The sequence below is a fragment of the Lottia gigantea genome (genome assembly GCF_000327385.1).
Source record: "Lottia gigantea unplaced genomic scaffold LOTGIsca_62, whole genome shotgun sequence".
Classification (NCBI taxonomy): domain Eukaryota; kingdom Metazoa; phylum Mollusca; class Gastropoda; family Lottiidae; genus Lottia; species Lottia gigantea.
Window position 1 is genome coordinate 1,225,431 of NW_008710115.1, and position 63,246 is coordinate 1,288,676.

The window sequence follows — 63,246 nt, forward strand, 5'->3', positions numbered from 1 at the left end:
AAGGCCCCCCCCCTTTCCAAAAAAAATTTGGGGCGGTTTTTAAAAAAAAACCCCCCCCCCATTTTTCGGGGGGGTTTTTCAAAGGGGAAAAGGGGGGGGGGGCTTTTCCCCCAGGCCCCCCCCCCCCCCCCCCCCCGAAAAAATATCTTTTACAGCAAATAAACACCATTGCCCTCCGTATATACTTGACCCTCTAAACTATCAAGTCAGGCCCAATTTATTTCAATGCCTAGTTATTTCACTGTGTTTCTAACTCCCCAAAGAATTGAAAATTAATGCATAGTTAATTTTATGGTTGAATATGGTAACAGAAGTTGATTAACATGTATACAAAGTATATGTGATAACGTATATGCCTCTTATGCGGGATCCCCTGGCGTCATAATATTGGTTTGAATAGAACAATAGAAGTCAGACAGTCCTAACCTGCTGTATCCTAACCTAAAATAATAACACTGTTGTAAATAATTGAACATGATTACCTCCGAGGACGACTAACAAGCGCCAATATTTCGATTTAGCAGAATTATAATCAAAAGATTGTTAATAAGTTTCCATATTTTACTCTATTCAGACTATGGGGCATCAGTTTATGAGTTGATTGAATTGAAAATGGTTCCGAGAGTCTCTTATTTATAGAGGAATTTTCTGGCACATAGATGCATTCCTAAATTTTACTAACAAACCGTCTGACTTAAATCAGATTTAATTAGTAGTTATTTTACAGTAATTAACTCTAATGACCTAATGATTCAGTTTGTTAATTGAATCTTTCTAAAATTTCATATTTAAATCGCTAACGGGGAAACCGGCTTGAAAAATCTTGATCCTGATAGTCTTAATGCTTCTAGGTTAGCACGAAAGCGTCGAGCCGGCTGCCTTACGAGCGTAGTGTAACAACATCGTAACTAAGTTAGTGTATACAGTAGACTAACATTAGAAGACAGGGTTATACTGACCTACAATGGGGGAAATGAATAAATTTCTTAGAAAACATCTTAATTCATATTCGAAAAATTATTTTTGAACCCTAACTGTTCGTCATAAATAGAGAGTTTGTTAAATTTATTTCAGAAAACTAATCGACACAGAAACAAATTGCCCTTTCTGTTATTTCCAAAGGCCGGTCCGGTGTCACCTTTCTGGCCAAGTTAGTAACTTGACATGTACAATAGCTAGGCTACATTAAATTTTTCTTTCAAATTTGTGGCTTATTTGAAATAAAACACTATCAAAACCTCATTCAAGCGTTGATTTGGGGTTAAAAATGGAGCACGAAATACGTAAGGGTCAACGTGACGTGACTATAATACACTATTTTATAAACCATCTCAAGTAGGTAATTTCATGCACCCTGATCCTGTCTACTACAAAAGGTCTGTGATCTTCAGTCATTAATGCCGAAAATAGAAAAAGAGTAGACTTAAATAAATAAATTATTATTATTATTATTATTACTAATACTATTCCCAGACAAAGTTTATCTCATTGTACATTAATTCTCTATGATCTACAATGCTTTACGACGTGTCTCTAGCGGATCAGCGTGAAATTTTGCCCGAAGAATTGAAGCTGGTCAAGTCAACCGTAAACCTGAATATGCAGAGGTTTTTTTTATCAAGTATACATATATTAGTTGTTAAGGTTTATAATAATAACATGATCCAAAATTTATTTTGTCAAGTTAGTCGATGACTATATCAATGAACTAATATGATGCATTTGGTCCTAATTGAGTATTATTTACCAAAGAATATTGGCTGGATGAGGTAATTCCAGAGGGATATCTCAACTTCCGTGTCGAACAGACCCTTGCTTCCCATCTCCTCCTTTGGTTAAAGGACTCATGTCTTCCATCATCTGTTTATATACACATGTCGACCAGACTCTTGCTTCCTGACACTTGTTTTTGGAACCATTGTTTCCATTTGATTCACCTACGCACGTCATCAAAGTAATTACACGAAGAGCTCGTACAAGTGTGGAGCTTTTCATATCCACAAGAGAACAATAAAGGATAGATAATTTGGATTACAGTTTGAGTCAATTACATCTGACTGTTACACTGCTGCTTCATAAAAATGTTCATTGTTTTTTCTTTGAATGGTAAAATCCACCGAATGACTCCACGTAAAGTTGTATTCCATTTATGTTTTCAGAGGTTTATCAATAAGATGAATTATCGACCTGTACTTTAAATAATTAACTACATAATTATATCGGTATGAAACAATAACTATATAGCAATAATCAAGTAGCTGAAAGCACCGACCTTCAAAAAGAGAAAGCACCGACCAACCAAAAAGAGAAAGCACCGACAGACAAAAAGAGAAAAGCACTGACCGACAAATAGAGAACGCATCGACCAACAGAGAGAGAAAGCACCGACCGACCAGCAAAGAAAGCACCGACCGACAAGAAAAGAAAGCACCGACTGACAAAAAGAGAAAGTACAGATCGACAAGAGGAAAAACCGACCAACAAAAAGAGAAAAACACCGAAGGAAAAGAAAATAAAGCATCGACTGTCAAAAAGAGGAAGCACCGACCGACAAGAATAGAAAACACTGACTTACAAAAAGAAAAAGCATTGATCGACAAGAAAAGAAATCACCGACCGACAAAAAGAGAAAGCAGCGACAGACAAAAAGAGAAAATACCGACCGACAAGAGGAAGCACTGGCCAACAAAAAGAGAAAACACTTACGGAAAAGCAAAGAAAGCACCGACTGACAAAAGAAAAAGCATTGACCAATAAACAGAGAAAACATTTAAGCCATGCGACGTTGTTTAGCACAGAGAGCTCGCTTAAATCAATCGTTGAATTATCCGTAACTTTTTCATAAAAGGTAAGGTTTCCATACAATTTAAGAAGGTATCTAAAATTGAAGAACCCAATCACAGATTGACATCAAGTATGGGAAGAATTTGGATGGTTTGCCGTGATAGCAACAACTGCCAACAAAGTCCTATGTTGGAGCTATTACCGAGAAACCACGGTCAACCAAATGATTGTTGTCTGAACTGGCGAACCACCTGAATGAATCCTAACAGATATGGTTCATTAATTTAATTGAAGGAGCAAACTATCAATATTGGATTAACATGATCTATTGGTATTTGATCATATATCTACATGACCATATGAAGACTGTTAAAAACAAATTTCACTAAAACTGTACAATATATTTGTTGAACAACCTCAATAAAATAAAACCAGCTTCTGAATTAGAATGAGACCTAGTGGATCAGATAATATTTATTTAATTAGACTAAAAGAAATTGGTGAGTGGGCGAAATATCCAGAGCCGAAAGGAAATACATCAATGGATTCAGAATGAGATGTTCATTTCTTATAAAATATTGGTAATTATAAAGTGTTAATAATTTGATCTGATTTCATTGTGTGACTAAACTCACGTTGTAAGATAGTTTAAATTGGATCAATAATTGGACAATACATAGATACCGAAGGTCTACAACATTTTTGTTTCAGTGTTCAATCGTTCCCGGTGGCTATATAAATCTATATTACCTAAATGTTTAGTCCGGGTATGTAACAAGCCACTTGGGGCTATAATATAGTTGTTTTGGCCTTACACAAAACTTGTGTGAATAGAATTTAGTTGCACACAGAATTGTGTTTACAGATGAACCGTTTTGGTGTTAATAATTAAGTAATCTTTTGAGAGACAATCCAGCTTTGAGAACAACTCATCGTGTTGCTTAAGGATTTTACGATAGTCTTGAAATTATGATATAACAATATTTTTTGAATTCCGTGGCTATTGGCACCGTGAAAGTACGAATAACAAGCATTCAACAGAAGACATCATATGTCACCTACCTTGTTCAACATACGTCATGATGAAGAAAAGAATGTGTTTTTTGCAAATGAATGAAGACAGCTCAAGTATAAACAACAATATAAACTGTTTTGAACTTTCAAAAATAACACATGACTATGAAAATCAATTGAAAACGGAATGGATTGAAAATCTTAACATCAGCTAATAATTACCTACGTCCGTTCTAAATATGTCTACATAAAAATCAATACAGTCACAGACCATAAACACATCTAATATGAGATGGTTTGAACAAGATTAAGTTTTTATACTTGTTTTAACATTTCCTATCCCTCGTCAATTTAAATTGTCGTTTAGCTTAAGGTTTAAACCACAGATATGCTTACCAATGACAGTCTGTGATATCAGTATCTGCTGGAAGCGGAAGATTACGAACCAACCAACCACCTATCCTTATCAATGACTTTCGTTACAATACTGAAGGATCTGAATGTTACATTTTCTTTAACAGCACCTGAACCAGTTATTTTAGGTCTCAGATGTTCCTTTAAAGACATCAGATTAAACAAAAAATACATGGAGTGTTTTGTGTGTCTTTGACGGGAATTGAAAGAAATCTAATACTTGGTTGTAATAAATAACAATTCCTTCTTTTGAAGCCACGACAGACAGCGAATTAATGCAAAGAAATAAGTAAACAAGTAATTCTAACACAAAGCTGTCGGGTTCTAACGTACTGAAAAGATTCGATAGCAAAAATGTTACTGATAGCATCCCATCTTTCAAGGTGATCTAGATCGCACATATCACGTGCGCAATAATATTATATTGCATATAGACCGTTATATGTCTTCAGGAAATTATCCAGCCGAGCAAATGAACAATAACTTGCGACTTGACTTAAATAAAGCTATATAAAGTAGGCTACAATTTCTGTATACTTCTGGATTATTCAAGTTCTAGACATGGAAATGGTGCATGTAAATGTGAATCATGTTTCATTTGGCGACTGTTGGAAACGATCATTATCACGAATTCCGACAATGACCAATCGACGCAACAGATATTGGTTTTGAGGTCAAATTTGTACCGAGTAAATTATTTCTATTGTAATATCCCGTTTTAAAATCCATATGTGTCACATACAATACAGGAGTCTTCCATCGTTTCTAAATAAATGGAAACAGTACACTGATTATGTTTGAATTTTTCATTCAGAAATCAGTGTAAAAGGTAATCAAAGCAGAATTTGTGTTTCATAAGACTATTGATGTGTTCCACGATGCCTTCTAATCTATGTTTAAATTAGATCAGATTAATAGTAGTCAGTTGTATTGATTATGGCTTGATCTCATTTATCGAGTGGCATGTTAACTTCGTTTGTTGAAAAGTAGATATATATTTTAATAATTTTTGTAGACATAATCACATAAAACACATTTATCTCATCAAAAAAAAAAACCAACAAAAAAAAACAAAAAATAACTTATTTATGAGTGATCGTCAATGTCTGGAAAACAGAATATCAATTAAACACTAAAATCTATGTAGTTTCTCCAGATGCCCCATCAATGGCTACAATACAAAATATCAAAATAAACATTAATACCTATGTGGATATGTCATGGTCATATCAAACGTTCAATAAGGGTGAAACTGTTCTGCCTTGTTAGAGATTTAGCTGCAGATGATAGTGACTAGTATTGTTTGTAGCTGAATTTGATTTTTATCAGAATAAAAATCGAATAATTGCCCAACTGAATCTTTATATGCCATTAACTCTTTCTCATCATGATACTAAATGCTGCTACACTCTTGAAGGTCGTCCTTTGGGAGAATGTTCATACTTTTTGTAAATTTACCCTAATCCCTTTATCATGTTTTACAATTTGATTAACCACAGTCTCTGCTCAAGTAGATAACCATGGACAATGTTTTAATGGGTATCGTCTTGTTACCATCGTTATAATACAAAACAATAAATGCATTGTTGTGATGACGAAGCATTCAATTCTGAGAATCAATAAATTTATATAAGCTTCTAAAAAAAATCCCGTTCGTTCAATATAGTTAATTTATAAATCTGCTAACGTATCAACATAAGGCGTCGATATCTTGGTAGAAAAATTGGTTAGTTTCAACATGTGTTCAGTGCTAATGTCAAATTCAAGAATCTGATTGACTCTATATTAGAAACAACCTCTAAATTAGATTTTTATCACAGTTTTAAACTATATCCAAATAACGAGATGTATCTTAGTATTAGTATTAATCAATTTCGCACTGCACTATGCAAATTGAGGTGTTCAAACCACAACTTACTGATAGAAGAGGGACGAAAACTCGGACTAACTAGAGGTGAAAGACTATGCCCTTTGTGCATCAAACCACATATTGAAACGGAGTACCATTTTGTTTTAATTTTACCATGATCTAAGGGAAAAACTAATTCCCAAATATTATTATGAATACCCATCCCATCAAAAACTATCCATGCTTATGTCCTCCCAAAATACTGCCATCCTGAATAATTTAGCAAAATATACCTTTTTATCTTTCAAAAAGAGAAAGTTATTTTTTACTAACAAAGGCTAAATTAGTCCAGTTACTATATTATGTAAATGTTTATGATTTGTATAATGGGCCTGTGGCCTCTTTATTATTGAATAAAACTATCATTATCATTATCATATATATTATCTGTAAAGCAAATCTATTTGTTGTGGTGCCTGATAATAATTGTGACCATCACAAAAAAATGCCATTGGGACATATCCAAGAAAAGATAATGATATGCTCTCAAATAGTGTCTTTTACTGTGAATTATTATTGATTTTCACTTCGCTAATACGATGTTAAGCCAAATAAAGGTTAAGGAAAACGAACAATGTCATATATATTACAATAAGTAATAAATTTTGACGGAGGGGCATTTGAGCTTTTCATTAGTCATTGTAGCACACAAGGCCTCGGTTTATTGTCCCCTCTGAAAGTCGAGACACACTTTTCCATGTCTGCTCTTTCACACTCCATCACTAACACAAATACTAGCAATACTGCCTGATGGTGCTTTATAAGCAAGACTTACTTACATGTTCGCCCATTCTTACGTCAACAGTGTCGGAATTATGATGAAGTTATCGAAAAAGTAAATTCCATAATTTAATCTTCAATAATTATACTTTTATGTTCCAGGATCTCTTTGAAATTTAAAGCATTCAATATATAAAGTTTTATTTTAATAGACGGCCTCGGGTCGATCCTGTTACTGACAATCGCTGGATTTATTCGACCTAAACGCACCGACGACTGATAAATCACAGTTGTGGTAATGGTTTGGTCATCGATGAGAAACGTGATCATCTCCTGTGGGGAAATGAAACAGTATGATTTAAAATGCAACTTAACATAGTCTCATATTAAAATAATATGTCTGTAATAGTTTCCTCTAGTTTGATATCGTACACTTCATTTCAGATTAATTTCAACTAGCTATCTGAATGTTAAGACTAGAATATGAGCAGATTATCTTATAGATATAATGACAAACGTCACTTTTGATGCCAGTTGTTGTCTTTGATGACGGTATTTATATACACTCGTGCTTTCTTGGTAAGATCTTAGACCTCCATTGGGATATATATGTTTTTTTGCATATGATTATACCGAATATAGAACGTTTATCTCGTGCCGTTTTGAGAATTAAATGAAAAAAGGCAGCTAGAAAATCAAGGAGGGCTGTCCAGAAAATTCGTTAAAAAAAAACAATCAGACGTTTTTGGTTACTTCTTTACAATCCCATTAACAGCTAAAATAGTTGTACATTACAGTAGCTGAATGATGACTAAATGTCAAAACATATACTAAATACATTAACGTTACCTAATTGTTCGATGAGATAATTAATTGTTGTCATATTTCTTGGAATGGTTTCTCAGGGTGAGTTTCATAGTGTCTTTGTTTGATATAAGTCTGATCGACTAATTTGAAGAAAATTTATTTAGGCCATAGTAATTTTTGCAGACAGTTACTCTAAGCCTCTAATGAATACTAAGTTGATTGATTCATCCAGAACAGGAAATTCTGTTAATTATATTTATTGGATACATGTGTTTCTGAGCTTAATATCATTATATAATGTCCGGATGGCATCCATAATTTTAGAAAGAACTCGAAAGAACCCGTCTGTGAATGCTTTTAGTATAACGACCACAAGTTTATCCGCGGTATTTACGAGCGTAGCCAAAAGCTATATTCGAGCCAAGAATATCACCCATTGATGCTATTCATTGGTAGTTTGATGTTGAAAATACGCTTCCGACAAACATAATCATCCCAACACTGTCTTGTATACGTTGTACGGATTCCAGAGAAAAAAGACATACCATCTATCTGCAAGGAGTCTTGGAATAAATATAGTTCTTGATTGAAAATGTAGTCGCAAGAGAATAATCATACCACATCATCAATATTAACTATATGGTCATTCCTAAATTGATGCCAAATTACCACACCTTGTTGCAGTGTATCACCTCTGGAAGCATGTCTTGCTAGCCGAAAAGAGATTTTTACCCTTCTTTGATTTTCAGTTCATAGCATTAAAACCCTTTCAAACAATTTTAACACTGAACATATTCATAGTGTAATTAAAACTGTTAGTAAAATTTTTGCCTAGATACCAGAAGCTTTTTATTATTTAACTCGGTTACTATGGTTACACATTATTCTAATTTCAAATAGTTGATATAATGATTTCTTTCATGATCTGTTAATGATTCTTTTTTTACTTAAAAAAGTTTGAACAGGTTATATTATATGTAATAATAATAAGATAAGATAAGAAGAAATTGCCGTTTTGCTCTGAGAGGGCTTTGTAATTATACAATTTTAAAATACAAAAATAGTGGAGAAGTTGAACCTTTGTGGCTTTGTTCCCTTTATGATGAAATATATTCCGTGGCTTCTATGGCGAGCGAACTTAAATAACTTTTTGCGACAATTGTCAAGCAGATATAAACGTTTATAAAAGCTTGAGTCCTTGTAATGGCGATAACAAAGGCCTTCAGAATCTCGTTGAAACTTATGCCCATATTCGTTTAGACATGTTCAGCTATGTTATATTGTAAGACATGTTGATTGTCTTCAAGAAATATGAAGGTGAAATTAAATGTTCTCTTTAACAATAATATTTATATAATTTATATTAATATAAATCAAACTTCAATCAATTTCCATTAGTGTATCAATCAATAATTGATCAAAAGTGAATTTGATTTGGCTCATTTAAAGATTTTCTTTATTTGTGCCACTTACGATAATAAATAGGTAATGTAAAATATTAGGAGCTAATAAGCTATAACTTCATCGAGAAGTCCTGATTTTCACAACAGATTTATAAAATTTGAAGCTGAACCCAAACCCAAAATTTAACACACGTCAATAACACCTATCAAGATTAGAAAATTGTGTGTTGTGCTGAAATTATACTCATGCTTGCTTCTAAACCAATGATTACACCACAAATAAATAAGATTCTTCATGTAAAGAATATGCAAATTGTAACATTCGCATTTAATCAATTAATTTATATTATATTTTGTCTTAATCCTCCCTGAATAGATTTCAATTTAATTTATAATTTTTCTGATATTTAAAGATAAATATATGGAATGTAAGAAATAGGCTACCATTTGAATTCGAATTTTCTCTGTAATAATAATATTCGTAAAATTATTCAATATATGTCCATAAGTGTGCTAATCAATAATTGATCGAAGGTGAATTTGATTTGGCTCAGTCATCTCGATGGACTGTATAGAATGTGTGACATGATTTTGTCATTTTTTCATTCGGCTTCTAAATATTATGTTATTATTATTATAATAGAATTGAAGTCTATTAGCTCCTATTATACAACATTATGTATTTATTATGTTATAAGTGGCACTCAATGTTAACAAATATAGAAAATCTTTAAGTGAGCTGCTTTTTTCTGTTATTTTCGTCTCCACAGTAATCTAAAAAGGGTTCATCAACAATCGATTCTGATATTCTATATAGTAGTTACATCTACATCTATTCTGGTGTTCTCTTTGACAGGCTACCTGTCATGATCTATTCTGATTTTATCTTTGACGGGCTAATGTAACGACGTATTCTGGTGTTCTCTTTAACGGGTTACTGTCACGACCTATTCTAATGTTCTGATTGACAGGTTACTTGTCACGACCTATTCTGGTGTTCTCTTTGAAAGGTTACTTGTCACGGCCTATTCTCATGTTCTGATTGACAGGTTACTTGCCACGACCTATTCTGGTGTTATCTTTAACGGGTTACTGTCACGACCTATTCTCATGTTCTGATTGACAGGTTACTTGTCACGACCTATTCTCATGTTCTCTTTGACAGGTTACTTGTCACGGCCTATTCTCATGCTCTGATTGACAGGTTACTTGCCACGGCCTATTCTGGTGTTCTCTTTGACAGAGCATAATTACTAGAATATTTCCAGAATTATAACACATGATATTTCATTTAGGAGATGATTATCTAAACTTCCCCATAAACATCATATAATGTATTCTCAGTGTCATACTTAACCTAAAAAAAACATTCTGTGAATATGCTTTGTTTAACACATAATTATACGAATGTATTTGGAGTGGTAAAAACAAGTCAGTAAGATTGATAACGAAAACTAGGTTAGGTCTAGGGTATGTCAGGAAAACGAATTACTTAATAGCTAAAGCAAAATTAGCATAAGTAGACATATTTTTTTCAATCGAAGATTTTAGCCTCTGTGCCATTAGATGATCAAAATAAAACTGACCAGTGCACTAAATGCCCATTTGAAAATCAATTACAGTTTAAAAAGTCTGTTATTTCTAATGCGAAAAGGCTAAATTTCATTCCATTATTTTCAAAATATCTCTTCAATATATTTTAGACTTTCAGTATGAATTAGAAAGTGAAAGAAGACCTTCATATTATCCAAGAGCCTTAAGGTATAGTGTCTTTTTAATATAATAAATATATAGGGTTTGTGGAACTGAGCACGATGTGGTTTTATAAAGATGTAAAAACACACATTAATTGGCAGAGAGAAATCTGAGGTTCGATCACGAACACTCGATTGCAAATCATAGATCAAATTATATTAATTAAGAATGAGATTGTAAAACAATATGTGATTGCTATTAGATTATAGATCATCAGGTAATCATTAGTAGTGAAAGCAAACAAGTTTCAATACGACACCGGGATCTGATGCCTCACTAGGGAGTTAAGGTTTGTCTTTGCGTCAAACGTGAAATACATAAATTATACTAAACGAATACTACTCGTCAAACGGGTATTTAGTTGATCAATCCTAAAGCAGAGGGGTATTAGGTAATCCGGAAAAATGTTTACGTAAACGTCATAATGTCAAACCGAGATGCACGGTTGCAAAATTCCCGTGTTACAAATTAAAACCTCAACGACTCGATATCTTGTAATTCTTTCATATAATCACACGACATTAGAATTGTAATCAAAGCTTTTTGATTCTAAACATATTTTAATATAATTTTTACGTAGGGTTATAATGTATTGTTACACCTCTCTCTTAGTACTTTCATTTAAAACCTCTACAGTGAAATTACAAGGCTTATTCAAGGCCATGGTTCGCCATTCACTTTATACAGTCTTCAGAAATACTAGAACTATACGAAGTTCGCATAATCCCTTCAAATATACATATACCTCAAACGCGAAATATCACTTTCTTTTTTTATTTATGGAGGAGTATCAAAAAAGACGAGTCGTCGTTTTGGATGCTAAACGCGGATAATTCTGTGAACACTATTACTGTTAAGCTCAGTTTCAAACACTCCTGTTTCTGAGACTTAAGTAGAATTGGTCAAACGAATTGCGAACGTGTCCCTTTCAAATAGATTATCACAGTTACAGAGAGCCAATTATTGAATCTATATGATATCATTATATTATGCCTGATATCGTGTGTGCAATTTAATACTGATATTAATTTCTCTCCTATCATTCATCAATGCTTATATAACTAAATAAGTATAATATTGATAGATTTAATCATGTCTAATTAAAGTCAACCAGTAATTACCAGATACCACTATTGTTTACCATATACTTTTCGTGACTTGGCATTGTCTAGACCATGACAGGAAAGACGATAAATTTGGATTACATTCTGGCAGAAAACTGTCATGCTGTCAGACATAATCTGTTCGATAGTTGGACAAGAGTCTTTGGATGATCTAACAAGTTAAGATCACCATAGCGTTCACCTGTTGCGTATGGTTGTAAATAAGAATATCAAATGCAACGCGCAACTCGTGGCCAATTTAATTTTTTGCAACCATACGCAACTAGTAATGTGGATAATTTTAGCCCCACAAAAAATACATTAGAGTTCACGTTCTGTGTTCATGTTTTAATATAACTGCATATCTATTGTACATATCTTATATAATAATAACAGCCAGGTTTTTGCCTCCGATCTGTGCAAATGGTGAAGGACATAAAAAAACCTGCATTTCTCATACAAGAAATATCAGCCAGTGAAACAACCCTTCGGCATTTTCAAAAGTAATAATGAATGTCTCATCTTTCCTGAATCGATAACAAAAACAAGGTTTGATTCTGAAGACTCGAGGATTTTATTATTTTCAGAGCAAAAATACCAACAACCAAAAAACCCAGCTTACATGTTATAGAACCATGCTTACTCTATTCGAAACACCTGATGTTATTACTCTGCAAAGGAATCCACTGTTATACAACTTTTACTCTCAATTTTGCCATACCTTGGACGATATATTTTTCAAAGGAATTGTCTTGCTTGTACCGAATTTTATTCAGACAAAACTCATTCAGTCCCAACAGTCAAAATTGATACTACGGAAACATTTGTTCGTTCCGATGTGACGCGACAGCCCTACGTGCGATCCATAATTATTCAAGGTTTTCATTGTCGTAAAATCCGTAGCTATATATTCATGAAAAACAATGTGTATGATAAATAATAAACAAGCCTATTAACGGCATAAAACAGTGGTTATTTTTCCTGATCTGTTTATGGCTTATTTTAATATTAAAACCTGGGATAGAATCTAATTGTACTCTAACAATACTACCTGCCAGCAAATTGCAGCAATACCAATCTATAATACATAATGAATAATAGGTAACATTAATGAATATAATGTCTGTACTATGTAATGAGCTATTACGTTTTAAACTGCACGATCTCGCTCGGTATTATAAAATTGATCTTCACTTTGGCATTCAGTTTAAGTACAAGATATCAAAGAGAAATAATAAAAGTTAATGAAGTTGCTGCTTGACTAAATATTTTGTTAGTTACCATGCTTCATTTACTTGTCCATGCTGATGATACAACTAATTCCAGGGACAGATTCACCAATCGTACTTAAGTCTCAGGAACGGGATTTATTTTAACTAAGCTGATCAATAATAGTGTTAGGCAATTTCCAGTATGTCATCGGCTGAAAATGTTCGAAATCCGAAAAAAAGCTAATGCTTTTCCTGGTCGCTGTCTTGGTAAAATTTATCAAAGTGTTGCCAGTCACCACCACTCTATTCTGGGGGTGAAAAGTAAGACCTAAAACTTTCATTTCGTCTATTCGGAATAATTTTCTTAGTTCTGATACGCACTTATTATGTGAGCACCGGGTATAAGATATTGTTCCCATTGCATTTTATAATGGAGGGAATATTATTGAGATCTGAACATATGAAGTCAAAGGTAGTAACATAGCTCAAAGCCATATTAAGTACAGTTTTAAATGTTTCACCTGTTCAGTTTCACTATCGCATTTCATTTGGATTAATTAGAATACAAAAACGTGACATAAATATCTCGCAGACATAGACATTTTCATGAAGTGAAATTTCTGTCAGTCAGTCGATATGACGCACAAGAACATTTAAGAAACTGTTAAAATTTACAGTTATTGTTGTGATTGACGTTGTACTTGAATATAAAAAACACTTTTTTCGATAGCATTACGAAACAGTTGTATCCAGTTCTAATGAGCGAGTATGTCTAAATTTCTAATGTACCAAACAGACAAAATGTATTGAGAGAATACGCGATAAGAAGCAGGAGAGAACATAAGCATTCCATTTCTTTGTACTACAAATTAAGACTTGCCACAAATTAATATACCAACATAATTAGTTATGTGGACTCTCGAAAAGGGATAATGAAACATCTGTGAATCATTAATTAACAACCATACAAACAACTATTGTCATAGCTCGGGACATGTTTTACTTAAATTTTTTAAGTTTCCTTTGATAAGCATACCGTATCACTCGCGACTCGTTTTTTTACATACAATATATAGTGTAAAATATTTTTAGTATCAATGGAGATATAATTGATTAAATAAAAGAGTTGTTATATGGTCGCAAAACGATCGAAAACCACATTCTGACCAGAAAAATATTAAAATTGCACAATTCTTAGTAGCTTTGAGCATTCATTTTATATTTCAGTTCTTGGGTTCGAATTAGAAAGAACTACTTTCTTGAGTACGTAAGTAAACAATTGTTTCTTCAAATTTTCGTGTCCTCTTGATATATGATTTTTATAGTTCCCATACATACCATTTTACCAAAGGTGAACAATGTTCAGTGCATTTATGCGGAAAGATATATTGAGCCAGTATCTGCACAGTATAAGAACTTTGTGAACATAAAACCACACAAAATCTGTGGCTTATTACAACATTTGAGATAAATGGTTGCTTACTACCATCATGTCAAACTATAGACTGGCAAAGATAAGTATATTATATGGTATGTAAATGTGATCAACAAAAACAGAAATTCTTTTGGAGCAAAAATTGACTATTATATCAATAACAAGAATTGAAATAGTATAATAATAAGAAGAATGTGACAGCTTCGATTACTATCAAGTATAATTCATGCAAATAAATTGATACAAAGGAAATTGAAATTCATATGAATTATTCAATTTCACACATAATGTGACGAAGTTCAATCGTTAACGAAACCTAACTTAAACCTTTCAGTGTACCGGCGTGTGTACCGACAGAATACTGCTTGAAAGAACTGGAAACAATACATAATATTGTACTGTAATCACAATTAATAATGATATAATAATATTATGTTCTATCATTATCACACAATTACTGTCATCTCGTGGACTTGAAACCTTGACACAAGTCATATGAATTCATACATAATGTAGATGTCTCCCCGTGTTGTGTCAAAGTATTCGCCGATTTGTAATACTTATTTGCAGTATTATCAAGTTATGATGTTAACAAATATGGTTGGTCAATCGAATACGGAACTATTTGAATTTTCCACTAGGAGATTTTTTCCTATATATCACAGGGTATGTGCATAATGCATTTAATACAGGTCTGCAATTAATATGAACATAATTTATTAATAACCTAATTAAAAACTCAAACCTGTGATGCTTCAAAATGATTGAATTTGACGTGAACAATTTCATAGTTAGCTAAGATAATCAGTCAATCGCGGCATGCGTAATGTATCTTTATGACAATGCTATATTACAGTGATCGGTGTAAACTATATGTATGACGATGTTATATTAAAGCTACTTGCATGTCAATGTTAGGACCTAAGTTCATGTTAAAATGATTGTATGCAACCTGACTGTTTGATGCTATACATGTATAACAAAGATTGACTGCAAGGTAGCTGATATGCAATGCTATATATATCACTGCTGATTTGCAACTTGTATGTCTGTAGCTATATAACAATGATAGAGTGTAACTATATATAATAATATTATATTACACTGCTGATTTATAACCTATCTGATGCTGTATAACAATGATGGAGTGCATGGGTGCAGATCACGGTGGGTACACAGGGACTGATCCCCATCACTTTTACAGTGGTCAGGACACGACAGGGTTGGTCCTCACTACTTTTTGTGGCTAATATGATTATCAAACTGCATAACTCAGCCTTCAAATACTGTTACAGGAACCAATAAACAATGTAAAATTACCCGATAGTCACTGACACTCAGTCTTTCGTCGCTGTTGTGCGCAGAGAAGTAGGTCTGGATGATAGAATCTAGGTTGTCGGATGTTGACATCCAATAACCTCTACATCCACCATCCATCATCTGAATGATAGTTTTGCTAACGCCACAACCTGTGGAACCAGCTAAAGTTTGACTCAACGATAGGTTTTATGTATCATAGTTTTGTCGTTCAACAAACTTTAGTTTTGTGCAGTGTGGCGCCAGTTGTGGTATGGTTACTCCTCTAGACACCTGATACCACAACCACTGGGACGGAAAGCCATCGTTGGTCAAAAACAGACGCCTGTGTCAACATGGACTCCAAATGAAGATACTACTTCTTTCAGCAGTTGATCCCCACCAAGTTTATCAATAGATCTGCGCCTCTGATGGCGTGTAGCTTAGCTGGCATACAATGCTATATTACAGTTCTGATATGTAACCTATCTATGTAATGCTAATTAATAATGATGGAGTGTAGCTTAGCTAGCATACAATGCTATATTACAGTTCTGATATGTAACCTATCTATGTAATGCTAATTAATAATGATGGAGTGTAGCTTAGCTAGCATACAATGCTATATTACAATCCTGATATGTAACCTATCTATGTAAAGCTAATTAATAATGATGGAGTGTAGCTTAGCTGTCATACAATGCTATATTACAGTTCTGATATGTCACCTATCTATGTAATGCTAATTAATAATGATGGAGTGTAGCTTAGCTGTCATACAATGCTATATTACAGTTCTGATATGTCACCTATCTATCTAATACTATTTAATAATGATGGAGTGTAGCTTAGCTGTCATACAATGCTATATTACAGTTCTGATATGTCACCTATCTATCTAATACTATTTAATAATGATGGAGTGTAGCTTAGCTGGCGAACAATGCTATATTACAATTCTGATATGTAACCTATCTATGTAAAGCTAATTAATAATGATGGAGTGTAGCTTAGCTAGGATACAATGCTATATTACAATCCTGATATGTAACCTATCTATGTAAAGCTAATTAATAATGATGGAGTGTAGCTTAGCTAGCATACAATGCTATATTACAATGCTGATATGTTACCCATCTATCTAATGCTAATTAATAATGATGGAGTGTAGCTTAGCTAGCATACAACGCTATATTACAATTCTGATATGTAACCTATCTATGTAAAGCTAATTAATAATGATGGAGTGTAGCTTAGCTGTCATACAATGCTATATTACAATTCTGATATGTAACCTATCTATGTAAAGCTAATTAATAATGATGGAGTGTAGCTTAGCTAGCATACAATGCTATATTACAATTCTGATATGTAACCTATCTATCTAATACTATTTAATAATGATGGAGTGTAGCTTAGCTGTCATACAATGCTATATTACAGTTCTGATATGTCACCTATCTATCTAATACTATTAAATAATGATGGAGTGTATCTTAGCCCACATACAATGCTATATTACAATCCTGATATGTAACCTATCTATCTAATGCTCTTTAATAATAATGGAGTGTAGCTTAGCTAGCATACAATGCTATATTACAATCCTGATATGTAACCTATCTATGTAATGCTAATTAATAATGATGGGATGTATCTTAGCTGACATACAATGCTATATTACAATGCTGATTTGTAACCTATCTCTCTGATGCAATATTACAATGATAGAGTGTAATGCAGCTGACTATACAATGCAATATTGCAATGCTGATTTGTAACATATCTCTCTGATGCTATATTACAGTGATAGAGTGTAATGCAGCTGACTATACAATTCAATATTGCAATGCTGATTTGTAACCTATCTCTCTGATGCTATATTACAATGATAGAGTGTAATGCAGCTGACTATACAATTCAATATTGCAATGCTGATTTGTAACATATCTCTCTGATGCTATATTACAGTGATAGAGTGTAATGCAGCTGACTATACAATGCAATATTGCAATGCTGATTTGTAACATATCTGTCTAATGCAATTTAATATGGATGGGGTGTATCTTACCTGACATACAAAGCTGATTTATAACTTATGTCTCTGATGCTATATAACAATGACAGAGTGTAACGTAGCTGACATACAATGTAATATTACACTGCTGATATGATCTGTTTGATGCTATATAACAATGACAGAGTGTAACGTAGCTGACATACAATGTAATATTACACTGCTGATATGATCTGTTTGGTGCTATAATATAACAATGACAGAGTGTAACGTAGCTGACATACAATGTAATATTACAGTGCTGATTTGATCTATTTGGTGCTATATAACAATGACAAAGTGTAACGTAGCTGACATACAATGTAATATTACACTGCTGATATGATCTGTTTGGTGCTATAATAAACAATGACAGAGTGTAACGTAGCTGACATACAATGTAATATTACACTGCTGATATGATCTGTTTGGTGCTATAATATAACAATGACAGAGTGTAACGTAGCTGACATACAATGTAATATTACACTGCTGATATGATCTGTTTGGTGCTATAATATAACAATGACAGAGTGTAACGTAGCTGACATACAATGTAATATTACACTGCTGATATGATCTGTTTGGTGCTATAATATAACAATGACAGAGTGTAACGTAGCTGACATACAATGTAATATTACACTGCTGATATGATCTGTTTGGTGCTATAATATAACAATGACAGAGTGTAACGTAGCTGACATACAATGTAATATTACAGTGCTGATATGATCTGTTTGGTGCTATAATATAACAATGATGATCTGTTTGGTGCTATGTAACAATGACAGAGTGTAACGTAGCTGACATACAATGTAATATTACAGTGCTGATTTGATCTGTTTGGTGCTATATAACAATGACAGAGTGTAACGTAGCTGACATACAATGTAATATTACAGTGCTGATATGATCTGTTTGGTGCTATATAACAATGACAGAGTGTAACGTAGCTGACATACAATGTAATATTACAGTGCTGATTTGATCTATTTGATGCTATTGCATCCAACCTTGTGGCAAGTAATTATGCTTACAATCACACGAGAATTATTACATTAATCAAAAGCCATCATAACTAGCTGTCAGACAATTACCTTTCTTTTGATGAAAGAATATATTATAGCTAAAATATTTGACGGTTTTGATGAAACTATGTTAGCAATGAATTGTGTTCAAATGTTGGCACACACCTTGCTACCTACATCAGACATGCTGTTTGGTTTACAGGAATTTAATTAATATGTGCCGAAAAACAGACGATAGTGTTCACTGATGCAGGGCCTTTTGTTACGACTTTCGTTGAAGATTTTTTCTCTTAGTAACCAAACAATGTAAGAATAGAAATATATAGGGCAGGCCCGAGCAAGCGAATACACACATTATAGGACTTCAATAATAGTTTAGATGATTAGAATAAACTTACCTGCATTGTCCATCATTTTGACACATATTCTTTCCATTACTTGGATCACAGAATGGTCCATACTGACAGTAATCCCCAAAGAATGTCGGAAAACATTGGCATTTATAATCAGAAAAGATGGAATTAGCTACACAATGTCCAAGGAATGAGCAATTATGAGCTGAACAGGCCTCTTTTATATTTTGTTCCTTATTCACTACTTCATATGTGATATTAAATCCGTATACATCTTTTAAAAATTCCTCAACTCTTAAATGCATATTTCCCATATCACGTACTTTAAAACGTATCACTAGATACGGCTTGTAGGCAGCCATTGATGAAAACTGGTTGATGTAATTCATTTCTCCAAGATATTTTATTCCTTTATTATCATGCTCACTGATATATTCATCATATTCTGAGAGGTGGAATGAATTTTTGAGAAAATATTGTGTGAAGTATAAAATAATCTTCTTCTCCGGATGTGGGTTATGTATCACCCAGGCGCAATTGATGGGTGTTGGAAAAGGGGATGGAAAATTGGGAGTCTGAATGTTCCCCTTCTCCGCTTCCAGTAGCCCACCACAATTTGTGTACAACGCACTTCCATAGTCAGAAATTATTAAAAGAACAAAGATTATTTTCAATAATAACAGTGCGGACTTCATTTAGTTCCTTTAGTATAAGAAAACAGTCATTTTACTGGTAGAAAATTCACATTGGTATAAGAGAAAAAAAACCCACACGCAAATATTATAATATTCGAAGTTATGTTTTTCCACTTGACTACTTTAACTTGATTTACAGCTTTAACCTCAAAATATATGTCATTTTTTTTTATTATAGAACCCAGCCTTAGAGTTAACCTAAATTTACACTTCAATGAGAAAATAGTATTTCCAATTGAATGAAATTTATGTCAGTTTTATAGAGATGTTCCTTTCAAGTAAAATTATATTGTCACGTTTATCCCGAGGTATCACGTCTCTTTTGTGGAATATTATAACATTCTCTGACTTAATAAAACCAATTTACTGTAGACAAACTTTAAGGTTTTCCACTAATGGCATTTCTTAAAACTTTCATCTCTTCAGCTTTTCAACTGTCGTCGGTGAATCTACAACTATTAAGAGAAAATATAAGGCAATGGTATTCCAGACATGATACTTTTCAACCTTTCCATTTCTCCTGGTAAGATTCTTATTGTATCGGTGAAGACCTGCAGGCGATCTGTAGATTCCACGTGGTTAATATTGTCTTTTTTTCACCCCGAAGTTGTAGAAATTGTTCTAAGGAATAATCTGTTTCTATATTAAGACTAAGCTTTTAACAACTTAATCCACTTTCAATGATTTTAACAAAATCTATTATGAAATGGAAATTTTCCTTGTTGAAGTCAAGGTATTCTTAGAAGAAGTAAAGTCTAAATCAAAGATTACAAATATAATTACAATGTACATTCACATTCCAGAAAATTAATACAAACACTAGAGAAACTTTTTAAGAAAAATACCTCGTGCATAAAAGCATTCTCTATGAATTTCAGTATATGCAATTTGAATTTTAAAATGGTAAAGAAATAACTTTTATAGCATAATATGTAATTCATATTTACCTGTAAATGATAAATCGTGTTAATAAAACGACAATAACTTCTTTACGGAGTACACGTGAAAGACACAGTGAGATCACTGGTCTAGAACACTGTATGTTATTGAAGTCAACACAAACTGTCTCAGTCTGAAACTAACACAGCTTACCTATAGGTTTCTCTGATTCACATACTATTTCATAGGCCGAGCTTCAAAACAACTCGACGTACAGTTGAATTCTAAAAATCAATATTAGTATATATATAATGGAAGTCGAGATACGAGTTAACAACACTGCAAATAAATATATCATATACAATATATAATACTTTCGTTTCTGTGTAAATAACTTCAAATATTTCTCAAATTTATATCTGGACACCTTTAAGTGTAATATTACTTGATATAAAAGACTGTAGATTGTACGTTTAGGCGAAGAATTAAAAAAAAATCAATTAAAAAGAAAGATGTAATCGCGTCAGAGACCTATTTAAAGAGAGATATATAGTCCGGTCACGAATGACTGATTATATTTTATTGCAGTACTATAATGATTATGAATGGTTAAGGGCGTTATCCTTCAAATTTTTGAGTATCTTTTATACGGCCACGTGAAATGTGGATCGTATATTGACGTAACCCATGTCCGTCCACTCGTCCGTCCATACATGCTCGTAAACACTCTAGAAGGGGCAATTCTTGATTGATATTAATTGAACTAAGTGAAATTGTTATTTGTTATCATTTAATGAAGAGCTCTATTACAAACCAAAAAAGTTTGTAGTGTAAAACTTTCCCCATTCACCATTCTGTCAAAACATTCTTAATCAAAAACAAAGCTTTTATGAGTGGGCAAATATTTTCTTGCCTGGCATGCTACTAAAAATGTATTTACATTTCATTTTCCCTTTTTTCGATATTACTCCCAATATATAAATAATAATAAATAATCTCGAATGATATATAAGATTAATAATGCAAGAGTCTGAACTACTTCCAAATGGCTGCTTTTACGTTGAATCATTTTTGTCTCAGCACAAAGGTCTCCGTATTGGATTAATGGATTATTGTCTAGAAATGTTTATATTAAACACTTGTTTATGAAAATTAAAAAATCCGGAAGGGCGAAAAATACGTATATATAATATATTTCATTAAGCTTGAAATGTATTTGTTTCTTATTCCTTCTAATTTTAAAGTTTTATAACGTGAAGAAAAATTTTTTCCAACTTCAATCAAAACGTTACATTTCTATTCGAATATAGAACCGTTGATATTTAAGATCATTTAGATTTCATATGATTTTATCATTCAACAATTAAAGATTATAAGGTGTTCTCATTAACATAATCATGACCTAATCGTTCTTCTTCTGGTCATATTTTAGATTTACGAGAAAGTTTATTACAATGAATACAGAAATAATGAGAAAGCCCGGAAGGCTGGAGTCATGAAGAACAACAATCATTTCCAACGGATAAAAATGCTTCCAACATGTTCAGGCGTATACACGTGGGAGATCCCAGATAAGACTGCCTGTAATTGCGGTCATCAATTTGAAGATTCTGAATATTTTTTGATTTATAGTATTATGTAGATGTACAGAACAGATCATTTATCTTTTGCCACCAGCATATATAAAAACTTAGGTTTTATTACTTGGCACTAGATGTCCTTATATCTCTACTGAAATGTTCCATACACTTCTTACTCTTTTTACTTTTTCCAAATGATGTTGAAAAAATACTACAAAATTTTGTTTTTCTCTTGAAACTTTTTATTTATTTTCCATATAATTCAAATATTAGGCATGTGTTTCCCACTTTTCATATATTTATACATAATTGTTGGAGAGGGGTAAAAGAAGCGAAACCTGTTCTTCAATCCCTTTCAGAATGTTTATTTGAATATATTTTTGAATTAAATATTGTTAAACCTCAGTGCAATGACGCGGGGTAGAAGCCGACGATCCAACCTGTTGTCAGTTCAATAAACTGACTTATATTTGAATACAATCAATTCAGTTTGACTTTAAGCAATACATTCGACCAGCTATTTGTCTATTGTCAGGTTGGTATAACAATATTGTATTGTAGTCTTATGATTGTTAACTGAAATGATTTTCTCTGCGCCATAATCCGTAAATGTCATTTTATTTCCATCAAGGGATATTTTCTAATGTATCGTTTCTACTTCCAATACGCTGTTCGGCTGAAAAATTCTAAGCCAAAGAAGGATATCTCAATCTGATTGTAACAAACTTGCCACTAACAAGAACACTCATTAAATAAATGATAGATATAAGAGCTGAAGTGTTATAATTGTACCAAAACATCTTGTGAACTTATCCATTGATATTACCAGAAATGGACAAAGGAGAATGCCACAGATGATTGCAATGGTCACCTTTCTTGTATCAGCGATTTGTTTAGTTTGTACGTTAGTGGTGCAAGAAAGGTGGCTATTACAGTCATTAGACCGAAACATCTGTCTCTATTCTTGCCTCTGATAGCTATTTTGGCTGATGCCCTGTTAAATAGGAACATTCCATATCTTACCGGGACTTTTTGCACTTTTTTAGATATCTCGGATCTGAAAACCTTACATATTTGGAAAGATGAATATTTTTGAAGTTCAGTCATACCATCATTTTCTCCCTACACCATTTATGTCAAATCTACGGTTCCATTAAAGTCTAGGATCGGTCATTTATAAATGCGTACGCAGCCAAAAGTTCAAAAGTCACAGAGTCTGATAGTAACAAAACGAAAGTTACGACAATGCCCAACACTAATTTACAGTCATCATAAAGGTAATTTAAAACAATATTAGAAAAAAACTCCTGACTCTACTCAGGCTGACATCTGTCAAAATATCCATCAGAGGCTGGACTAGAGAAGATGTTTCGGACTATCAAGGCATAAGCTAACATTTTGAAGGTACATTCAACTATCGCTAATCCCGTGGGTAATGTTAGTTCAGCATGACACATGTTACGCATGCATTTGGTTTAGATGTTAGTATTCCAATGTACTTCTAACATAAAATATATTTTTATTACTGTTCGAAGAAAAACAAAAATAATTTATTCATTTTGAACTCAGTAACTTCATTTCTATAATGAAATTAAATTAGATTAAATTGAAATAAACTAATTTTCCTTTCAAACGAAATTCGATCACAAAGGAGTATTATTCGGTAACAGATGTTACATGTTTTTGTATAGGGCCTACCTGTAACTTCAATAGAACAAAATATTTCTATTTTCGAGAACCAACCAATATGTGACCTGAGACATAATTAAGATATAACAATAAAGAAATGTCTGACCACAAAAAAAAAATTTTGTTTTTCTTTCAAATTTAAATAAATATAAAGTTGACAATCCCCGACAATTATATCTTTGGTATATTTATATATAACACTATTTTAGGGTATACTTCTCCTATATTTTTCTTGTACACAACGTTTCAACAATCTACATTGTCGACATCGGGAAGTATAATACGAGAAGGTATATCTATATATATATATACATATATATATAGATAAATAAAAGACAATAGCAACAATTATATTTTATAATATAATATAAATAGGTCGTTCTAAACTTTATGGGAGATAAATCTTAATAATCCAAACAATTCAGCTTATTTTGAACAACAAACATTAAACTGGCATTCATTCAATCTCCTATGTAACATGTCACAATTCATGAAAAAACTTCGGGAAAACTGAGTTATGTAAATTATGCCACACCCATCTACAGTTACAATATATTCAATATATAGTGTTAATGTGCCTAATTCTGTGTTTTTAAGGGACTGGTGGGCCATTTTTTTGACCAATCATACTTTAGTCTTTGAAACGGAAATTTTTCTTAGCTAAGCCAATTCAGTGTTTGAATGTTAAAATGACGACTCATCAATTTAAGATACTCTGCGATATATATAAAAAAGACATACCGGTACATGTATTAAGAAATAGTGAGTAAAATTCCTAAAGAATTTTGAAAGGAATTATGCGATTTTCGCACATTTCTAGTAAATCTGTTCCTTTAAGGTACAATGAATCCAATCATTGAGTGATAATACGTTTTACATAATACGAAATGTGCATACTATGACTAGTATGACTCCCAGATATTCGATAATAAACTCGAATAATTGTCATTTAGGCAGAACTTCAGCCTCTCTCTTCAGCATTCTTTATCGTGACCTTATCTGTCGTAATAAAGATTGTCCAATGCTTCACTTTAAACAATACTGAACAATACTTAAAATCCAACTCTCTCCTTTAGTGACATCATCTCGATAAGTGTCATCACCACCAAGAGTGTTAGCAAAAGAGAAAGTTCTCGTCAATAGTTTCAAAGTTTCAACTGCTTTTGTGTTTTCTGAAGTCCGCGAGAGCATGCTGTCTTTGAATCTGTGCAGATTGACCCAATAATGGTGGAAGAAAATGATCACAGATTAATATGCTATATACTATGCTTGGACAACCTGAATTTGAATGGTTGGTTTTGGCGAATTGGAAATAAAATCTATTGATATTCTCAAGACGATCTCTTTGGTCAATACCATCAGGGGAATTGGTTAACAACTTGCTAGCAAAAAGATGGTTGGTGCCTCTGCAGTAAAGGAAATAAGTCCAAATGTAAATAAGGTATAATATTATCAGTAAACAATAATTGCTGCCGTTTTTATATGAATAATGAGGAACATCTTCGCTAATATAACAAAGATATTGGGGTTTATTAATTATCATGACAAAGGAACAAGAACTATTGCTGCTTACGAAAATCCTTACAATGATACGAGTAAGTATACTAAGATTGGATTGACTTTCATAATCTTTTCAAATAAGATAGAATCGTGAACCTCTGTCAAGATGGTAGACCTACCTTTGAATTTTAGATTTAGAACACATGCACTTTGCTGTGGTTAAATATGTCTATAATAGGCCTAATTCGTGTAATATAGATCCACGTTATCAAACTAATTTAATTAATCACGACGATCAGATAAAATAAAGAAGGTTTCCTCACGATTATTGGATTGCATAATATTTACTGTTTAATATAAATATTTTAGAGCAGTTTCTTAAAACTGTGAAATACAAATCATGAACAATATGCTTGATTACGAACGATACAACTGTGATTGGTAGCCTATACAGTTTTTCTGCTGTATGTATGGCCCTGATATCATGTTTGATTTTCTTCATAAGGGTACAGGCCGATGCGAATATATATTGTCATACTTGCCAGTTACAGCAAAAGAATGTGACCTGTAAATTTATAGATATCCGTCATTTTAACGGTTTCCCTTTTGCCAACCTATCTGCCAGCCTATTGGCCGTAATTTTTTAAAGAAAATGATTGAAGTGCAGTTTTACTTTCTGAGGATCCTTCTGCTTTTTATCGCCAGTACAAATTGAATGCACTTAAGCAAGTGTCCATGAACATTTCCAATCAGGTTGATATTTCATGTTGAAATGTGAAGTTTAATTTCACCCTTTAAAACGGAGCCCTTGATAAAATCTTAAGTAATTGGAATCCACCTTGCATATTTCTATTTTTCGATTTATTTTATTGAATCTATCCTCTCTCCTCCCCATTAATGGTATATATAGTTTGATAAAAAAGGGACATTTGAAAAGTTATGAAAGGAGCTGATATATAAGCTTATATCTAAAATCCTGTTTTTTGATCAAGTATCACAGACATTCCTATAAGACCGCAGTTTCAGGTTTGGACGAACTGACATAAGGCTGATAAATATATTTCTAATGCCGTCAATGAAATATTGACCGTAAACCTGAGACTATCTAAATATAAACCTCTGCCAATACAAAACTTATGAAGGGGAAGTAACTCAGATTCAAGATTTCGTTTTGTTGTTTCCCCGGTAGAAATCCACTAAATGTACGGTATCCAAGATGGACGCGCCCACGATAGACAATTTCTTTTGGGAGATGAAAATATAATTTCATTCTGACGTTTTAAAGGTAATGGTAGATTTTCAACTTTCTTGTATTCGAAAAATGGGGACGAGTTAAATCATTATTCAGGAAAAGTTGTCGATAGCGCCTATTGCGTTCAAATATTGACTCTGTTGTCGATATTGGCACCTTTTTTGAACAACATTTTGTGGCACTGTAATATTTTGTTTTTTTTAATTTTTGCGAGACTCTGGGGCATTTACACACAATCCTTGCCAGAGTATTTTGAATGTCCTACATGACATACATACATGTAGGCTAACAGTAACAAACCAAAGTTTATTATTTTCTGTCAAATTTTCAGATCTTGAGCAAACACCATAATACAACTGTGATAGTTTTCAGAGCATGAATGAAAACAATTTGATTCTGTAGCCATTACACTGCTTCAAAAAATTAGCCAATGGATCAAAATTACTTGTGAATGAATGTTTAATCAAGTATGACTAAACAAAAGAGTTGAGTCCCCCTGCCAATTTGCCATGGTCGGGAATAAATCCCATACCATAAGCTGAAATCCTTAAAATCAATTTTAGATGGAAATGTTAGAATTGTCTGCAATTTGCAGTGAATATTTTGGACAAATATTAGGTTCTTTCTGTTAAATTTTACATCAATAGCTCTTTGATAATTGCTAATTGATAATATTTTGCATTATTTACAGAAGATTTTGAGAATGTACTGTTATGTTCCATCCAATATCATTGACATGTTGAATACCGAAAATGGCTGAGTTGTCTCTTGTTAGTGTTGTTCTCTTTATAGCATCAGGAACTTTGGTAAGAAGAATTTATCATTTTACTGTAATAATGCCTAGAACAAGATACAGTACTTAAAATTTATAATTTGGATAATCTTTTGTACATTTTTCTTGAAGATTCATGGTCGTAAATGTTACTCTATATTCATTGGGTTTTAAATTTTTAACATAAATATTCATTTCTTTTGAGGGTAATATTCCAGAATACTGTTTCCTGATCATTATTATATGGTAGTAAACTCAGTGTCATTTTGTTGTGGGAGGCCAACCTTTTTTGCGTCCTAAGTTGATTTGGTGATTTCATAACATTACCCCCCTTGAACTATACTTGTGTGTCAGCAGAAAACAAAATTTAAGCCTTTGTTATTCTCTTCCATCCTGAATGATTCAGGATTTCACTAGTTTTTGAGATGTTGATTCAGTCTGAAATGATTTCATTATTTCAGTTGTTCTTTCTACTGTTTCTCTTGGCTAAAAGACAAATAGCAAGATTTAGTTATAGGTCAGCAAGGAGACCTCACATTTTTGTTGGATATGATTTACCAAAGGTTGGTGGCTTAATATCAAGTTTAATTTTTTTTATATAAATAAGATTTCATTCACCATCATTAATATGTCTAATAGATATTAGTAAAAAGTTAAAACAGGTACAGCTCTTGAAAACTCTAGCTGTGTCATCACAGGTACTGCAATTCAACTGGCTATACCGGTATATTGAGCTATCCCATATCCACATGGCTTGGCAGATTGAATTAGAGCTATAATGTATGTAGCTGTCATGGATATTTCGGCACACTTACTTTTGTTTGTTTTTTTCTTCAGACAATGAAACTTGAAATACAGAGAAGATTTGAGAGAGTAAATTATATACAATATGAACCAGTTTTATTAACAGAAAAAATGAATGATGTGTCATCTATAGGTAAACATAATCAATCTATTGACTTGATAGGTTTTTTATGCTAACTTCATATGAGATTTTAAAAAATTTATAGTGCTCAAAGCAGTTAACAGATATCAGGTAACACAATATCAAGTATACGTAGAAAGTAAACCAGGTATATGTATATTATTGGTTGAGTGTTACTGTACTTTTTAATTTGTATATTTCAGTACCAAATCATTATCATTACAGAATGAAAGCAATGGATGCTTTTACTAATGCCAGTAAGTATTTTTTGTCTTTGTTTTAAAGGGATAGGTGTGCCATTTTGGGGGGTTGATTTGAGTCTAGTTTTGAAGTACTAGAAATGTATAAACTATTCATCCTTTCACATTCAAGTTCAGATAATTCTGGACACACATGGATTTGAAAGCTCAAGTTTTGACTGTGAGCTGTTAACTCTATTATTGATTGGCTGAGCAAATATTCTCGTTTTTGAGACTAAAGTATGATTGGTCAGAAAAAATTGCACATCTGTCTCTTTAACTTCTGTTAATTGTGGTGGCTTTGGATTTCCATGAGGTGCTATTGCAGCATTGGTTAAGATAGTTACCGACACAAGTTATAACATTGTTTGTACTGTTATTCGTGTAGATCAGAAAGTCTGCTGATGTAGCACGCATATCTGGAAGGTTAAACTTAGTGTAGCATGTACTCTCTGACTTGCTTATTGACTTAGTGTATACTGAATTTCGTCCAAATAATTTCTTTTGGCTCGAACTCATAGTATTTTTTATCCTGAAAATCCATTTATGCCATTTGAAAAGCATCATATCTTTAACTTTTGTTTTTCAGTTGAATGTTTGATGAAACAAGATGATTCTATAAAGTTTAGAAATCCATATGAAACAATGCAACATTATTTATGTTCATTATGTCCAACATCTATCAATGATTCTCATGATTCTACTATTATTTATCAGTTTTCACAATCTTATGATCATGCTCGTCACAATCATGTTGTAAGTACCATAATGTTATTTATTCTAGTTTATTTAATTAGTCAATAATATTCAGATTATTTAAATAATATTTCAGAGTCTTGTTCGGAACAATCGAAAAAGCTTGTAATAATTCCAAGGAACTTTGTGATAGCTGTTACGAAACGCTTAGCTTTATTGAAACTGCAAGTAGCTGTCTGACTGAAAAATGAAATCTTACAAATCAACACTATCAGTCAATAGACGTAACAAGTTTAGAAAATCTTTTTACAATCTCTTGTTGAACACCTTTTCTTTACGACCTGACTATCATTTTCAAATACTTAAGGCATTGAAATAAAGCTCTCAGAGTTTAAATCTGAACTATTTTTTTTACTTGTATTTTCTCATTATAGGAATTTCAAAAAGAAGAATATGTTAATTATATGGAATTATTAGAATCTATTTTAATTATGTAAGTTATGTTATTTAGAACAGCCAAACAGCAGTGATTAACAAGTTGAATAAATTGCATAGTAACAGGTGTTTAATTGAGTTAACAGTAAATTATAGAATAATATAAGAACACACTCTGTATTTTCAGTATGATTTCAAATAGAACGTGTTATGCATCATGAATTTGAAATTAATGTACGACTTTAAAAAAAAGTTAACAGTTTTTTGTTTTTTTTCATACAAAATTTATGGAGTTTCAATGCCTACTTCAGATGGTGATAAAGGACACTGAATAAAAATCTAATACTAATATTTAAAGTTGCTTTTTGAAGGAAAATACTTACCTGATTTCTCTATCTGAAAAATCATTTTTTGCATTGCCATAAGTTAGGATGGGACTTGGATCATGAACTGGTTTAAAACATTTCAAAATTCCAAATTTTATGGTCTATCACTGTCTTTTATTTATAATTCAGGATAAAAGCAGACCAAGTTAATCGTATTAATAATTCTAAATGGAAAACTGGTGTGACATCAGATACTGAAGTAGTATATAGAGCTGGTAAACATGGCTCTGTTGAAACAACTCATATTTTAGCATCTTCACAATCACCATCAAGAGAACCACCCAAACCCAATCCTCGACTGAGATCTAAGTCTGATATAAATATACCTGAAAATAAATCTAGTGGTTATAGTAGTACTGATAGATCTAGTAGTTCTAGAAGTAGTGCTGAAAAACTCTTACCTCTCTCTCACATATCAGATAAAGATGAAAGTGTTTGAGACTGATTTTAAACTTATGATAATGGTTTTGAATGGAAAGTTTTTAAAGGAGTAAACTTATGTATAATGGTTGCAATAGAAAGTATTTTGAATCAGTAAACGTTAATGGGATTTTGATACAAATGCAATCAAGCTGTTTGATGGAATACAAGTTTGACAAAATTTATTTTTTGTAATTTGTTGAAGATAATGATTTTTACGAGTAACATCAATTCAGTCAGGACATGTGAAGAATAGAGGTGCTAAAATAGGTGCAAGATGGCTAGAATTCAATCAACAAATACAAAGGAATTATCCAAAAATGTTGGAGATAATGGTTTTAACACAATCACAAGTGTTTAAAATTAGTTGAAAGATGAAATCCAGACAGATGAAGAAATAGATTCTCTAAAACAAGTGTGAGATGATGGTTTTAACACAAATTCAATCCAGACAGATGAAGAAATAGATTCTCTAAAATAAGTGTGAGATGATGGTTTTAACACAAATTCAATCCAGACAGATGAAGAAATAGATTCTCTAAAATAAGTGTGAGATGATGGTTTTAACACAAATTCATTCCAGACAGATGAAGAAATAGATTCTCTTGAAAAGATCGAAATATTGGAATGGTGCAAATTGATGCTATCAGTGTCCCTGATACACATAATTTTTTTAAGAAAACCTCCATTTATGGGAATTTGGTAAAATAAGTAGCATGTTTTAAGGATATATAGTAAGTATTTCCCAATAGTTTTTAATAGAATACCATAGAATCTGTGATAATGAATTATGAGTTATTGTATTTGATGATGTGTGTTTTGATTTTAACTATATTACAAGATTATTTTCAATATTATTCTATTTATGTATTTATATTGGGTGGCTGTAGAGAATGATTTTATTTTCTGACGTTTAAGCTAAAATTAAGTTTTTTTGATCTCAGGGAGACCTTACCTTTAACCTCAGAGTAAGTGTTTAATTGGCTTTAATCTTTAAATTTAACAACAAACAATGCTTCTTTCTGCTGCTCGTAGTACTTTTTAAAATGAAAATCTTACATGTGGGTTGTGTTGACTTGAAGAAAAGGTATAAGTGGAAATAATAATAATAACTCTTTATTTTATATTGGTCTAAATATCCAGTAAGTTTTTAACAATCTCACTGCAGTAATCTACTAATTGTATTTCATTAGTGTTTTAGAAAATGTGTTTATAGTCTCACTCACTATTTCAATTGATTAAAAATACACAAGAGAATGTTACTAACAGTGGGAAATCTTTGTCACTAATTCCACCCCTTATTTCATGAATTACTGGGATTTCGCCTATATTGTCAGCTTTCTATAAGATGTGTGGAACAGATAGCTGAAATTGAACTCTATTTTCCAGACATTTTCATCCAATCATATAAAATCATATTCAAATATCTGTTTGGTATGCCAAAATGGTGCCAAAACCACTATGAAGTAGAGAATCACTTAAATTTCAAATCGCTACAAATTGTTTCAATATAAAACAGTACTGAATCTTTGCAAAAATGTTACACAATAGTTGTTTTTATCAGTTGATAATAGTATTATTTTATTTTAAATAAGGTGATTCTAATTAATTTACATCATCTTCAAACATCACCATATTAAAGTGCAATATTCATTTTAAATAAATTAATCATCAAACAGTTATCTGAAACTTGCTAAATTTTAATGGTTGACCTTTTTGCAGAAAAATTACACTAAACTAAAGATTTTTCACACTAGCATGCGACTTTTTTGACCTTTTTGGGTAATGTTATCAAATGTTGATAAATCACTTTTAAATCACCCTTAAAATAAAACCAGAGCTTATATTTTCAATGCTTTCAAAAAAGCAAACGTCAGCATGTCGTCAGCATGTCACATACTGCTCAATCAAGTGATAAAATAACTGTATTTGTAACAGACTGCTTTATTTTGCTCAAATATATTAGTATTTATGCCGTTGGTGCTCTTTCTGTATTGTATATATGAGTTACTATCTACATTCACATAATCTGATTTAGAACTAGTTATTTGAGCTGCTAAGTCTTAGGTTAAGACCCCAAAAAAATGGAGTAACCATCTTGTATGGTCCCTTAATAACAGTTAATTGATGATCTTCTGTGTTCAATAACTGTCGTGACACTTTTTATTTTTCAATCATAATATCACTTTTATTCCGTTAATTGTATTGTAAGACTTATTTTCATTAGAATCTTTTGTATTTTCACTATTTGTAGTTGTTTGTGTTCTAATTTAAGATCTCCCATTCTTTTATGTGTATCACAATTTCAATGGAATTTTCTCAGTGCTATGTAAATAAAATTGATACCAAATGATATAATAATATGGATTGACATGTCTTTAATTCCCAAGTATGAATAAAATCCCCGTTTCTCAACTTGAGGTTTAGAGGAATACAACATACAGGGGGTTATATTTGAGAAGTCGTTAAGAATTTAATGATAAAATATCCTACACGCATCTGTGGCGATTGTATCAGCTAATCACTGTTTACGGCTTAGGACCCGGTCTACTACTGTACTGTGACACTTTACTTTTCGGTTGTTCCTGTCACAGATAAGGAGTAAAAAGTGTTTTATTGGAAAACTAGCTGCTAGATCCTTTGGGTCAGTAAACGATTGTGACTACGAAGGAACATTACAATAAAATGACTCCATGCATCAATAGATCTGATTATCAAACGTGTTGTCTATCTTATGAAGGCTACTACACATGCAATCCATGATCTGACTAGATTCCTCTTGAATCTTGTTTTAAGATCCGATATCAAAAGTTTCGTCAATGTATCACACCAAATTTCAGTTTTGGCTACTCCAGTGAAAGTTACGATTAGCATTTCATATGAATTCAGAGTAGCTATTCGAAATGTTCCAGTTATTGTCTTCAGATTGATCATGCCAATGACCGATAATATTACTGTCCCATCTAAATTTCCCTCGTTGTGAAACCGCATGTCGTTGAGTTGTTCTGAATTGAACCTGTGAAAGATTAAGAGCTACCAGTCACGTAATATTTTAAATATTTTATCTAAAAATGTACTTTGTAAAGAAACATAGGACCTATAATGAGACCACAATAATAAATATATATCAATGAATGATTAACTAGTTGACTAGACTGGACCGGAATGATAGTAGAGATACCAGATAGTAAGGGTTAAAGTCTCAACAAGAGTGTCCATTGACCGTATGATTTGGCATAGCGCCTAGTGTCCTTGAGGACATCATGTAATTAATGTACCAGAACTAGAAGTAATATTTAACTTCAGGCTACAAAAATATATTGAACTTTTCAAATGGTGGCATTTAAAATATGAAAATAAGGTATGAGCTAATTCGTGATTTTATTTTTGTCTGATCATAGAAATATTATATTATAATTTCTCAAATTAAACCCTGAATTAGAAAGTAAGGAATGTAGAAGAACAATATCTAGAGACAGTGAAAATAGAAAGTAGAGAGAGTGGGAACGAAGAACATGATAACATGATTTAGTAATGAGCAAGAAATAAGGAAAGTAACAAGAAGCAGGGTAGTGTAAATTACAGAGAGGGATAAAGACAGTAGAGAAAGGGGGTGGTGGTAAAACGAAAGGAAGAAGAGACAGGGAGAATATATAGGGAAAGAAGAGACAGTAAAGAGAAAACATTAAGCAAGTAGAGAGATGGGAAAAAGAACAGGAAAGTATAGAGGTATTGGAGAAAGAAACAAGGCGAGGAAGAAGAGAGCGTGTGTGAGAACAGTTTAAATGAGAGAGCCAGGGTTTGGGTGAGAAATTGGAGAAGAGAATATACACGAGGTTAGATAGACTAGTGAAGAGTTGGAGATAGAGAAAGCAGTAGAAGAAGAGAGTGATGTAGGTATGAGGAAGAAGCTTAGCCAGAGAGAGAGAGAGAAGGTATCCTTAGTGGGAATTATCTTAACATTGAGAGGTACACATGGTACCTCCGTGCAATGCTTCGAATTACAGTACTTCGAAGACTTATTGTGGTTCATTTTTCACATATTAACACGACTTCCCAATGTCTAAACCATACGACTAAAATTGGAAGATAAAAAATTTTCTAATGTAGCCTCGATGGTCAAATTTAATTTGAGAGAAATAATTCCCTTGAAATAAACGTATAGGAAACGTAACTATTCAAATTAAGAAATTAATTCGCAATTTAAAATGTTTCCTGTTGGACGTCTAAAATAACATGATAAATACAAAGGATCCAGCTATTTCTCACAATAGGCCTACGGTCCATAGTTGTTCTACAAGATTTTATACTAGCGACCAACGAGCGTTGCTTAATATTTCTAGATTTAACAAATATTGTCATGAAAAATATTGATTGATTCGCAGATCGTGATTAATTGGAATTTTGACCATTCAAATAGCAGAATGCAAATTGCGATACGATATCGCTAAAATTGAACTCTGACATCTATTATGAAATAAAATGAAAAAAGAAATCCTGTTCTGTAAAGGCGGACAACGATATGAAAAGGGAGAACTGTGGAATAAGCGTTCCGTTTTCGATTTTTGACTGCTGATGTATCATGAACTGACGATGCAAATAAAACCATTATCATTTTCTATTAAACTTTTGGTGATTTTCACTTGATACACTATATTGAGGAAAACTACACGATCGATATACTAGCGTGGACCCTATTGTTCTAGTCTACTGATTGACGTCATTCTGTTTCTACATTATCCAGTCTTTTAACCTGAACAAAAAAGAGTATTTCAATTGGATATCAAGCAACAATGCGAAAGAATAACTTGGATATTGTGGCCTACTAAGAGTGAGAACATAAAGCAGATTTAAACTGGGTTTTGATAGATGAATAGTTTGTGCAAATTTACATAATATTCATCCCACTTTAAATGTTTCTTGGTGCCAATTGTCAAAAGTAGTATCCGGGCGCCATATTTTACTGCGCGTGCTAGTCTGAAGCAGACGACATGGAGAATGAAACAATGTTGCGATCTGTGGAAGAAACCAGGTTTATACTACAACCAGTTTGGGATTTAAGAAAAGGCTATGAAGATTATGTGCGATCTCCGCTTTTCCCCGTCTTTCTATCCGTTGGATACTACTTTCTTCTATGCATTCCGTTTACGTTTGTGGATATATATTGTAAGAATATGAACTGGTACAAGAAGTATAAAATTCAACCGGATAAAGATGTTGCACCGCCGCTCCTATGGGATACTTTAAGTCTCACGTTTTGGAATCATTTATTGTTTATCATGCCAACTGCAGTAGCACAATGGATCTGGACCCCACCAACACCGCTTCCAGACACAGCACCAGCACTGTTTGATTTTATATGGCAACAGATAGCCTGTCTTTTAGTATTTGATTTTCAATATTATGTTTGGCATTATACCCATCATAAAATACGGTTTCTTTACCGACACATCCATGGCGTCCACCACCGATACAGTTCTCCGTTTGTCTGGACAACCCAGTATCTACATCCATGGGAACTGGTAACCGTAGGTTTACTAACTACTACCAACACCTGGTTCTTTAATTGTCACTGTTTGACGACTTGGAGTTATATGATTGTTAGTATATCAATTAGCGTAGAGGGCCATATAGGTTTTGATTTTCCCATCCTCTTGTACAATTGGATACCTTATGGTTTTTATGGAGGATCACCAAAGCATGACATGCACCATCAAAAACCACTGACCAACTACCAGCCATTTTTTAATCATTTTGATAAATTGTTTGGCTCCTATTGTCCACCTATGTCTGCTGGGGGCCAGAAATCAAAGGCTCTACAGGACTACGAGAGACGATATCGAGAAACTAAGAAGAGAGGCTAATATTGTTCTGTGATTATTTTCTTTTCAATCGTTTAAGACCTTTAATTCTAGTTTATGTCAATTGAAATTCAGCGTCGATCTGGGGTAGGTTATTTCAGTCTTCAGTCTTTTACTTCGGTGATTTGATTTGTTTACACATATTGTGTATATTTTTTTATTGTGTTTTTATTGTGCATTTATGTCATTAATCGTAGAATGTCGTCCAAAGTATTGTCTATGAAGTCTATAATCTTGCAGTAAAATTAAAAGATGGAGACGATATCTTATACATAAATGGACGACTGTAAGCAAAGAACGACTTAAGTGCTGCAAAATCTGTATATATTCTTGTAATGCTGGATCAAACTTCAAAGTAAAATGGCAAAAGAGAAATTATCCGGATAAATCTTTTTATAACGTTTAAAGGGACAGATGTGGCATTACCGGAAGTAAATCATACCTTGGTCTGAGAAAAGTAATTTTTTTCCGCTAATCTTATAATAATGTTCACAGCTTACCGTCCAAATTTGAGCCTTCAAATCCATGTGTATCCATAATTATCTAAGTTAAAACGTAATTTTAACGAATCTACAATGAAATAGACTTGTTATGTGTTTACAGTAGGCTCAATCATTCTGTCCCAATTCGTCTAATTTCGGGTGAACGAAATGAATAAATAGGTAAATTTCTTGTTTGAGGTCTAGTTGAAGGACTTATGCGATGGTTTTACAGTTTTAGGTGTTCTGAAAACTATTTACATATATTTAAGGTCCAAATCAACCTCAGAAATGTCGCATCTGTCTCTTTAAATGCCATCTGTGATATCATGCAAATCAGAACCACCAGAATGAATTTCTCGCTTGAAACACGTCGGTGAGCTGATGACTAGCTGGTCTCTATGCATATCGATATATGGTGCTTCCATTAATTGTCAAATCCATAATGATGTCATTATCGTTTGAAATGACTGATGTGGGTTTATACTGAATTTCCGCAACCCTATTTTGATATGATGTATATTTCCTTACTACATTGAGTTGCTCTCACACCATAGTGACTACAACTTGCGTATGGTTACGAATAAGAATAGAGGTCATAAATTGCGAACTCAACTCATATAATTGAGGTGTCAGTTGCGTTCGGAACTCATGACCACTTTTATTATTCACGACGCAACTGGTAATCGCTATTATATGGTGTTAGAGCACCTTTACAACAGCAAGACATCAATATTGTTGCTTCTTATTATTTCAAAACCGCAATGAAGTTATTATCGTTTGAAATGACTGATGTGGATTTAAAATAACGATTTCTCGCCATATATAACAATATTATTATTTATAATTTTTCCAGACTGTACATACATGTACATTAATGATTGGTTAAAACTCTTAATTATAGGCAATAAAAACAAAATGATAATTCATTAGAAACACCAATTAATCAAATAGTTTTCTTAATTTGACACTAAAAAATAAGGAAAGTTTAACTGTAGTGTGAGTTTGGCTGTACGTGCATGTTTTTGAGATTTTAAGTTTTATTATCACTTTGAAGATAATCTGGTCATGGAAAACTATGCTAAATGATACTTTTATCTTTTATTAAATTATGTCAAATCTGATAACGTTGTTTTTATTTATTTTATCACCTATGTGAGGAATTATAATTCAGACTTGTTATCTCAAATGATTGTTAAATAACAATTTAACCAGGTTGAGTTCAATCCATATTGTTCATGTCTTCTCTTACTATTTTCTCATTTTAACTTTCCTTCTGTTGATCCGTCATGCAGTCTGTCCACAATAAGTTTATTTTCACTGGGTACAATTTTGGACATGTTTTGATATCGGTAAGGTGGCAATTTTTTACCGATTTATCGAAAATTTCAAATATTCAAAAAGTAGCTCACTTTACATTTTGAAAATTTCGATTAGCAGCCAGGAAAAGGTGATCTTTGACGCTTTTTGTGAGAATCAGTCAAATGCAACATTGTTAAACAGAACTTGAAGTAAATCTTGACAAATCCGGTAGTAATTGCGCTTTGTGTATGTTAATAATCTTTTGAATAATATTCTTGTATATAAGGTATAATATGTAGATTTGAGATGATCAAATTGCTCAGCGATTTACAGTTGAAATTGCCAGGTATCACACCATGCAACGTCATGTTTGGTGTTTGTTGTTAGGCTTGAAGATCGATGACGATTGAGGAATCTGCAATGTAGAAAATAGCTCGTATGCGACGGCAGTCCATCGCACCATCCAATGCTAAAAAATGATCGTTTTTAACAACATTTAACTGTTTATTCATCTTTATAAACTAGAAGAACATGTATCATTTTATGTTTATGATTTAAACGTAAGAAGTTCTTCTTTATACTTATTTTTATTTCGAAATCTCACTTTCTTCATCATAAGTAAAATCATTGTGTAGATCTTCTCTTGATACTGCGATCTGATTTAATGTGAATTTACACTGAAATACAAAAGAATACATAATAATATGGTCGTATGTTGGCATCAACTTTATCGTCCCCCTCTCGTAGTCAACTAAAGGAGACATTAGGTTAAAGATTTGAGGTCTGGTAGGACCAGCACATTAAGGACGTAGAATACAGTCATGCTGTTGAGTAGACCAGAAAGGGGTCTAGAGAGGAGAGAAAGTTGGAAGCTGTACAGACATAAGAGAATGAAAGAACATCAGGGAGTATATTGAAGATGATTGAGATTTAAAGCGAAGTAGAAGGGAGATCTTTAGAGGGCAGTGGCGAATAGGAAGGGTTGAGAGGAGTGAGTTACTGTAGAGTCTTCTTGACAGTCAGAAGTGAAATGTAGGATCAGAAGGGGGTAATTTTCTTATTTTGATAGGTACTCATTGTACCTATGTGCACTGCTTCGAATTACAGTTCTTGGAAAACTTAATACAGATAGCTATCTTTAACCGGTTAAGAAATTTCACTCTACGGCGATTTAGTTGGATTCATAGTATTGTTATAAGCAACCCCAGTGGTCAAATAAAATTTGCACAGAATTACTTCCCTTGAAGTCAAACGCATATACAACGTACTATTCAAAGTTATTTTTTTTATTCATTCGGTAAATGTTTCGGTTGTAGACTACAGATAAATCTCGGTGAGTTTTGTAGTCTAAGATCTTACCCATTTATAGAAGGTTCCAGCACCACCACTAGCTAATCTCACCACTCTTTCCTCATACTTATCTATTTTTTCTTTGGCGAAACTATATGCTGCTTTATTTGTTTTACTAAAATCAAACTCTCGAATCTTTCTTAACAGACCGCATCTACCAGTTTTTCTCGTTAGACTCTGTATCATTTCCCAATCCTGGTGTGAAAATGGTGGTGATTTTATTTTAGTTACGAGCAATACTAACTTATGCGAATAGAGCACGTAGTTACTGCCTGATGTCCGAAATATACTTAACATCCATGTAAATACGAAGGAAATACGAGACGACTTTGTCCTTACCAGGAATCTTCAAGAGGACAAAAGTTCGACTTCGAGGGAGACAACTCTTTTGATGAAATGTTGAGTAAAACACAAGTAATTCATTGTGTATTAGTAGCTTTGTGTTTCAAATTAAGTACGTATCAGGGACACCATTCGACGTCCCTGGTTTCTGCAATTCCAGAGCAAGCGGTTGCTTGCTTGTACTTTTAAAAGGATCTTTAAGCATTTACACCTAACAATATGTACTAGCCTGGACCATGTCAAAAAACTTACGTCTAAATAAGCAATCTTTTCACCAAGAAGAGAATACGTCGCCATCATGACATCATGTACGACTTGTTTAGGATGGTTGTATTTATGTAGTTCACTTATAGTGGTTTGTTTCATTACTAACACTTTAACTTGATCTTGCTGTTCAAGCCGCTTTAAGATCTCTTTGGCTCGAGTTAAAAGGCTCATTATTCTATTCGGAGATTCTAATGCTTCAGCTGCAGCAATAGCTTGTTCTAAAATACCTTTATGACGCCTTAGCATTGCATCCCATAAATCTAGTAAAAAACAAAAAAACAATCAATAATAAACTTCGAATCAAACCTTCCGTGGATTATAGTTCCTTATTATTTTTTGGTAGAAGACGAACGATATTTGGCAACTTTGAAGACTGCATTGTGTTCTAAATTTTAATCAACTCTCCGCCTGACTTTTCAGAAAAAACATCGCATTTAGGGTTTATCTACAAAATCGTCTTTACAGAATGAATTTATTATCTACTAAACTACCAAAAAAACATCCGATTTTTTATGGTTAAAGCAGGGTTGGCTTACAAATTTATATAGAAAATTCTACCAAGATTAACATGTATGACTTGGATTTTCACTGAAACCATTACGGAGAGGCTATACAGGTAATATTGTTCTTATATGCTTACACTACGCCACATTATTTGAACTGCTTTTGGGTCAAAGGAATAAATGCAAAAATGAATACATAACGCTGCATTTGGACAAAATCGTTGTCAAATAGGCCTACTAAAAAAAATTCATTTTACCTTCTTTGACTTGAAGAAAGTGTATTATCTCCGTAGCTTCTGTAACGATCTCTTCTTCTTCAACATCATGTCTTCTGTAACTTGCTAATGCGTCTTTGATATCGGCTAATTTACCATCCTTTAAAGACTTTTTAAGCGTTGCCTTGTCTTCCTTCTCTCTTGGAGTCTTAATAAAGTAAAGGAAAACAGATGGCCAAAAGGTAAACAAATCCTTCAACATGACAGTTATATAAATTTAAACGATTGATTAATCTTTCCATCTAATGAATGACTATTTCTGCTTCCAGCATCTCTATGTATAAACGTGCATAGATAACTGAAACGCGGAAAAATACTTCAAAGTTAACCTCTGTGCTGCAAATCAGTGAGACAATACAATTATTCATCTTCCACATGAGCACACACAATTTGGATTAAGTCAAGGGCAAAAACTTAAAAACCTTCTTTGAAACATCATTAACTTCGAACTCGTACTAGTTCTATGAAATGAATTAATATATGCAGATATCTTTCTATTTTTTTTATTGATGAACAGGGATCACAAACGTCGGAATGGCACAAACTAAGCCGCTAGTGTTTCTTACACCGAAACATTTATCTCTATTACAACCTCTGACAATAGTCGGCTGGTGTAGAGACAGAAAAACTTGTGGTTATTTTCCGCACCTCCGAGTTGCGAGGGTTCTAAACCTTTTTATTTAAATCGGACCGCGAAACCCAGATAGCCTATATATAGTTCAATCATTATCCCCCTTAACTATTTACGAAACTAATCTCTCGTTGGACATTTAAGGCGGCGTGCGTAACCAACAGTTCCATGGTCACAGGGTCAAGTGATATACAAAACGAATGTGACGATGCCCAACATTAATGTACAGTCATCCTAAAGGTAGTTTAATATATGTTTAAAAAGTACGCACCTTCGGAGATGTGGGAAATCCCCCAAAAAGGCCTACTCCAGCCGACAAGTGTCAAAATAGTGTCAGAAGCTGGATGTTTCGGACTTATATTTCTGATACATATGCAAAGGTTGAAATGCCACTGACGTTCTACACATGAAAGTTATAGTGTTGCCACGAGGGCAGCCGCAGGTACGAAGAATGAGGCGCTACTTCAGGAGGTGGGAGAGAAGCCCCTTTCTCTTCCGAGGGAGGAACTATCTCTTAAGTTCTGGGAGAAACTTCAGTATTTGTCGGAAAGCTGTCCAACGTATTCCAGCATCAGAAGATTTATTCGTGTTGGAAATAACCAGAAGTAGTTCTTAAGGGCAAGCGGTCATTGATCCATTTAGAGAGCATCAGCTCGATCAAGTAACGATCCTTGAACGACGCCTATCGGCTACTCCGTTTTGGAAGGTTACCAACCCGATATATACCCAGCTGATCCAGAGTACCAACAAGCACGAGAACCCAGTGGGAGCAAGAACTCACGCTCTTGATCTTATTGATTCCCTGTACGCCGACCATTTGAAGATCTAAACCGATGGTTCCAAGAGTAGTACAGCAACAGGATACGGTTTGTGCATCCCAGCAAAAGGCATCCGCATTTGTAAAAGGCAATGCTCTTCGCTCAGTGTTCACAGCAGAACTTCTTGCCATCAGGGACGCGGTAGCGTGATGCGATTCTATCCGACTCGCTAAGCAGCCTCCAATCTATTTTTTTCTCACCTTTTCTAATTGCAAGACAGAAGTTATCGCCGAAATAAGAAGAATGGTCCACAACTACCAAACCAACAACAACCACAGGATTGAATTAGTATGGGTCCCATCGCATGTCTAAATCCCTGGCAATGATCAAGCAGACCGTTGTGCAAAGGTAAGTCTGAGCTTGAGGATATCGAACCTGTAGAATACTCCTTTTCGGAATTCTGCAGTATCGTATCTTTAGGATCAACCAGAAATGGGCCGACATGTTACGGAACCTCGACACCGCTAGATACCAGATTGATCGAAGATACTAAACCAAACCAAACCATCCATCTGTAGCCATCTGCAAAGTGGCAACCAGACTGTCAAATCTGTCTTGAACAGATAGGCTAAGCTTTTATTCTCAAAGTTTCTTAACACTTTTAATAATATCCCATCAATTTAACAAGTTTCATTACAGAAACATCAGAGAACATCTTTTTACCTTTTGTTGAAAGCTTTTCTCCCTGATACCATGATCAGAACGAGTTTGGAAGAATGAAGGAGATCGAGTAACTCACGCCACACCATCCAGGGCCGAATTTCACCCGACCAGATCTAACGTAGAATTAACAACCAAACCAACAACACAGAATCATCCAATTTGAACCAATCCAACTACCAACTACTACGACTACCAACAACTACCTAGTTTGCGATATCAGCATCTGGAAGCGAACGTTAACTTGTCATCTACCAACCAACCAGCCACTGAATTCTAAGCACATAATCAAAAAACCATTAACAAGCAGTATTTACCTCTTTAAGTTTGAGACGTTTTGGAGTTTCTTCAGTAGATACTAAGTAATTGATGACATTTTGCGTGGGTTCATTTGAACCTTTCTTTTTAGCACTGATTTCTATTACACCTTCCCCGTCGATTAGATTAACCCAAATATGCACATCGCCATTTCGAACTCTTGTCTTAACCCTTTTCTTCATCTCCTGGTCATTGGCCGGTTTTGTAGTCGTAAGATATCTAGTAGAAATAGTTGTTCCTGGATTGACTTTAAACTCAATATTCAGATCTTCTGAAGCTTTGGTGTGTATGATACCATCTGTATGGGATATATCTTTGATTCCGATTTGTTTGGCCTCTTTTCCAGGTCCCCAGCCTATTTCTGGTGTAAGTGGGAGTGGTTTGCATTTGAATTTCGCATCTTCACATTTTAAGATGAACTTTAAAAAGGTACGGTGAAATTTCGATTGAAGTTGAAAATTAAGTCGGTAAATACCTTCGACAGGAAACCGAACTTCAATTGATATTTCACCCTTCAGATCTGGGTTGCTTAATATGACATATTTATCCGCTGATATAGTAGCCGGAAACTCCTTTTCCTGTCCTGTACGGAAGTAAAGAGTATACAGCAGACGGTCACTCCAATCTTCTTCAGTGGTTCTTAGTACTATATTAGCATGACCATGTTGTGCTTTTACTTCTGCTAGTTGACCCTTTCTTAACTGAAGTCCAGATTCAAAGAAAGAAGGGAAAACACAAGGTTGTGACATGAAAAGTGCTTCTGATATTGGTGTTTTCAGGAGTTGCCATTTATCATTATTTGGTCTATAGAAATAAATCATACTTGAGGGGTCCATCAGGAAAAAATACTCTTCGAAAATATGTCTGTACTCTGATAATACTGGGTCGTTCTCTATAAAAATATTGCACAATAAATTCATTATTTTGACTATCAATTCAGTTAAAAAGTTTTGGAATCGTGTTAGATATGTCATTATATATTAGGCTAGCTTTATTAACATGAAACTATCAAATCAAAGATTTCATCTCTTTCTACCGCCACTTGCTTGCGATATAAAGGCAGGTTAGGAAGCGCTTTGGTGATAGGACAAATTCAAGTAACTGAACAGCATTTTCAAAGATCTCGTTTCTAATGACTTAAGTTTTGTTTTCAGGTTTCAAGTGACATATTAGGAAATATGTATCTAGACTTTAATTCAATTCCGTTGATAATATCCACTGATATTATCTTAATACACGCACCTTGCGTCCTTAAACCATCCTGTTCTACCTTTTGCCAATTTTTCCCAGTATTATCACCAAATAAACCCAGAAAACATCTATTAGGTACCACAAAACGCCATCCTAAAAAGTAACCTCAAGTAACAATATCGTGAGCATGGGATCTATTAAACCCCCCAAAAATCCATTATCCGAAAATCGGACAAATCGGGAGTAATAATTGTATAGTAGTGGACTCCTCATACGAAAAATACCACCAGGTGATTCAAAAAGAGTAAGTATGGGCTGCTTCGCGTGTGATATCCACTACTACTATATATTCAAAATCATGAGATAAAACCAGATCAAATGTTTGTATGTATGTGAGCTTATATATGTCTAAATTTTCCTACCTTTTACAAACACAGCACACCAGGCGCTCGGTTGGTTTGCAAGTTTATCGCCATCATCGGGCAGTAACCGCTGGCGACCTTCTATTAAAGAACAAGGAATATCGGCAAACCTAAAATAATGTATAAAGGCCCCCATTTCATATACATGTACGTCAAATTATCATTTCGAAATGAAATTATTCACAACAACAACAGCTCAAAGTATTCCAGCATTGAAAGCATGCTTTGTTAACAATGATCCCGATTTTATGGATAGTACCCTCAATCATTACACTACCATTTGTTATCTTCTACAGACAGATACAGAAGTAATGCCTTTCATTGCAGAACAGTTATTGGATGGATTTCTAGCAGGGAAGATTACGGGCTGCGAGAAGCAAGTGTATTTAAATATGAACTGAAATAAAGTGACCATTAACCTGCACAGTTTGTCCAAGATGTGATTATAATCAAAGTCCTCTTTTATTGCTTGCAACATTCCTTTTGGCGTATCAGATTCAACATTACCATAATCTGTCTTTAAGATGTTCTGATTCCCTAACCATATAAACAATGCTCGTAGTTTCAATAATGGTTCATCGATATCTTTAGTTAAATATTCAACCAAACTCTCAAAGGTGTCTAGTTTATCATCAGGAACCTGTTTGAAATAGTGAAGATGACTACCAAAAAAAGTAACGTAAACTGTTTCACTAAAGCTATGAACAGCACCAATGTTTTTTTGGTCATATTTGTTAATAGGATAACAACAGCAAAATATTACGATGCATTTCAAAAGACCTGGTGTTTAAAATGAACTTTCATATTAATATATATTAATATATTTTGACTTCTATGTGAGTCTACTGAAACCCAAATTCGATCTTTCACTTATAACACGAAAGTTGTTCTTGTAAAAATCAACATTGGAAAGACGAATCTCTTTCACCCTAGCTCACACCCTTAAATTAGTCTTAAACTGTTTTATGTGAAGTTGACAAGATAGTATTAACCTAAACATAAGCTGTAAGTCTAAATGCCTTAAACGATACAAAAAGAAAGGATCTTACTGCTCTGGAAGTGTATACCGCTCCAAGAAGTGATATTTAAATATTATACCTCTGTAGCTTTCCGGTCAACATCATCAAAAGAAACACCTTCCAGCAGATCTTCGCGGCTAATAGGTGGAGGTTCTCGTTTTGGGAAGATGTCCAACATAATTGGTCGTTTTGTATTTGATTATCGAGCCTAAGCAAATTATCTGTAACAATATTATATTAGAATCTCCTTAGAAACTTTTTTGTCTACATATTAAACTAGATATTCCAATTAGTCGTATTGAAATCCATCAAAAAACACTCAAGGGCTTCCGGGACGTTTTTTGTCGACTTAGCGTCGATTTTGAAGAATCATTTATTCAAAAGATAAAGCAAAAGATCATACGAGGTCATATCGTATCCACCTTACAAGCAGATATGAGCAAACTGTAAGATTTCTGAGTTTAGAATATCATTGCTCTGTAGTTAAAAGTCTATTATTATTTTAAACAAATTAATACTTACCATATACCTGTATGATTATTTAATAATGAGATATATACATACATAGAGTCTAGTGTTTCATATGATATGCAATTTAAAATTGTTAATCCCAGAGCATACAGTATACGATATAAGTATTATGAACGTCACTGGGAAACGAAACTCGAGATCATCAGCCATGGATATATATAATATCATTATCTGTTAGAATTAACTTAAAGGAAGTCTGGAAAATCTCTGCAAATGTACGGTCATCTTCACAATGTCAAGCTATTACGCAATTCGTACTGATACCTTGACTGCAATAGCCACTATTCTTTTATTACGACGAAATTTCAAAGACAGAAAGGCTGTAAACATTAAGGCTTTGTGTTCCCAGTCTTTCTGTCGAAGCCTCTGATTGACTGTATTCGCTAGCGTACAATCCAATCAAATCGTCTCTTTTACGAACTACCATAAGACAAGAAAGGTGACTATTGCAGTCAAGGTATAAGTATGACATTGTGAAGATGATTTATTGTGTCTTGTGGATTGTATGGTCTCGTGAACAACACAATCCACATTTACCAGAAAGACTACAAAGACGAAGATGTTTCGGTTGACAAAACGCATTTTGAACCTTATGATTGAGCTAGCATGTTAGACTAACTGTGGCATAACGATTTAAACGGTGTATAATCTCAACTGAAAGATGTTTAGAATTCTCATTTGAAACGAATATGAATTTTCCAACATTGGTCTGCACATTCTAAATCCAAGTGCTGATACTGAAGAATTTAACAATTTTGTTCCCTTGAAAATAATCAATTTCCTAATATGTCCTGATCGGAAATTTGTTACGAAATACTCCTTTAAATGCATGGATTAATAATACACACGATTTGACAATAACATGTAATAATATCCTTAAAATAATCTGTCGAACTACAATAGTTTTTCTCAAATATCATACCGAAATGGGATATATAGTTAGAAGAGGTAAAATGAAAATTATTTGGGTATTTTAGAAGGAAGTATTCTGTATTAAAGCCTATAACTATATCAAAGGTTTAGTTAAATATAGAGCTATACAAACCAGTCTTATTCAATTACTTAAGTATGTATCTGCAGCTCGGAGATCATAGAACTCATTTTCAGCCGTCCGTATTTCTTTTCAGAATTAAAATACGGAGTACATACTGTAGAAGTTTAGATTTTTGTCAATTCCAAGAAAATGAATCAATGACATGTTTTGTTGAACTGAAGACGAACCAGACATCTTAATTCTGAAACATGATGCTGAAATTGAGCATTCTTCGACGACTATATCTTATTAAGGCTCCTATGTGCGCCACAGCGATTCACCTGAGCGAAGTCTGTGGCTCTTATATACTAACAGAAAACTTGAAAATAATATGTCGTTATTTATGTAATTATTTTGCTTGAGCTTGGGAACTTGAATACCAGCCACAGATTATGATCAAAGGTACAGCCTGTTCTCGATAAGATCGGCAAAGGTAACTAATTAGGAAAAGTACCATTTTAACATATACAGTCAAGACGAGAGTGCACCCGTCGTAGTATAGGCACGGTGATAATATATGTTCAGTCATCTTCATTGGTTACATTCTTCTACACCTTGATGCAAAACCAATATGAAAACGATCATTAAAATATTGGTGTTTAACATACGTTAATTTAAATAAAATGAAATGAAATGAATGGAGTTTTACGTCCTACTTTTGTGCACGTACGTTAATTTAAACACTTACGTGTGATTCTACTAATGATGATGTCAAAAAATATTTCCTGTAGAGTGAGCATGAGAAGTGACGGACAGACCGACGGTAAATATGATGACAATTTCATATCAAACGTCAACCAGAATGAAACTAGAAGGCTACGTATATTTTTAGATTTATATTTTTTCATACAAAAATATCAAGTACATAAGTTGAACAGTCGATTATAAAGGTGTTGATTATTAACTTGTGAATTTCTGATAATGAATGATAGAACTTGTGCATTTTGGACTAAAAATAATACATATAACTGTACTGCACTACCATAGAATGTCCTGCATTCGAGCTTTCTCATCTTCACAAGCTATTACGAACTTTTGTAAATTAAACGAGTGATTGGATTGTATGCTTGCGAATACAGGTACCTCGACAGAAGGTCTGTGAACACAAAAACCAATGTTTTAAGCATTCCTGTCGAGGCTCTGATTGGCTGTATTCGCTGGCATTGTGAAGCCCAAGGTAAGATCGCACAGGGGTATCTTATAGTCATGCAGCAAGAGTTAGTACACAGCTAAAATATTTGAAAAGAAATTAGAAACGTTTTCTGTTGTTATTAGAATTTGTGCGTGCAAAACAGTAACGAAGCCTAACACAAATGTAATACATTACAAATCTACAAGAGTTTGAATACAATCATAGAAAGACATAATGATATGAGTGAGATTGAAAGGTTCCCAACTGAACTCTCTACAGGACAAAATTCTTCATTAGCTTTTGCTGAATCAGCAACAGGTTTAATAATAGGTGAAAATACCCCAACCCAAAATGTCTTCTCGTTTCGTACAAATGTTCCCCTGAAAGTATAAGATAACATTCAATGCAAGGCCTTAGGTTTTGTGATACAATTCGATGCAAGGTGACTGCATGTTACCTCTGGGTAACCTCATAATTACGTATTTGCAGTTTGCGAACAATTCACTTAGAATCCAAAAGTAACACTCGTTGCTAAAACTGGTGCTAACGCAAATATTAAGAAATTTCTATTTGGATAAAGATATTAGAAGACTTTACTTACTGAAAATAGATCTGGCCAACGGTTTCTGCTGGAGCTTTCCATGTGATAGTTTTAGAAGTTTCATGCCTCTTGGTTTGGTGCGCAACAGCACTCTGCAAATACAGATGAATATATATAAAATTTATACACATCATTTCCCACAGATCTCACATCAATTTTTACAGATCTCACTTCAATTCTTACAAATCTCACAGATCTCACATCAATTCTCACAGATCTAGCTTCAATTCTCACAGATCTCACTTCAATTCTTACAAATCTCACATCAATTCTCACAGATCTCACATCAGTTCTCACAGATCTCGCTTCAATTCTTACAGATCTTACTACAATTCTTACAAATCTCATATCAATTCTTACAGATCTCACTTCAATTCTTACAAATCTCACATCAATTCTCACAGATCTCACATCAGTTCTCACAGATCTCGCTTCAATTCTTACAGATCTCACTACAATTCTTACAGATCTAATATAAATTATTTGAACACTGTAGCATGACGTGGAACTGTAATAACTGTTACAAATCAATATGGCAAATTATATTCATGGGATCAACAACTGTTTGTCAATTTCTCACCAACTGTCTCGAGGAAATTGGATTTTAGACAGTATCAGAGTATATGTATTGTCATTTAATGTTCTGTTAACCTGTAGGTGTGGACAACTGACCTAGCTTAAATTTTGTGGATGAAAAGAAAGTTAAGTTTCATGATTAAAAATTGAAAGAGATTCTGTTTGAATTAGTGGAGTGGGACTGTTTTTAATTTATAATGGCTGTTATGTCCCTTTAAGTGTTAAACGTTGAAAAGAGGTTGGCCCGGCTTTGGCCACCCTCCACTAATTTCAAATTTCTTTTTTATCTTTTTACAGATTGAAAACTTCACACGGAATTCTCATTGTCGACATCTCACTCCTTTTCAATGAGTTACGTTATGCCTTCAAGCGTTATTGGAAATTTCTTAAAATAGTTGTCGTGAAGATTATGTATCCGAAAAGCATCAAGTCAGCTGTCAAGACAGTATCAATACATCAACTGTAGAGAGCAGATTAAGTCAAATAGACAGCGGCTATCAATAGAACCTGAATCGGTAAGGAAACCTTTTTGTGATCGCATACTTACATTGTCCTTGTTGTTACAATTCATGGTTTTCAGAAAGGTTTCGCCTTGAGATAATGTAAAGGTACCAACTGGTTCAGTATTATCACAGTTTGTCCGTCTAGCTTGAATAAATACACCTTCATAATAATTTGAGGTTGCCTCTAATGTAACTGAAATGATATAAACCGAAATAAAGAATTTCTTGAATTGCTTGTATAAATGTATGTTGATCAAACTTTTAAGAAGCACTTATTTCAGACAATTCAACGCCTAAAACTTTTTCTTCAATGCCACATTTCCGTTTTGCAAGTTACATGTATTTTCGTTGGAAATATTTCACATATAGAAGTACTTGCCCTACCTTCGATGGTGCCGCCTTCAGAATATGTCTCAGTTGAAGTTGTTATTTTAAAATAAGGATCGGCTGTTTGAGCACTAGCCCCATGGTCTGTAGGAAACATATGTGTACAAGCCTTCAGAGGTGGACCTTCAGGATAAGCCCAGATAAAACTGATCATACAGCTGCCAAGGATGATTAGTTGCTGTAATAGAAAAGATTCTAAAAACTGACTAATATGTCACGATACAACCGATTATACCAATGAGTATTACTAGGTGTTTAAATTGTAAAATAACACTCTGATGCTCTGATTTCATTCAGTCGATGAGAATTTTTATCATAATGATAAACCAATGAAATACTAACGTATGTACATTTTAAGTGTGTAATTATCATTGGTTACCGATTTTCATATCAATTCTTACTGATCTCATATTAATTCTTACTGACCTTATATCAATTCTTACTGATCTCATATTAATTCTTACTGATCTCATTTCCATTCTTACTGACTTTATATCAATTCTTGCTGATCTCATATCAATTCTTACACATCTCATGTTAATTCTCGGAGATTTCGTATCAATTCTCACAGATCTCATATCAATTCTTACAGATCTCGTATCAATTTTAACAGATCTGATATTGATTCTTACAGATCTCGTATTAATTCTTACGCTTCTCATATCAATTCTTACAGATCTCGTACCAATTCTTACAGATCTCGTACCAATTCTTACAGATCTCATATTTCAGTTCCTACAGTTCTCATATCAATTCTTACAGATCTCATATCAATTCTTACAGATCTCATATCAATTCTTACAGATCTCATATCAATTCTTACAGATCTCATATCAACAATTCTTATAGATCTCATATCAACAATTCTTACAGATCCCATATCAACAATTCTTACAGATCTCATATCCATTCTTACAGAAAATCTTTAAATCTTCTAATAACAGACATTAAATTGACTTACTTAGAGGAGTCTCAGAAAGCATATTAAAACATTCCCGGGAGATCTAATTGAGATACTGTATATACAATATGTACAACATGAAGGAAAGGAATTCTCGGCAATTTTTTTTTTTTTACCAGTGTCAATACTTATGAAAATTAAAAAACGGATTAACAAAAATGGAAGTCTTTGATTAATAATAAGTCTTCGGAGCACTGTAATTTGAAGCATTGAACGGAGGTACAATGAGTATCTCTCTTATAACCGTGCTTCTTCCCTTTTCGTCTTTTTCAATATTAAATCGTGTCGTTTCTCCTTGTTCTTTTCTAAACTTTTTCTTCTTTCCACCCCTTCTTCAATTCTTATAGATCTCATATCATTATCAATTCTTACTGATCTCATATTCATTCTTACGGATGTCAATTCTTAGATCTCATAATATCGATTTGTATTCCACAGATTTTGAACTGCAGTTATTAATATTATACTTTTAGTTTTGAGATTCCCTTTTGCGGTCAATGTATGATGTGGTAAATTTTGACGGATGTGACAATGGTTGTGGTTGTAAACTTCAACGTGACTGCATATTCAAACGTCCTTTATAATCGTGATGAATAGATAATTTCTAGCTTAATGTACTATTCTTTTAATATATTCGTTAATACAATAATAAAATATAAATGGTCATAAAACATCTCAGTGATGCAATCGCAAATCATTTTTATATTAACTATTACATTTCAATCTATTATCCAAACCTCTCCGACCTGCATCATAAACAGGGGAAAGTGGGTTAAGAAAATATTGAAGGGTCCTAAATAGAATTTCAAGTAAAATTTTGTGGACATTTTTTTTAAGTGAGCAAATGAGAGTGAAACGTATATTTTGAAAATGAATAATTCTAAATTTTCGTTTAGCTTTGATTATCAGTTTGAAATTAATAAGGTTAATGATTAAGTTACCTTCATAATGATGTAAAATATTGAGTTAATCCAAAAATTTACTTGACATAAGCCAACCACTACACACCATACCAATATCCTGACTTTGGACTAAAAGTTTAACAACTATAAATTCTCACACGTCCTCTGATATTTGTGAGTAATTTGTAACGTATCCATGTAAACCGACGTCTACGAGGTATTATACTAAGTAAAATTGTTTTAAGAGAAATTTACTTTTTTAAACATAAGGTCAACATTTTATTTTGGTTTTTATGGTTTGAGGAAATATCATCAATTTCTTGTGGTAATTGAAAAAGAAAATCTATGATCCGAGATGGCCTATTGTACAATTTTATTGATTTTAGACTGCACGCTAAGTTTTTTGATTGATTATTCTTTTTGTATATAAGAAAAAGAGACTTTAAAGTGAATCACATGTTTCATATCAAGTGTATAACACTATCCTTTTGCAAACATTGTGCTTTTTTCTGTGTCAAGGTAATCTCATGCTCTATTTTTTTCAAATGATATAGAAATAAATCTAAATAGCAACAGGCCCTGTCTTTATGTGTAATTTCATAATTACTCATTTTCAAGAAAGGTATATGATATACGTATATCAACGCTCGTGAATGCTTGTGAATACTATGGTCAGGGTTTTTATCTTTATCTGATGTGCAACTTCTACAATAAATGAATTAAAATATTGTAGAATCATGCGACCCGTTATACGGCTCAGAGACTTGGTATACATCGCTCTTAAAAGTGGAGCAAAACTTAATAACCCCGACTAAAATTATTATATTTCTTAACAGCATTTAGATCTAAAGTAATTTTACTTACAACATTCAACGGAACATAATAGCCAATACATAATCTAGGCCACAGGAAGGTATAGGTATAAGTATGCACTGTAAGTGTTTTATTCGCATTTTTGATTGTGCCCCAAAAATATAATTTTGAGAAGTAATAAGCACATCATTCATGATTAATACCAAACTCAAAACCTTTATTCAATGGATATTGCAAGTCATTCTGTAATTATATTTTAAACTTGGTTATTTAAGATTTTTTGCTTTGATTTTTGTGATAAATATACGCCAGTTATTTCGAATTACTAAATTACGTCGTAAACTGGCGACAATTATGTTTGGTACCGATCATGGAGTATAGGGTACCGATGCGTTTTTACCCACGTAAAGCATCAATTCAATGTCCATAAAATGTTCACTTATGACAATTTTTGGCAATATTGGCAGTAAAAAGGATGCCAACTTTAAAATGTCAAGTTGCGTCTAATACCTTGACTTCATTGGGTTGTATTCTTGTATCAAGTGTATACTACCAAATACAGCTCTCAACATAAAGACAACTGTTCGTGATGGTTCGGTGGTCTATTCTGTATCGCTTTCAGAAGACTCATGAAGTGAGAACGTCGTTAAACAAGTGTTATAGAATCTTCATGATCACAATAAAAGCGCAATACGCGCGTTGAAAAGAAGATGCTACAGGCTGTGCACATTAAAGATCCCTCGACAGTTGGAAATCGAAAAAGAGCAGGCTAATGCCGCTGTCCTGGCAAAATTTCCCTCATCACACCCTGCATGACGTTGCCCGTCTTCATTAGCGCACATGGTGCAGAAAAGTAGGACGTAAAACTCCATTCATTTCTTTTCAATATTAAAGGGACAATTGCGCCATTTTTTATTTTGACCAATCATACTTTGGTATCAGAAACTGTAATTTTTTAGAGTTAATCAGTAAAAGTGTTCACAGCTCTCCGTCGAAATTTAAGTCTTCTAATCCAGAATTATCTGCGTTTGAATGTTAAAAAGACGAATCTTCAATTTAAGATACTCTTGTGATATACAATGTATAAAAAAAGACATATAGAAATAGTGAATACAATTTGTGATTGTCATACATTTCTAGTACTTTTGAAGACTACATATATTCATGACTAAAATCCACCCTCCAAAATGGCGTAGGATTGTCCCTTTTATTGAATCATCCCGAGCTCGTAACAGTCGTGAATACAGTCGCATAGTTCTCTTCAGGGCGACTGTTTAAGAGTTAGCACTTTTTTAATTTACTTTTCTCGCGCTTTCTTCACGCGTGCCGGCGACCTTATACATTTCTAGTCGCCGTAAAATCACTAATGGTCGGAGTGATGGAGGTATTTGAGCTTGTAATTATTAAGGGACTTTTTTCTTGTTTTCTATACATTTGCCTGCGACTTAGTACATTTTCTAGTATGATTGCAAATACATGTAATTACAATATATTGCGTTAAAGATTCATACAATCTAACATCGACATTCATCTAATAAAAATGAAATGAAATTGGATTGAATTCTCAAGTGTGATACAAGAAAGAAAAGAATGGTCGTGATTATAGTACTACCCGTGCGACGAGACGTAATAACCACATTAACAATTCAAATTACGACCTATATAACGTGATAGTTTTTTGAGAGATCTTATTTAAGTCCACTATTTGGCAAATGTTGACACATACTTGTGAACTAAGCTCTGGACATATTTTAGGTCTTTTCAACCCATGTTGGTTAATTACAGCCTAGTTTGTTGATTCTAATGAGGACCATTTGTCCATCTGTTTACTTAAACTATAAGAAAATATGAACCAACGCCCTGTGTATTACAAGATTTTTGTTAACTCTAAATGATTCATATCAGTCAGAGCTTAGGGGCCTTATGCAACCTAAAAAAAAGATGTATGTCTTAAGGGGGGATTTATACTTCTGACGCCACCAACCACCGTAATACGCTAGCACCCGCACGTTGTCGGGGGTATCGCCGAGATTCGTATAGATTTATACTGTCTACGTCAGCGTAACATGTTCCAGAGTTAGACAGATAACACAGACAATCGAATCTGGAAAATTTATTTATTAAAATTGTGTTCATATGGTCATATCTATAGTTACGGACGTTATTCTTACCCATGCAAAATATAGAGTTTATTGTTATAATTATTGTTATTATAAGTTTTGAATATGGATGTGAAATTCAGATCGTGACTTCTCTATGAATTGTATTCCCTCCATGTTTTGGCTTTGAGGATCTTTATAATGAATTTAATGTATGCAGTGTCAGTAAACACCTTCTATATTGTTCACCATCGTTACAATCTCAAGTATAAAGAAGTACGTTTTATACCTTGACATCATTAGGCACTAAAATCTAAATAATGTCAATTTTCTTCTGTACATCAAGCATTGTCACAACAGAGACGAGAACCAGTTGTTACACGTGTAGTCATGACATGTAGTTCACATGTCGACCACTTTTCATTTATGTATTCATGTTACATTAATACGTCTGTATCATTGGTAGAATACGTTATTGGTATTGGAATGTCACCGGTTATCTATTTCATAGAAATGATAATGTAATTCCGTACCAATACGGAAAGTTTTCTGCTCACATACACTTTGGGTAAACCTTTCAATACCAGAGGGGCGTTTATGTAAATTACATACGTTGTGAAGAGAATCAATCATAGTCTATTTGATAGTGAAACGGGCTTAACATGTAGGCGCATTCTTTTAAGAGTACAGTCCACAATATGAGGGAACTGATTTGAAAACAAAGTTGAATGAAGGTTGTATCAAATTAAAACAAAACGGTAGATTTAAAGTGTTTTTCATCATTCAAGATCAGTAAATAAACAACTGACCATAGAAATATGAAGTTTTCTCATTAATATCGCTTACATAAGTACATAAACTACATCTTTAAGGATATATGCTCGTGTAAATATTTGATTTTCCACCTAATTTGGCATCACTTCGTGAAAAGAAAAGAAAATCCGACTTCTTGTTCTTTCAGAAAATAGTGCTAAATTGTCGCCACTAATGCTTCTTTCTTGCCAAGAATGAACGATTAGTCTGTATCGCATTCCAAAGACAACAAGTGGTTGCCTGTAGTCTTCATGAAAAAATTTTGACGTGTTTTCCCTTAGTCAAGGATAATAACTCAAAATCCGTTCATTGAAAAATCTTCAAATTCGAACTTGACCAAGATCTCATGAATATAAATGATCACACCAAATTTAATTAAAATCACATAAAATCTGTAGCTTCTATTGTGTTCACAAGCCAATTGTGGACGGCAGCGACAAAATGATCATATTATATCACATGATAATGTGGGCGTATAAAAACATATTCGAAAATTCGTCAATTGTGCCGAGATGCCTATACATAAGGATACAAAATTTCATCAATATCAAATACAAGTGAAAGAGGAAACAGATGGATAGGTACAATAATAAATAAACAATAATTTTTATAAATTTATTTATTTATGTAGAACATTTTGGCAGAAATTTGAAAGCACATCGTACTTATTTATTTTAAGCAAAATAAAGCTGCCTTTTTACAGTTGTCAATCTGGAATGTCTACAGACTAGCCATTTCTGTAAGTCAGACTGATTTCAGTTTGAATTAGAATTTATGTTATTCCTTTATGATCAATATCTCAGAAATCTTATGATCAATGTCTCAGAAATCTTATGATCAATGTCTCAGAAATTTTGTGATCAATGTCTCAGAAATTTTGTGATCAATGTAAGCCAAAGAACTGCCCTATTTCACCAATATCCAACTTCAGAGACATGTGTTTTATCCTTTCAAAACATTATGATTAGTATAATATAATGTAATATAAGATAGCATGACTAAAAATACTAACAACACATTAACACAAGTTTCAATTACACACAAAACTTTCTTTATTTTTTAAAACTTTTTTTGATCATTTAATCAGTTTTGCAGAAGGTAACAAATTTATAAAAGATGAGGAATTCATAAAAAAAATAGCCGCCAGATATGATTATTCAGGTTGAATTTATGCGATTTTTAATTAAAATAAAGTTTCAGTACTCATTTACAAAGAATCTTTTGTTTTCATCGTTACACCAATACATCAAAAATTCATAGAAAATCTTACAATACAGATGTTTATGGATTCAAATATCATTGTCAAGTATTTAATCAAGTTTATATTTTTTTTTGTCCCAATGATATACCACCGGTCACCAATTTAATACAATACAACAAAAAAATAATATATCTAACAAAATCAACAACATAATAATAATAATAATAGATATGCTAAGATCTAATAGTGAAATTATTTTTTTGATATGACCTTCAAATAAAACAATACTGTACAATAATATACAAAGTCAAAATATAAATAAATGTGATATGGACTATATTCTGTTCTAGTACAATCCAGGGCTGGGCAATATGACAATAAATACCAGCAATAATATTGTTATATCATTGTTGTATCATCTGGCCTGAATATCCAAATTTAAGACCAAAATGAGACATGGTCGTATGCTTTAAGGGAAAAATGATGACAAGAAAAGCGGACACTTATAGCCTACATGGGGTTTATTTTCCATCAAGGTAAAATATCGTAAATACTTCCCAATTTTTATTTACTAAATTAGGGCAATTAGCTTGTGGTGGGATTGAGAAGGGGATGTTGTATGTACCTTCTATTTGCCTAGACATAATCATACATAAATGTAGTAAGATACAATGATTCTTTTTAAAAGAAAATAAAAACCATATCAAAATTTTGTATTTATAACAAGCTAGATTTTTTTCTTTAAATTTCAAGGTCTTTTTTGAAACGTTGAGATGACTCTTTTTTTAAAAAGAAATATATGTCATTAGTGCCCAACCCTACTGCATAAAATATATGAATTTATCATACACACTGAAAGGATATTTGCACAAAATGCTTCCAGCATTTATTTCGCCTACTTAAATTTGACAAATATTGCATTTCTTATCAATTTCATACTTATTTTAGTTCAAACATTGAAAGTACATTTGGTTACCCTCATTTTTTATCCTTAGGGTATAAATAGTATATATAAAAAAATACCTCCAGTAATATTAATAATGAAAAAAACAAAAGATATAGGTCAGTTGTCTGAAGATCACATAGTGTGAAACTCAGAGAAACAACATGATTAAAGTTCTTTTATAGTATTTCTAAAAGTTACGTCAAGTATAAAATCAGATAACCCTTTACTCATTGCATATATTTCTAACTGCTACTGATAAGTGAAGATCTATTTTAAACTAGGACATACCAACAATACATAGGCCTATTACAAGTGATATCATTATGGATTATACATACAATGGTTTTGGCAATTAAAAAGCTCACCTAAAAGATATATATATTTTATATTACCCTAAAGCAAATCCAAAATAGAATAAAATTCATTCTACATTCCCATTAAACAAATTTCACTTTTGAACCTGGGGCCATATACTTGAAAATCTTAACTGAGATGATTTTAGTGTTCCTATCATCTGATTGGTCAAATCACTAATATTGGTTTTAAATTTAGTTTTGATATCCAATCATTTAACTGTATTTCTGAAATTGAGACTAGAATCTACATTAGTTTCACATAAAATATACATTCATAATTTACAATATTTACAATATTATTTATTCTTATATAATTTAACCTTCTTCCCATTTAATACTCTTGATTATAAATCATCTTGTCTTCACTATTACAATATATACTGCTTAACATTTGGTTGAGATTGCAGTCATCTTTTGCGGGCCAGATCCGCCAGGTTACAACAAAAGCACCCAAACTAAAAGTATTTTAAAATTTTACTTACTGACATTGACCTAGATCTAAATCCTAAAATAAAATCCAGATTTAACTAATTGGTTTATAAAACTATAATCAAAATCAACTCTAAACATGTTCATAAAAAATTGGCCTAGTAAATTATACCACCCCAATCATTAGACAATGATGTCCAGATAAAATCATATAAAAACTTTGATTAATGTCCATACCTGAAAACTCCTATTAAAGGGACAGATTCGCCATTTTCGAGTATTGATTTTGTTCTTGAATATATGAATGTTGGAAGTATTAGAAATGTACAAAAATTACATTATTCCTTCAAAAATATTCAACCCTAAGAATCCCTGGTTTTTTTTTTACCATAAAAGACCACTCATTTAAACTTCAAATAAGGATAATTCTAGACACATATGGATTTGAAGGCTGACATTTCTGTTTCCCAGACCAGGATACAATTTGTCAAAAGATGGCGAACTTGACCCTTTAAGAGTTAAAAATTATGTTACATCACTGTTTGAAATTAGTGTGTTTAAGATATAAATGTTTATAAAATATTTTTAAATTATCACAAGACTCACACATCTGACTCTGAAATTCGGCTGTAAAATTGACAGTTTAATTCCAGAGTCAGAGTTTAATACCAGACGTCATTTATTACATAATGATTCTAATCATCCAATCACAGTTCTTATGATATTTTTGACATGTGAATTGAAATTTCTTATTAAATCAAATCATGATTTGCAAATTAAGTTCATGATAACACAAGATATGGAATTCATTATGAAAAGTAAAATTTGCTAGTTTAAATACACAGTACCACAAGCTTAATGCTAAGATAAGTAGATCTATGTTTTGGACTTAGTAGGAGCTGTATATTCTTCCTGATCAGAATCATCATAGACATCTATCTCATGATCAGATTCCTCTGTACTTAATCTATCAAATCCTTTATGGGAGTTGAAAAAATTCTGTATATTAAACACTTTATTTCCTTTCTTCTTGCCAAATTTACCTGAAACAAAAACAGTCAATTTTAATTTCAAATTCATCAAAATGTGTTAAAAACAATTCTAAAATAGCAAAAGAATGAAGCAAATATTTAGATACATATAGTTAGAAATAAGGAAGTTTAAAACATAAGTGGAAGAACAAAATTAACATTATTCTAGACTACATTATGTAATGGTGAACATCTTTTAAAAATAAAACGAACGAATCAAAATCTCAAAATGATATTACAAAAAAAAACGGATATTATTATTTCAGTCATTTAATATGAGGAAAATGTGCTGTATCAATAGAAAATTTGAAATCTTAAAGGGATTGTAAAGAGGTTTTCTGTATTTTTTATGTGTATTGGGGACACTGATAGCATCAATTGCATCAATTTTTGATCAGACATCTATGATTCCTGCAATTCAACTAAAACTAAGGGCTTGATGATGTCACAAAATATGCTTTATCACATAAGGTCCTTCGCGATTGGTGACATCATCAAACATTTGCTTTAAGTGCAAATTGATGCTTTCAGTGTCCCTGATACAAAAAAAAACCTCTTTGCAACCCCTTTAATTGATTTCCTAAAGTTATTTAAAAATCAATTGATTTCATTCAATCAAGAATTTCTGATACAAAACATTCTCAAGAGACAAAGTAACATTTTGTTTTGAGGAAGGTTTGTTTGTTAGAATGATCAACAATTAGTCCATCCCTTTTTATCAAAACTTTCAACCCAAATATATATTTTAGAAATCTAATGAAATGTTAGTTTTAAAATATGCATAGAGGACATGATAACAATGAAAGGAGAAAGTTATAAGAGTTAAACATGGGTTCATTATTAAATAACCTAATCCAATCTCCCATGGTAATGTCTAAACTGTCTATTAATGTATTAAGGGATGTAGTCTTATAAATATTTGCTTCCCAATTTCCAACAGCACAATTATCAGTAGCATTTTTAACAAGTATTATCTAACAATTGGTTTGTCTAAGTTTTGGCAAAATGAATGGGTGAGAGTATAAATAAATTAAAACTATTTTCAACAATCCATTTCTTGAGTACACATGTATGAAAGATTGTTAATAATGGTCTAGAAATTAAGATTGTTAATAATGGTCTAGAAATTAAGATTGTTAATAATGGTCTAGAAATTAAGAATGCTAACAATTGGTATAGAAATAAAGATTGTTAATAATTGTCTAGAAATTTAGATTGTTAATAATGGTCTAGAAATTAGGATTTCTTAAAATTGTCTAGAAATTAGGATTGTTAATAATGGTCTAGAAATTATGATAGTTAATAATGGTCTAAAATGACGATTGCTTATAATGGTCTAAAAAATTAAGATTGTTAATAATGGTCCACAATTTAAGATTGTTAATTATTGTCTAGTACAGATTTTTCATAATGGCCTAATAGTTTAAAAATGAAATTGTTAATAATGGTCTTGAAATTAAGATTGTTCATAATTTTCTTAAAATTTAGATTGTTATTAATGGTGTAGGAATTTAAATTGCTAGAAATTAAGATTGTTAATAATGGTATATAATTTAAGATTGTTAATTATTGTCTAGTCCAGTAATTAAGATTTTTCATAATGGCCTAGAAATTAAGATTAATAATAGCTTAAAAATGAAATTGTTAATAATGGTCTTGAAATTAAGATTGTTCATAATTTTCTTAAAATTTAGATTGTTATTAATGGTGTAGGAATTTAAATTGCTAGAAATTAAGATTGTTAATAATGGTATAGAATTTAAGATTGTTAATTATTGTCTAGTCCAGTATTAAGATTTTTCATAATGGCCTAGAAATTAAGATTAATAATAGCTTAAAAATGAAATTGTTAATAATGGTCTTGAAATTAAGATTGTTCATAATTTTCTTAAAATTTAGATTGTTATTAATGGTGTAGGAATTTAAATTGCTAGAAATTAAGATTGTTAATAATGGTATAGAATTTAAGATTGTTAATTATTGTCTAGTCCAGTAATTAAGATTTTTCATAATGGCCTAGAAATTAAGATTAATAATAGCTTAAAAATGAAATTGTTAATAATGGTCTTGAAATTAAGATTGTTCATAATTTTCTTAAAATTTAGATTGTTATTAATGGTGTAGGAATTTAAATTGCTAGAAATTAAGATTGTTAATAATGGTATAGAATTTAAGATTGTTAATTATTGTCTAGTCCAGTAATTAAGATTTTTCATAATGGCCTAGAAATTAAGATTAATAATAGCTTAAAAATGAAATTGTTAATAATGGTCTTGAAATTAAGATTGTTCATAATTTTCTTAAAATTTAGATTGTTATTAATGGTGTAGGAATTTAAATTGCTAGAAATTAAGATTGTTAATAATGGTATATAATTTAAGATTGTTAATTATTGTCTAGTACAGTATTTAAGATTTTTCATAATGGCCTAATAGTTTAAAAATGAAATTGTTAATAATGGTCTTGAAATTAAGATTGTTCATAATTTTCTTAAAATTTAGATTGTTATTAATGGTGTAGGAATTTAAATTGCTAGAAATTAAGATTGTTAATAATGGTATATAATTTAAGATTGTTAATTATTGTCTAGTCCAGTAATTAAGATTTTTCATAATGGCCTAGAAATTAAGATTAATAATAGCTTAAAAATGAAATTGTTAATAATGGTCTTGAAATTAAGATTGTTCATAATTTTCTTAAAATTTAGATTGTTATTAATGGTGTAGGAATTAAAT

General features: G+C 32.6%; 7 protein-coding genes across 7 annotated transcripts; 2 read left to right on the forward strand and 5 right to left on the reverse strand.

The window, feature by feature from the left end:
• Window positions 1–17,947: 17,947 nt before the first annotated feature.
• LOTGIDRAFT_128730 (hypothetical protein) lies at window positions 17,948–18,889 on the reverse strand (the record flags this gene model as incomplete). Its single annotated transcript, XM_009064401.1, has 3 exons — window positions 17,948–18,218; window positions 18,320–18,633; window positions 18,719–18,889. Coding segments are annotated over 3 exons (756 nt in total), but the record flags the coding sequence as incomplete, so codon positions are not given.
• A 443-nt stretch (window positions 18,890–19,332) lies between these two features.
• LOTGIDRAFT_128699 (hypothetical protein) lies at window positions 19,333–19,986 on the reverse strand (the record flags this gene model as incomplete). Its single annotated transcript, XM_009064402.1, has 1 exon — window positions 19,333–19,986. The coding sequence occupies one exon, from the start codon at window positions 19,984–19,986 to the stop codon at window positions 19,333–19,335; it is 654 nt and encodes a 217-aa protein (XP_009062650.1).
• A 7,652-nt stretch (window positions 19,987–27,638) lies between these two features.
• Window positions 27,639–30,778, forward strand: LOTGIDRAFT_166943 (hypothetical protein; the record flags this gene model as incomplete). Its single annotated transcript, XM_009064403.1, has 7 exons — window positions 27,639–27,692; window positions 28,120–28,221; window positions 28,496–28,595; window positions 28,787–28,840; window positions 29,412–29,578; window positions 29,953–30,011; window positions 30,469–30,778. The coding sequence occupies 7 exons, from the start codon at window positions 27,639–27,641 to the stop codon at window positions 30,776–30,778; spliced, it is 846 nt and encodes a 281-aa protein (XP_009062651.1).
• A 4,747-nt stretch (window positions 30,779–35,525) lies between these two features.
• Window positions 35,526–36,536, forward strand: LOTGIDRAFT_194826 (hypothetical protein; the record flags this gene model as incomplete). The annotated part of the gene is made up of 1 exon (XM_009064404.1): window positions 35,526–36,536. A coding segment is annotated over exon 1 (786 nt), but the record flags the coding sequence as incomplete, so codon positions are not given.
• A 2,452-nt stretch (window positions 36,537–38,988) lies between these two features.
• Window positions 38,989–42,718, reverse strand: LOTGIDRAFT_166945 (hypothetical protein; the record flags this gene model as incomplete). The annotated part of the gene is made up of 5 exons (XM_009064405.1): window positions 38,989–39,078; window positions 39,761–39,946; window positions 40,346–40,620; window positions 41,121–41,331; window positions 42,551–42,718. 5 exons carry the CDS (start codon window positions 42,716–42,718, stop codon window positions 38,989–38,991), a joined length of 930 nt encoding a protein of 309 aa, XP_009062653.1.
• Window positions 42,719–43,546: 828 nt separating this feature from the next.
• LOTGIDRAFT_166946 (hypothetical protein) lies at window positions 43,547–46,375 on the reverse strand (the record flags this gene model as incomplete). Its single annotated transcript, XM_009064406.1, has 5 exons — window positions 43,547–44,457; window positions 44,808–44,909; window positions 45,179–45,288; window positions 45,598–45,818; window positions 46,277–46,375. The coding sequence occupies 5 exons, from the start codon at window positions 46,373–46,375 to the stop codon at window positions 43,547–43,549; spliced, it is 1,443 nt and encodes a 480-aa protein (XP_009062654.1).
• A 2,204-nt stretch (window positions 46,376–48,579) lies between these two features.
• LOTGIDRAFT_235283 (hypothetical protein) lies at window positions 48,580–51,439 on the reverse strand (the record flags this gene model as incomplete). The annotated part of the gene is made up of 5 exons (XM_009064407.1): window positions 48,580–49,273; window positions 49,495–49,586; window positions 50,618–50,766; window positions 50,958–51,118; window positions 51,387–51,439. 5 exons carry the CDS (start codon window positions 51,437–51,439, stop codon window positions 49,093–49,095), a joined length of 636 nt encoding a protein of 211 aa, XP_009062655.1. The 3' UTR covers window positions 48,580–49,092.
• Between the last annotated feature and the right edge of the window lie 11,807 nt (window positions 51,440–63,246).